General features: G+C 41.5%; 1 protein-coding gene across 1 annotated transcript; it reads left to right on the forward strand.

Annotated features, from left to right (window-relative positions):
* Positions 1–3,937: 3,937 nt before the first annotated feature.
* On the forward strand, positions 3,938–57,952 carry LOC131592499 (RNA-binding E3 ubiquitin-protein ligase MEX3C-like). Its single transcript, XM_058864048.1, has 2 exons — positions 3,938–4,738; positions 54,781–57,952. Exons 1-2 carry the CDS (start codon positions 4,150–4,152, stop codon positions 56,004–56,006), a joined length of 1,815 nt encoding a protein of 604 aa, XP_058720031.1. The 5' UTR covers positions 3,938–4,149; the 3' UTR covers positions 56,007–57,952.
* The last annotated feature ends 10,192 nt before the right edge of the window (positions 57,953–68,144 follow it).

The raw sequence follows: 68,144 nt of genomic DNA on the forward strand, positions 1-68,144 counted from the left end.
ATAGGCTACAGAGCTACAAATAGATGTGCAAAGAATACAGAGAACATAGAAAAAAAAGCAAAAACCAAAACAGCATTAATACCTCACTCTGCATCATCTCTTTGTTCCACCAAAAACAGAAAAAAAAGAGTAAGACTAGGCTGAGAGATTCAGATGTGTGTTGACCTTGTAGGTCCCTCTTGTGTAAGAAGGTCAACTTCTGGTGTCATGGCAGGGCTTGTGATGGCATTAAATAGATCCAGGTACAGGACTGTTGGAATACATGAAATAGAAACTCCTCTGAGTCCCTCAGGGAGAAAAAGAAATCCAGGGATTGAATTAAAGCCTTTAGAATTAAAGCCTTTAGAGAAACTTAAATATGTTAAGCCATAGGTATAGAGTATAAGTTTTAGTTTTAAGTAAGTTTTAATATAGCCAAAATGCCTTAAGAGTCTTTGTTAGCTAGTGAAAAGCCTTATTACCCAGTTTAAAGTTCAGTGATACCCTTCAAAAATTCAACTTAGCTCTAGACATAATAAAAATATAGCTAACATTTCTAGATAGAACAGATAGGATTATTCACGTAAACAGATAATACCCTATATGTAAGATTTGAATAAAGAGAATGCTGCTTTCACATGTTAGACTTAAGCTTAGATTAGTGTAGAAAGTTTTGTTTTAGAATTGTGTTTTTAGCTGATTGGATGATTTAAAAATTTAATCCCCTGTATTGGGGTTCTCTCTCACACACACACACACAAAGAAGAACAGCAGCACCATCATCATCACCAACTGCTTCTGCAGCCCAGGACATCAGGACTTCATACCAGAGAGCTGCTGCTCAGTATTCAGAACTTTATGCCTGTCCTGGTTTAGGGCAAATTTGGGAGAAAACCTCCAATGGCCTCCCCCCCCCCCCCCCCCCCCCCGGGAAGCAAACCCACATGGCCCTTTTCTCCCATCCCCCAACCGGTTCGGGAAGAGATTTCTCTGAGAGAAGTGGAAAAAACCTGTTTATTTCACAGGCACAGCACTACCCAGCACAAGAATGAACAATATCAAATTACAAAACCTCTCGCCGCTCTGAAGAGATGACAAAATTCAGAGGGTCTCTTTCCTGTGGGTGTTCGCTCTGTTTTCAATCCCTCTGGCCCTGGAAAATGCCGCTGCCCAGGCTGGGCTCCCGCTAAGTCCACGGGTGCAAGCTCCCGGTGCTCCCCCGAGTCCCCAGTCCAGAGCAAGTTCGATTCGTTACAAAAAAAGGGAAAGAAAACAGTCCAGGAAGACCTCTCTGCTTCGGCTAGCTGGAAAAGCCAAGGCGATCTGTCCCTTGTTGTCTGTCTGTGCTGTAGTCAAAACCCCGTCTCGCAATGCGGGGGGAGCAAGTACAGTCTCTGATAACAGACTCGGTGCTTCTTCTCCACTCACTTTTACTCTTAGATGAAATGTTAAGAATACAAAACCTGTGTCTGGGTTAGGTGGACGAATTGGGATACAATTTAACATCATAATCAACCCAGGACAATGCCAAAAGCTTTTAGCAAGTACTTTAACTCTCTGAACTCTTTGCCATTGAGACTGATGCCTTTATACAATAAATACCTTTCTAGCAACCAACAACTGCTCATGTCTCCTTGAGACCTGGAAAACCACTTGAATCCCCATTGAAGCATCAACACAGGACTTACGTCCCGACCCTGTATGACAGTCTTGTAGGTGTAAAAACGGGATTGTGGTGACAGACTTCTCCAGGGCCAAGCTGCTCTTGGGATATGCAGTTTATTATTTAGGTAGAGGGTGGAAGAGATCCATTTATGCTGCCAACCACAGCGTAAACGCGCTCAAAGAGGGAGAGAGAAAGAGTGGAAAGAGGGGTCTGAGAGCAGAAAGTAATTAAAGGGGTAGAGAGAGAGGGGCAAGAGGGGGTAAGAGAGTAAGAGTGGGGAGTAAGAGAAGAGAGGCTACGTAAGAGGCTAAGAGGTAGAAAGGTAAAGAGAAGTGAAGTGGGTGAAGTTCTTGTTACAATACATTATATCTTTTTCTATAGTGAATATTCTAATTCCCAGTAACCAACCAGTACATGACACACATTCTATAGAATTTACATATAGCCTATAAGAGCTACTACATTACCATGCAGTGTTACATTTTAAACTCTAAAAGCCTTTCAAATTCTTCTCTTGCTGCTTCAACCTTTGGATTCACTATCAGCAGAAGGGTATTGTTCTATCAACAGGGATTCTCCTTCAGCTGGCTAGGCTATTGTTCTTTGGTTATATAGTAACTAACAGTTGGTATCCTATAGCTCAAAGCTAGTTTTCATTTCTATTTTGATTCTAGGTTTCATATTTTCAGAACCTTTTGCTAAACAATCATATTTATAAGGTTTCCCTGTTTCATCCTTCCCAACACAGTCTAGCTGAATAAATGAATCCCAACAATTTTTGGTGAGACATCATTTTGGAGAATGCTAAGGAAACTGGGATTTCACTTTACCTGCAGATGTTAGAAATACGGTCCTCTTGGGGGTTATATGTAGAGAATATTTTAACAGAAGGTGGGCATATTTTAGTAAAAGCCTGTCTGCACAAGCCAGCCTTTGCTATAAGTGGCGATATTAAAGGCTAATGTCCCTGAAACTCTCCTGAAGCAGAGAAAATGAAGGAAAACAATATCCTTGTGTATGAAAGAAAAAATGTAAACCTATGTGCATTAGCCAATAGTAACTTGTTTAGCCCGCGGACCCAGTAAAACCCTATAAAAGGTGTGCTAAAGATAGAAATAAACAGCGTTCACTATACTTCTGTGAAGAGTTGTGAATAGTCTAGCGGTCTCTCAATAGTTATAAATGCCTTGGAAATTACTGGAATTTAGCAAGATAGTGCTGGAAACCATACACTTCTAATCTGTGTTTCAAATACGAGCTGGTCATTTATGGGCGAGCAGCAGGATGTGTCCCCAAGAGTCTCCAGAACTACAGAGACCTAGAATCAAGGAATGGTTTGGATTGGAAGGAATTGTAAAGATCCCTGCCAGGGGCAAGGACACATTCCACTAGACCAGGTTGCTCAAAGCCTCATCCAATCTGGCCTTGGTAGGAGTTGCCGTGTAGGATTTATGGGGAGCATTTGTTGTGTGTGAAGTCATGTTGCTGCCACAGCAGGGACGGCCCTGAAGCTGTGAACTCATTTTGCCATTCAAAAGAGCAAATTTAAGCACACCAAGAGGCAAAACTTCAGCTACATCAACTGGCTTCCAACTGCATCTACATTTGATATACCCCATCATCCTTCCATACTGCCTACTCCTTCCGACAATAGTCATGTAACTATTTTACAACCAATATAGATAGAAGTTTGGAGAATTACACATTTCTTTATTGACTGCAAAGTCATTATACAAGTCTATAACCTCAAATATGAGCATGGTAGAAAGAACTTGATATTCCTAAAGCAGATGCCATAAAAACTTCATTGGATTCTAATTTGTAGTATAGGCTATAAATTAGTCAAGCTGCAGTGCTCATACCATGTCCCTGACACATTGGGCTGTCCTTGAAGACGCTCTGTTTAATAAGCAACTAACTCAGTGAGAGATAACTTTCAAGCACTTTATTATGGTTGTATTAAGATGTCCACAGCCAATTGCCTTTGCTTTTAGCACAGAGAAGGAAGATGAGCTCCGTTAGGGATGGTAAGTGGCAAATCACAGAGCCTTTACCTCAGTGGGGAAACACACAAGGTATGAGGGGAAAGAGGGCACCACGTCCATCAGAGACGTTTGGGTTTTATTTTTGTTTGTTTTGGGGATCATCCCGTCTCACCAGACCTTAACTCACAGCACCCCACCGTCCCAGGACTCACGAAGCGCTGAGGCGGCGGGGCCGTGGGTGGGGCCTCCCCACATCCCACAGGTTCCATTCGCCTCTGGCGCTGCCCAGGAACCGGCTCTTCCGCCCAATGGCGATTCGGCGAGCGCGGGGCGGGACCACCTCCTCCACCTCCTTTCTGCTGCCCCTCCTATTCCAGCGCCGTCTGTGGTCTTGCCGTGGGTACAGTTATGGGGCAAAAGGTACGCTGAGAGAGTGGCCCTGGGGCCCGGGTCGTGCTCCTCACGGCATGGCGGCTCTGCGCCGCTAGGCCCCGCCCGGCCTGTGGTGCATTTTTCGCCATGCCGAGCAGCAGCACCGCCGCGGCCTCCCGTGCCGCCGAACTGTCACGCCTCCCCCCCCCCCCGCTGCTGCTGCTCCAGCAGCGCATCTCCGGCCTCGGCTTCCGCGACCACGGCCTGCCCGCCGGAGGCAGTGGAGTGATGGGGGTGGCCCAGCAGCGGGCGGGCTTGGCGCCGCCGCCCGACTCCCTCGGGGAGCCGAGGCTTGTCGGAGTGGGGGAGGCGGCGGCGAGGGGAGAGGGAGATCTGGAGCTGGAGGAAGAAGAGGACGAAGAGGACCACCTGGCCGCGCTGCTGCTGCTCTCCACATCTTCCTCGCCCTCCCAGCCGATCCCGCTGCTGCCGGCGTTGGGATCCGTCCTGCTCTCGCCCGCTCTCAATGAGCAGGAGGTAGCGGCGGGGGCGCACGATCCTGAGGGCATGATGGCGGCAATGTTGTCCCACGTTTACGGCGGCGGCCTGAGTGGCGGCGGTGCGGTGGGCCTCAGCGGCGAGCAGACGGCGCTGCTTCGCGGAAAGAGCGTCAACACCACCGAGTGCGTGCCCGTGCCCAGCTCTGAGCATGTGGCTGAGATTGTGGGCCGCCAGGGTGAGTGGAGGATTGGATGGGGTATGGGGCGGCCTGGGCCTGCTGCCCTTCCTCGGGGTTCGTGGCAGGCCTCTCACGCCCCTGGGGTGTGCCCCTTCGGGGCCGGCTGCAGGAGCCCCTTGCCTCGGTAGTAGCGTTATGCCAACCTCTCCCTCCCAGACCCCGGCTTCCCCTTGGGGGCTAGGATGCTGGCACCAGGCCAGCCCTGCTTGAGAAGGCGAGTGCAAGGACTGGATTAGCTCAGACCTTCCGTTTTTGTTCATCTGAGCTGTAAAATGCAGTGGATAGCCTGGCAAAGTACAGGTAGGTGTTGGCATAGGCTTTGCTCTTCAGTGACGCTTGGATCGTGGTCTTTACTGAGAATGCCTTTCACTGTAGGAACTTAGTACTGTGTTTTACAAAGATTTTTGAGTGAAGGGTTTTAATTTGCCTTGGAAAGCAAGGTATGGGCTGGCACTCTTCCTACAGCTTTTCACAGTGCTCACCGATTACAAAGACCTGAGGAGTCAACGAGATGGAGAAAGGAGCCATGTTTAGCCCTCCTCTGTGTGAAAGCCCTTGTCTTTCTGTTCGGGTTATGGCTTCCTGTTGATTGCTGTTGCTACACTCGATGGGTCTCTATTATGTCATTAGGATGAGGTCATATCAGTGATGTCACCTTCATTTTGTGCCTCTCGTGGTCTTGTGGGAGCGGTGCTTGGAGGAGTTAGAAAGATGTTTTACACCAGTTTTCTAGTGACGAACCTAATTTTTAAAGCCCTTTTTATATATTGAGAGAAGCACAGAGCAGTGTCAAGTGTAGGTGTGGAAATGCAGACAATGAAGTTGCCATTATCTCTTCCCTTTCTGTGTTATTTTTTATTGTTTTGGGGGTGGTGCATCTCATTTGCTGATGAGCTGTGATAATGAACAGTTATGCTGCCTAGTCTCTCTACACTAGTGTGGCTTTGGATTGTTTTTTTCCCTTGAGTATGGAAAAAATGGTAAGATTGGTCTAAACCAGTGTGGTACTAAAGAAAGGCTCACTGAGCACCAATGCTTAGGAGGACTTGTTTTCTCTTTCTACATTTATTTTAGGTTTCTAGCAGTTAAGAAAGGGGGTTTTGCTATATGTGTCAAAGGAGAACAGAAGGTTTTGCGGCAGAAATTTGCAGGTAGCTTCCTCTGATGCAGACAAGTCTGTTCTGTTCAAGCAGAAAATTTCTTTTCCAAGAAATGGTGTTTCAATGTCTTAAGACTGTTCATGTGTCACTGGGGATGGTGGGCAGAGGACAGGGGGGTGGGTGGAAAACAGAACTGAAAACCATGATTGCTACAGTTCTCTAAAGGAGAAATAGAAATGGTTTAGCTTCATGGACTGATTAGGCTGCCATATTTATTCTCCACCAGATCAGGGTTGTTCTCTGTAGTATATTTTTCAGTACTTTGATGTAACGTGCCAGCCGTGGGTGGGGAGATGAAACTCACGACTTGTACTCCAGGTGCTCATGAGACAAAACAGCCTTGTTTATTATCCAGAACTCACTTAAATACTCAATTCAAATTTCCCAGGCTAGACAGCCATTGGCTGATACTTCTCTCTCTGCCCAGCTTCCTGGCCAGTGGTGTGCTTCCTTTTCAGCTTGCATGGGGCTGGCCGAGGGTTCCCTTTAACTTATCCAGGGACATGTTCAGACATGAATTAGGCTAGCTGAATTAGATCTGTGTTATGGTCAGAGTTACTTTGTTCAGTCCAGTCCAGCTGTACTGTGACAATACTGTGACACTTTGAGTCACTTAAAGACAAGATAATGGAGTTTGCATAAAAATAGGATCATTGTTCCTGAGGGTTCATTTGCTGCTTCTGCTTTTATTTTTCATCTGGTGTAACACTGTTTGGCTTGTGATAAAATATTTAGCCTTGATGGGGAGGGATTTTACAATACAAAGAATTAGGGCTGCAAAAGAGGAAGGAGCAGGAGTGGAGGGAGAGGTAAAAAAAATTGTTACCAAATATACTTGCATGAAAGCTTTGTGCAAGGAGACCCTTCAAAAGTCTCATTCATGGGAGACATGCTTAAAGACTGCCTTATGTAAGTTGCATTAGTTCCACTAAATATTTGTCAAATGTCTTAAGACATACTAGTCCTTGCATCCCCTTTTATGGTCCAGAACTGCAATGGCTCATTGCATGGGTTAGAGGTGCTTGCTTTCTCATTCACTTGCTTTGCATGTGTCTGTGCCCTAGCCCACAAAGTGTTGTCAGTTGTAGTGCAGCTTGGTCTGCCTTGAGCAAGGCTGGTCAGAGCTGCATCCTTCACAGATCATTCTGCTCTCTGTAAAACTGAAGATGCATATTCTCTTCCTAGCAGACATCCTAACCAGCTGGTTACGTTGTCATACTTTCCACTAGACCAGATTGCACAAAGCCCCATCCAACCTGGCCTTAAACACTTCCACAGATGGGGTATCCACAGCTGCTCTGGGCAACCTGTTCCAGTACCTCACCACCCTCACAGGAAAGAATTTCTTCCTAATATCTAATCTAAACCTACTCTCAGTTTGGATCTATTCCCTCTTGTTCTGTCACTACATGCTGTTGCAAATAGTTTCTTTCCATCTTTCTTGTAGGTTCCCTTCAGGTACTGGAAGTCTGTGATTAGGTCACCCCAAAGCCTTCTCTTTTCCAGGCTCAACCATCCCAATTCTCTTAGCCTTTCTTCATAGGAGAGGTGCTTCATCCCAATAATCTTGGTGGCCTCCTCTGGACTCCAACAGGTCAATGTCCTTCCTATTCTGGGGACCCCAGAGCTGTATATAGCACTGCAGGTAGGGTTTCATGAGAGCAGAGGAGAGAGACAGAATCACCTCTCTTGCCTTGCTGCCCATACTGCTGTTGATGCAGCCCAGGATACGGTTGGCTTTCTGGGCTGTAAGTGCACATTGCCAGCTCATGTCCAGCTTCTCATCTACCAGCACCACCAAGTCCTTCTTGGCAGGGCTGCTCTTGATCTCTTCATCCCCCAGCCTGGATTGCCCTGACCCAGGTGCAGGACCTTGCACTTGGTCCTGTTGAACCTCATGAGATTCTCATGGGCCCACTTCTCAAGCTTGTCCAGGTCCCTTTGGATGGCATCCCATCCCTCAGGTGTGTCAACAGCACCACTCAGCTTGGTGTCATTTGCAAATTTGCCGAGGGTGCACTCAATCCCTTTGTCTATGTCATTAATGAAGATATTAAATAACACTGGTCCCAGTACAGACCCCTGAGGGACACTGCTTTTCACTGATGTCCGTTGGGACTCTGAGCTGTTGACCGCTACCTTCTGGATGCAACTGTCCAACAAATTTTTTATCCATCTAACAGTCCACTCATCAAATCCATCTCTTTCCAATTTAGAGAGAAGGATGTTGTGTGGGACTGTGTCACAGGCCTTACAGAAGTCCAGATAAATTTTATCTGTAGCCCTTCCCTTGTTCACTGATGTAGTCACTCCATCATAGAAGGCCACTAAGTTGGTCAGGCAGGACTTGCCCTTGGTAAAGCTGTGCTGGCTGTCCTGAATCACCTCTTTGTCCTCCATGTGCCTTAGCACAGCTTCTAGGAGGCTCTGTTCCATGATCTTCCCAGGATTATCTTTAACAAATTTTAGATGTTTTATGCCAGACTCCTATGTACTGCAGTACTTTAATTATATAAGGGTGATGAGATTGAAATGCTACTTCTGATAGATTTCCACAAAGATTAGGTTCATATTCTTTCTGTTGCTGTCTGAGGTATTAAAAAAAACTTGAAATGTTTACAGCCTAAAAACATCAGCTCTGAAATACCAGGAATGCTGAGTTTGATCTAGGCTTTGCTTGAGGCCTCACTGATGTGCCTGAAAGCATGTTTTTTGTAAGTCTATCCTGGGGTGACTTTATGATACTGATATTCCCAGTCTCTTGCTTTATATATGTATTAAGTTCTGCACCCTTAAGATTAGCTTTGGGAGCTGGGGAAGTTGAAACTGCTGGAGGCTGATGGGAGTTTTTTTCTCCTGACCAATAACTGGCCATTTCTGAGACTTGACAGTGATTTTGACCATTGAAAAGTGAGATCAACCTGTGAACACCACCTTTTTGTTCTCTTTGGTTTCCGGCTTTTGAAGAGGTAACAGGCTCTGGCTCAGCCTCTTTTCCCCCCGCCCCACCAGGCCAGACAAGGCTGCAGAAGGGTGGGGGGGGAAAAGCGGAGCTGGCCGGCCTGACTCGGTTTCAGTTTTTGCTGCTGAACTGAAACCTGACACCATGAACATCTGCAGCTTCAGCAAGACTTTAACTCTTTTACTACCCAGATGAGACTTGCAGATTAATCCTTTTTTTTTTCCCAGAGAGAGGAAGAGAGAGAGGGAGTGATCAACATGTAAGGAGACACCATAAAACCATCAAAGACAGTGAAGAAAAGAATTAAGTTTAGAGGAGGAAGAGAAATAAGGAGATGCTTTAATAAACTGAAATATTTTTCTGTTAAAGCTATGGAGATGGACAGTAGTGTTCTGAAAAAAAAACTCCTTTAATTCATGACAGAGTATATTGGGAGGAATGGACTGTTTCAAACTGTGGATTTTGAGCAAATAGTGAAGTGGTTGTGATACTGTGAGATGCTGGAACAGAGGGGGAGAAGTAATAGTTGAAGACTTGTGGCCTTTAAGAGGCAAAGAGAAAACTTCTGTTTCCAGAGGGGCTCACAAAAACAGATGAAGACAACTTTTGCCTTTGAATAACTCATCCTTAAAAATGACATCCCTAGACTCATTTGACCCATAACACACCTTAGAGTGATGTGAAATGGGAGGAGTAAACTAATGACAGGATTTCCGGGCAGCTGGCATCAGAGAAATAGAAAGCTATGAAGAAAAATAGTTTTCTTGTGAAAAACTCCATAGATTAACAGAAGAAGACTTCTTTTTCTCTACAAAGACTGATGAAAGGACTCTAGCAGGAATTGGGACTGTTTTAAACACCAAAGTGGTTTTTTTTGTCTCTATGTTGTCATGTAAACAAGGGAATGGTTGAGTAGTTGGGGGAAAAAGGGTTTCTGGAGGTCTTATTCTTGTAGTTTTTGTTAATAAACTTTCTTTGTTCCTTTTAAGTTTTAAGCCTGTTTTTCTCTTGTTCTAATTCATATCTCACAGCAAGAAATAAGTAAGTTTTCTAGTGATTTTTTTAGTTACTGCTTTAAAACCACAACAAAGTCCTAACTGAAAAAGTAATGATAACCAGAATTTCACAGTATTCTTTATCCAAATTTAAGTTTTTGCTCAGTGGAAGAGAATCTTTAGACACTTTATCAGACCAAAGGAGCTTCTGAGTCCTAAGCAAGCTGTAAACAAGCAAAGACCTTATGGAGCATGCATTTAACATTTTTTCAATTGTGTGTGAGTTTCAGAAATAAATACAGCACTTAAGGCAGTGAAGTGGTGTTTCCACAGCCCTGCTCTAAATTGCTGGATTCCAGATTAGAAACATAGAATGCTTTCAGTTGGAAGGCACCTTAAAGATCATCTAGTTTCAACCCTCCCCTGCCATGGGCAGGGGCACCTTTCACTAGATCAGGTTGCTCAGGGTCCCATCCAACCTGGCCCTGAAAACTTCCAGGGATGGGGCATCCACAACTTCTCTGAACAATTTTTTCCAGTGCTTCACCACCCTTTGAGTAAAGAGTTTCTTCCTAACATCTCCTCTAAACCTGCCCTCTTTCCGTTTAAAACCATTGCCCCTTGTGCTGTCACTATCTGCTTGTATAAAGAGCCCCTCTCCCTCCTTTTTATAAATCCCCTTTAGGTACTGGAAGGCTGCAATGAGGTTTCTCTGAAGCCTTCTCTCCATGCTGAACAATCCCATGTCTCAGCCTGTCTTCATAGGAGAGAGGTCTGCCAATCCTCTGATAATCTTTGTGGCCTCCTCTGGACCCACTGTAACAGGTCCACGTCTTTCTTGTGCTGAGGACCCCAGACCTGGACACAGTACTCCAGGTGGGGCCTTAGAAAGGCAGAGTAGAGGGGGAGAAGCACCTCCCTCAACCTGCTGGGCATGTCTTTTGCTGCAGCCCAGGGTCTTGTGTGGGCATTTTTGCTGGTAGCTGTGCACAGATGTGGAATGCCACAGCTATAGAAGGTGTGGAGTGCTTGTGTCCTGGTTTAGGGTAAATTTAGGAGAAAACCTCCAGTGGGGCTCCCCCCCGGGAAGCAAACCCACGTGGCCCTTTTCCCCCACCCCCCAACCGGTTTGGGAAGAGATTTCTCTGAGAGAAGTGGAAAAAACCTGTTTATTTCACAGGCACAGCACTACCCAGCACAAGAAGGAACAGTATCAAATTACAAAACCTCTCGCCCTTCAGAAGAGATGACAAACTTCAGAGGGTCTCTTTCCTGTGGGTGTTTGCTCTGTTATCAGTCCCTCTGGCGCTGGAAAATGCCGCTGCCCAGGCTGGGCTCCCGGTAGTCCACGGGTGCAAGCTCCCGGTGCTCCCCCGAGTCCCCAGTCCAAAGCAGGTTCGATTTGTTTCAGAAAAAGGGAAAGAAAACAGTCCAGGAAGACCTCTCTGCTCCGGCTAGTTGGAAAGCCAAGGCGATCTGTGTCTTGTTGTCTGTCTGTGCTGTAGTCAAAACTCCCGATGCGGGGGGAGCAAGTACAGTCTCTGATAACAGACTCGGTGCTTCTTTTCCACTCACTTTTAGTCTCAGATGGAATTTTAAGAATATAAAACCTGTGTCTGGGTTAGGTGGACGAATTGGGATACAATTTAACATCATAATCAACCCAGGACAGCTTGAAATGTACCTTGTGGTTGATAGTTGAAACTATGTTGGAGGTTGCTGGGTTACTGTGACAGTAGTTCAATGTGTTGCTGCTGGAAGCATTTACATCACTGGAAAAGACTTAAGTCTTTAATGAATAGTTAAGTGCTCCTGCGGGTTTTCAAGCAAGGTGGGCACCCTGGCTAGAGCCAGCACGGGTGGCTATCCTCAGCCGCGCGGACCACATCCCACAGCATCAATGTGATGGATGGCGAATATGGTGATTTATTGCAGGGAAACTTAACATTTTATAGCCTGGGGTCACTGTGTTACTCCCATCTGCTTACATCACACTTAGGTGCTATTGGCTAATTGCAGGAGGTTTTACTATCCTAACAAAGAGGGGGGTTTGCTAACTTTCCGTTACATCCCGAAATCTTCAGATCGCCAGGCCTTAAACTACAACATGCTCCTTAAAAGTTGTGTATTATTTCTGAAACCTGGCAGGTTTTTGTGCCTTTTTTTCCTTTTTTCAATGTTATTTTTATTAATCTTGAATGTTATCAGCCTTTTCTTATTCCCCTTGCCTCCCAAAAAATGAAGTTGACAGACACTTGTTGGGGTAGTGCAATATATTTCTTTGTCGTCTTTGAGGTAGAAAAATCTCAAAGGTGAACAAGAAAGGAAAAGATTTTTGTATCCTTTTATTCTTGTACAGACATGCAGCTGGGAGGCAGGAAAACTAGATTTTGTTCCAGGCAGTGTACAAGCTTCCTGTATGAATTTGAACTAGCTGTTGAATCCACCCTTTGCTAACTTGGCCAGTCATCATGCTGAGCAGAAAAGCTCTACTTCCTTTGCTGTCAGGAGCTAAAAATCCTGCATGCATGTGATAGATTGGCATTTAAGGAAAAAAAAAAAAAAAAAATTAAGAAGCACCTAAGGAAGTTAAGGATGCTGGAGGCTGATGTGAGTTTTTTCTCCTGGCCAATAACTGGCCATTTCTGAGAATTGACAGTAGTTTTGACCATTGAAAAGTGAGATCAACCTGTGAACACTACCCTTTAAAACCTAAGCCTGGGAATTTCCTAGCTCTCTTGGTTTCTGGTTTTGAAAGGTAACAGAACTCCAGCTGGCTCCCATCCCCTCCCCAGGCCATGCGGCCCAGGTGGGGGGCTGGGCTTGGCCTGCTGCAGCTCCTGGCAGGAGATGGAGCCTGCAGGGGTTCCCCAGGCCGGGGCCGTGCTCTGCTGCAGCCTCCCAGGAAGTCACTGGGGTGGCTGAAGCTTTTTCCAGGGGGGCCCTGATTCTAGGTGCTGCTGAGCTGAGATCTGACTCCATGAATACCTGCTGCAGCTTGAGCCAGATTTTAACCTTTTCACTACCCAGATGAGACCTGCAGATATTGAGAGACCGCCAGCTTTTTCACCACTCTTCACAGAAGTAAAAGTGAACGCCGTTTATTTCTATCTTTAGCACACTTATATAGGGTTTTACAGGGTCCGCAGGCTAAGCAAGTTACCATTGGCTAATGCACATAGGTTTACATTTTTCTCCTGTACACAAGGATATTGTTTTGCTTTACTCTTTCTTCTGCAGGAAGGTTTCAAGGACTTTAGCCTTTAATATCATGACTTATTTCAAAGACTGGTTTGTGCAGACAGGCCTTTTTACTAATAGATAAAATATAGCAATAATTCCCCCTTTCTCTTTTTGCACAAACCAGGCTTGGGATGTGACTCATTCTATGCTTTTCTGAAGACAAGATAACATACAATTTAAACTGTCATCCTGATTAACATTATAAGTAAAGTCTGTCCCCTTTCTAGCACAAGAGACCTCAACCATCCAGTGATACCCCAGCTGGTGAACCAACTTCTAATGGGGTCACTATCTTCTTTCAGGGCATGTAACCCATCTTGTAGCTGATGTAGTTGCTTATGGATGGAAACTGAATGATCAGTAAGATTCAGACAGCACATGCCTTCAAACTCTTCACAACCATGTCCTTGTGCTAAGAGCAAAAAGTCAACTGCAGCTCAATTTTGTAATACTGCATGACGTACACTACTCACAGCGGCTGAAAGTTCACTTAACATTGTGAATGTGAAGTTCAATTCTTTCTTAGTCTAACAAGTGAGCCTTTTTGGAGTTGCTAAGCTTTAATTCATTCAGGCTTCACTTTGACTGATATTTTTTATTTTATCAGCTACATTCAGCAATTGGTATAAGCTTGGATGGAAACAAAGTAAGTTTCCCAAGATAACAGGGTCTTCTATGTAGATTAGCAGGAATTCCATTCCATGCTCTGTCTCCACAGATTAGGAATATGGAACTAGGTAATCGCTTTGGTAATTGTCCTGTGAGATTGCACTGTGAGTAAAAAGCTTTACTTTCAGTGGTAGTAATGAGATCAACTATAGGGTTGACTGCAGCCCAGTGCTGCATTACTTTGTTAGAATGGCTTTTGTTGGGGGTTCAAACATTATCCATCCACCTGAGGTATTGGTGGAACCTAACAAATCTAATTCTTCTGGGGGCTCTATGGTAACATTGAGAACTTGGATAATTTTTGCTTGCCAGCAGGCTTCAAGTTGTCTTAATGTGAAGCCAACAGTGCGATTGCACTCTTGCAACATTGCCAATCGATTCAGTTGAGTCTCATTACTAATTAAGCCTTTAAATGCTTGAGGATCCCATTCAGGGACTGCTATGAGACAGGTGCGAAAAGGATCTCCAGGGGTGGGTAGGCTCAGACACATTGACCTTTGGCCAGTTCACTGTGCCAGAGTGACCCATATGTTCTGTCGCTTTTGGATGTTAGTTAGCAGACAGTTGGTTGGGACTATACACAGCACAATTACTAAAAGCAGTTTGTTCCATGCAAATGACACCATGCCTGCAGACTCACAATTAAGGCATTAACGTTAAATGAACTTTCAAAGATGTTTGCACTAGCTTTTGAAGGGGGAATACTTATACTTTATACTAATATAACAATTACTACACAGACTAAACTCTTTATCTTAAACTATTATCTAACTACTTTTAACACATGTCCTCTGGTATATATGTAGTCTAAGCATGAAAGCAGTTTGCTGAAAGGGTAAACACACAACTACAATTTGCTTTATATACAGTTAGATGGAGTCTACACTTCTCTTAGATCTTCTACAGAATTTCTCTCACAAACAGACTATGATTTAACACTATTCAGTTTTGGAACGTTCACTGCTCCCGTGATGTCAGCTGGCAGCTGATCGGTGACTGAGGGCTTCGATGTTTAGGTTGTTCTTCACATCCTTCTAAATCTTAAAACAGAAGATAATTGAAAAATTGGTAGAGACACAACATCATAATAACAACATAAAATTTCTGTTGGCAGCTGTCTGTGTAGTGTTCAGATACAACTGTGTTCTGACAGCTCCACTTCTGATCCATGTCTGGAGTACTAAGGCTGTGTGCTGACTTCTCTGTTCACTGCATCTCATGTGTTCAGAGGCAGACAGTCTGGTCAGATGAACAGGTGACCTTCTTGAACCTGCCAACAAAACACAGACACTTCTCCCTTTGAAGTTAATGAATTACACTAATCAAATGCTTTTAGGGCATCAATTTCCCCTTTTTTTTTTTTTTTTTAAAAATGAGATGTACTTCTGTTATAAACATCAACATCAACACAAAACCATATATACAATGAATAAAAACTTATGGCAATTAAAAACCAATCAAATTATAAACATTATTAATAACATATGTAATATAAAACTACTGTTAATTACTAAAACACTGCACCAGCATCCCATAGTTTGCAAACAAACAGAAACCAAAAAAAATCAGTGAAGGATTGGATAACCACCTCTGGAAATGATTCTCCAAGCCCACTTCAAAATTGATCCAGCTGTCATATTAATAGGGTCAAAATTCTGAGTCAAAAAGTGACGCAAATACTGATTTGGTACAGAAAACATCTGGATCTGTTGGCAAACATTCTGTCCAGGTAAAGTCAAGGCTTGGCCAGGGCCTAGGCTTTAAACTGGAAAGATGCCTCTTAACTCATTTTTAAAACAAGGTTCTCAATAGTAGCAGCTATGAGATGCTTACAGCACAGCAAACTGTTAAAATGCATTTGTACAAAGCAAATGATCAGGAGCCTTAGGTACCAGACCAATTAAACCATTCAGTAGTTGGTTTAATCTGAAGCCTCTCCCATGGCAGCTGACCCTCAACAATGGTACATCTTCTTAAAATTCTGGAAACACTGAAAAATAAGAAAGCTATGAAAAACAAAAACTGCAGAGATTGCAACAACCAATAGAACTCCCAATGAAGTCAAGGGTGTCACAGACTGCATTCACTTCTATCCACTAGCAGGTGTTCATCAGTGTTCTATCACAGCTGTTTCAGTTGTGGCTATCTTCATCTCTCTAGGAAAATAACTATACTTTGCAGTTTAGACAAGTTTCTCCAATGAAACATAAAACAATTTAAATTAAACAATATTTAAACCTAATAAAATTAATTATAACAAAAGGAAATAACAAAACTTAACCTTAAAAGAATATCTAAGTTTTAAAACTTAAGAACATTTAAGCCTAAACATAATAAAACTTGACTATTCTTAATTCTATTAACAGAATCTATATTAAATAAAAACATAATCTTATTCTGTTACTGCAAAAAGGCAGCTAAAAGTTTGATATATACCTTTTAAACACAATATAACAATAACATGGATTCACTATAAAGATTATAAAAATGTAACAAATACATCACAGTGCTATGTCATCTAGCTTTGAGAATAACTCACAATAACTGCAAATGTTACTAACGATACTTATTCATAACAGGAATTTGCCTAGTATATACTTAAATTGGTTAGGATTTTAAAGTGCAGTTTTTCTAGAGAAAAACCACAACAACACAGGATTTGGCAAGTTTCCATTCAGCTTTTGTAGCACTTTTCAGAAACATTAAGTCCAATTCTTAGTTGAAATCCAAAATCCAAATTGGTTTATATGCAGTTATATGTGTTTTATATAATAAAAGGACTCACATTGAAATTACCTTATTAAAATGTTGGAGAAAACAAGCAAATAGATAATACATGCTCTAACTTAACTTTGTCTTGTACAGTAAAGTTCTCTTAACTAATTATTTTTTAAACCACAAATCTCTTCTGTAGATAACATTAATTGGAAGGTTTTCTTAGAAGCTGTAAATCATACCAGATTTTAACCTTAGGTTTTAAAACTAATTATTGCAAGGTAACTTCTGTTAATATTCACCTTAAACACCTTTTTTTGAAAAGGGGCTTTTTAAACTTTCAAAGAATCACAATAATTTCTCTAGTAAAATCCTAAAAACTGCAACTGCATAAACTCATAATTACTTAAAACACAAAATTACCTCTAAAAGGGTATATAAAAATATTTTAAAAAACCAATGAATCATGACTTTTTAACAAACTGGGTACCATCCCGGTGCTTTTTCTTCGAAAGGGAGCGGGGGGGTGAAACTGCCCGCCCTGCTGCTGCTCTCTGCTGCTTTATGTTTCTTCACATCCCCTACATACTCTCGCAGAGAGGAAAAACGGAGAGAAAGACAAAAAAAACCTCACAAAGTTAACTTTAACAAATGCAGTTGTTTCTCTCAGTCTCTCTTGTTGTTCGCTGATAGAGGAAAAAAGGGCACGATTTTTACAGATGCAGGTGATATTACACGAAAAGTCTCTCACGGCCAGGTGCTAACAACGGCGACCATTGCAACTTATTAACTTCTAATTACAGTAATGAATTTCGAACTAGATATCATATAGTTCGCGATTTTTTGACTAGTTTGTCTCTCTTTGAAGCTGTCTGAGCCACCTGTTTCTGCTCAGCTGTTTCTGTAATTGTTCAGAGTGGCCTTGGAACTTTTTCTGCACTGCCTCTGCCCCGGGGGTGCCCCCGCTCTCTGTGCACACCTCAGTGCTCCCCCATGTTCCCCTGGTTCGGGTGGAAACCAATCTAAATTTGGCTTCTTTTCTTCCAGGGTAGTAAAGTTGGAACTTAAGTAAGATTGTAGTGTTAAGAGTGACTCCAAAAGTGAAGCAAATAGTTCAGGAGGTATCACATCCTGCCGTTGCTGAACAGATTCTGTTCGTTGTTTCAGCGTTTGCTGTGGAATTCCTTTCTCATTATTTTCTTCTCTCTGACTCTCCCTCCCTCTCTCCAAGGGCAGCATAGATAGGAGTGCTTGCCCAGCAGTGGGAGGTAAAGGCGTCTGCTGCTGTGATGCAGGTAGAATTACGGGGCTCACAGCCTCAGCATATCTTGCTTTTCTGTTTTTTAAGGTATTAATTACAATCTGCCAAGTTCGACCAAGAGACACAGTGTCCTTGCTCTTTTCCGTGATTGCCGTTTTCCACATCAGAGCCCTTATATCCGTCCATTCCTCTACCGCAAAGAGCAGTGAGGGCACTACTAAATGCCCGTGATTATTAGCCCATATAATGAGCATATCCAGGTCTTTTTCCCTGGCTGCTTTGCCTTGTTTAACGAGAATACAAGCAGACTCCACATCTATTTTTCCTGCGGCCATGGAGGGGGGAGGGTAGCGACCCCTCTCTTACACCTCCGCCTTCGGACTCCCCCAGCGACCTGCCCCCCTTTTTTCGCGGGTTGCCTATCCGGTACCGATCCAAGGCAGCATCTGTTTGCTCTCAGATCCGCTCCACCAACCTCGGTCCAAGGCTTCATCGCACCGTGCGTGGACTCGTCGAAGCCCCCCTGCCCGCAGGGTGTCCCTGTTCAGGCACCAGATATTGAGAGACCGCTAGACTATTCACCACTCTTCACAGAAGTAAAAGTGAACGCCGTTTATTTCTATCTTTAGCACACTTATATAGGGTTTTACAGGGTCTGCAGGCTAAGCAAGTTACCATTGGCTAATGCACATAGGTTTACATTTTTCTCCTGTACACAAGGATATTGTTTTGCTTTACTCTTTCTTCTGCAGGAAGGTTTCAAGGACTTTAGCCTTTAATATCATGACTTATTTCAAAGACTGGTTTGTGCAGACAGGCCTTTACTAATATATAAAATATATCAACATGCAGATTTAATCCTTTGTCCAGAGAGAGGGGAAGAGAAAGTGATCAACATGTAAAGCAACAACATAAACTATCAAAGTCAGTGAGGGAAGGAATCAAGCCTCAGATGGGAAGAGAATGAGAAGATGCTCTAATAAGCTGAAATATTCTTTTGTTAAAGCCATGGAGATGAACAATAATGTCCTGAAAAAAAACTCCTTTAATTTGTGAAAGAGTATTTTGGGGGAATGAAGTATTTCAAAGTGTAGATCTGAGCAAAAGTAATTCATTGATGAAGCTGAGCAAATGGTGAATCGTGATCCTATGAGATGCTGGAACAGAAACAGAGAAGGGAGAGTTACTGAAGACTTGTAGCCCCTAAGAAAAAAAAGAAAACTTCTGTTCCCAGAAATGATCACAGAGATAAATGAAGAGAACCTTTGCCTGTGAATAACTCATCCTTAAAATGACACTCCTTGAATTCATGGTCCATGAACATACCTCAGAGTGGTGTGAAATGAGAGGAGAAGACTGATGGCAGAGGTTTTTTTTCCGGGCGGCTGTATTCAGAAAAATAGAAAACCATGAGAAAGCGGTTTTCTTGTGAAAAACTCTCTATAAAATGACAAAAGAGAACTTCTTTTTTCTCTACAAAGACTGATGAAAAAGCTACTATATACTTGGGACTGCTTTAACCACCAAGTTTTGTCTCTATGTTGTCAATTAAACAAGGGAATGGTTGGGTGGTGGGGAAAAAGGGTTTCTGGAGGTTTTATTCTGGTTTCTTATTCTTGTAGTTTTGTTAATAAACTTTCTTTATTCCTTTTAAGTTTTAAACCTGTTTTACCCTTCTCCTAGTCCATATCTCACAGCAAGAAATGAGTAAGTTTTCTAGTGATTTTTTAACTAGTGCTTTAAAACCACGACAATGCACAAAGTTGCGTTGGTTTAAAAAAATAAAATCAAGTTAGAGAAAGTGCTCTTGAGAAGTGGTAACAAGAAAGCTATGTTGCTGAGGAGGTGACCTTGTTTGCATGAGAAAAGCTGGAATTAAATAAGCATGTATCCAGACTTAAAAAGCTTCCAGTGGTCTAATTTAGAAGGTTTTGTTTTAATCTGTAAATCATGTGAAGGACTTGTGAAAGCCTGCTGTGGATCACCTGAAAACTGTTTCCCATATGTAAAGTTGGTGATGCTAGGTCTTCAGTGCCTCCTGCACTTTGTGCTTGAAGTAAGACATATTTAAACACTAAAATCTCTTTTGATTAATGCAAAAAGAGGGTTAGTGTCTAAAGACAAACCGAAAACCTGAAAGGTGCTGGAAGGGACAAAGTCTGTCCTGTAGAGATGCTGTATCCCTGGTTATATTGACTGTCTTCAGATAGTGATTGCTGGAATATATTTAATACATTCCAGTGTTTTGACTATCCAAGTAATGTGATTTTTCCGAGTGTTTATATCCTCTATAAAACTGACAATAGTGGGATTTCTCCCTAAAACATCACTAGAGTTGGAAGCTGCTTAACTCTAAAGCAACACTTTTATGCAGATTTAATGATCCTGGACTCTTTTTTTTTTTTTAGAATGTGGGTTCTTGAGCAAAATATTACTTTGCTTAAAATAATCCTGGAAATTGAAACAAAAACATAATTCTAATAAGTTGGTAGCTGATAACTATCTAACACAGCTGAACAGCTAAATAAAAGCAAGAGCTATCACTCTTAGGTAGTGGAAAACTGCTAAAACAATCCTAGAGCTAAATATATTATAATAAATTATAATAATAGTGATATAATCCTTGACCTTATATTAGGATATCTATGTATTGTATTTAGCTATGGGAAGATTAATTATAGTCCTTTCAAAAAATACTGAATATCTGGTTTTATCTCTCAATGTGTTGTGATAATAATATTACTGAATTACTGACAGTACTTATATAGCCTTGACTGATTATTAATTACCTGTAAGGAGGAGTCAGCATAAGCATAGCTAACTAACCTGAATTGCATGTTTGTTGTTTTTTGTTGTTTTTTTTTTTAAACTGGATTCTTAAGATTTATCCTTTCATGAATAAGTTTAATTTGTATGACAGAAGTTGTCATGTATCTCAGTGCCAACTGATTGCCACAGACAACAAAGACCACAGGTTCAACTAACTTAAGTGAAAAAGGCAATTACACTTCAGATTATTTTTTTGCATCTTCTATAACAAGCCAGTTATTAAATGCTATATTAAATGGCTTGTCCTAAAGACTGAAATAAAACTTCAGCTAGTTGTTTAAAAGCTATTTTTCTATGTAGTTGAAGTCTTGTCATTTTTATAGCCTGGAACTCCAGGATCTGAAATATGTGAGCATACTGTAGCCTGGCACAGTCTGAAATTACTACTGAATTTTCAGCAGCCTATTGCTCTGATACCATGTAACAAATGTGATTTCAGTTATGTTATTTGTCATTTGTGCTATGCAAAGATCCAACTGAAATTGCAAAGTGTGTTAGAAAGGTGCAGGTTTTCCAGCTGGGATTGTAAATCCTTGCTCATAAATGCTGTTCTTGTCTGGCTTCTTGGGTGGGAAGGACACCCAACACAGTGCACACTCAGGAGACTTTGTGTAGTCTGCCAGAAATTCTGTAGATTTTAATGTGTGAATACATCATTATTTTTTAATGAAGCTGAAATTAAAAATCTTGGAAGGTAAAATACCATTTTCTAATTGTCTGGTCCTTTTGATTTCCTTGTAAAATTGCTGTGTTGTAAATGAGTATGTTTTTCTTTTTTATGTTTATAACATACACATAGAAAAGAAATCCTGATTAATGTGCTTCTGAACTGCACTGGATTAACCTGTCTGGCATGAGAAAACTGATGAATTCTTTTAAGCTGTTAGTAAAGTGAGCAGATGTGTGTTTCCCTGTCTCAGCCCCCGTTACCCTCTCTTCTAGTACACTGTGGTCTGAATTTCTGGAAAAGCAACTTTGTTCTAAACAAAGTGTTGGATATCTCAAAGATCTTAAATTTTGTTTTGATGCTTCCATCCCACAGGGAAAATTTCTCATTGCAGGCAAAAACTGGCAGGGATAAGGTTGCAAACTTCCTATAGCAAAAAATGTTGCTGAGCACTAGTACACTTTTATTTAATCAAAATAAATCAGTAGTTCTGAGGTTTGCATCAGGTTCTCTGTTTCTCTTTTGAACAAAGAGTATCTGTTACTTTTTACCTTCTAGATCATTTTACATTTTACAGTATACTGTGGGATTTTGTCTATAAAAACACAGGTCTAGCAGCATTTTTGAATCATGGTTTTGGTGTAGGTGAAGATTTGCATAGTCTTTTGCAACCTTCCTTTATTGACTATCTACTTCATGGCATGAATAGTGTTTCTTTTTAATATTGTCATGCAGGTCAGCTTTCCCAGTGCTGTTGCTCACACAAATCTGTTTCATTTACTAGATCAATGTTCCTAGTGAAACCAACTTTTTTCCTGTAGTTATTTGTTGGATGTACTAGCTCGCTTATAACTATTGCTTTTCTGCTATTGTGCCTTCCTAATTTGTCTCAACAGCTGCTACCTTAGTCCTGGTGCTACAGCAATGCAAGTAATTATTAATACAAGTTGCTGCCCTCTGGCTTTTTTGCTCCATGGAACTTGTTTACCGTTGCCATCTGTTTTGGGAATTGGAGTATTCTTATGCCTGTGAGATTGCTGATTTGATAGTGTCCTGTATTGATATATAGAAGGAAACAGTGTGTAGGCTGAGTACTTCATTTTGCACTAGATTGATAGCTATATATATATATATATATATATATATATATATATATATATAAATTGATAAATTAATACATGCCTAAGAAATCTTTTTATTAAAGAATTTCTACATGGTTCTTGAACCAGGGCTCTTTTTTTTTGTAGAAGAGGGAAATATCCCTGAGAGCTTTTGAGTAGCCTTCTCTTGGAAAGCTTTCTCAACATCATCAGAGACTCTTAAAGCTGCCCTCTTTTCCTATCTCTTAGCTTGGCACCAATAGGGTCAAAGTCCTGCTTCCTTTGATCTGGCACAGCCAAGTGGTTGACATCAATTCCTCAGCTCTTGGTTAAAGTACTTGAGATCTCCAGACTTCTCTGTCCTGGTACTTAGGCAAAGCCTGTGTGGCTGCAGCACCTGGTACACTTGAAGTGCTGGTCTGAAAAGTATCTCATCTAAAAACACTTTTACAGCTCCAGCTGGATAATGACAAATAGGAAAGACATGTATCATCTTCGCTTTGTATTTTTTTTACATATACTAATGCTAAGTAAGTGGTCAGTTGCTCCTCAGAAATGGGTATGATGGAATTATAATGGGAGCAGTCTTGGTCGCTATATATAGCATAGAATCATAGAATATCCTGTGTTGAAAGTGACCCACAAGGGTCATCAAAGTCCAACTCCTGACCCTGAATGGGACAACCCCAAAAATCACACCATGTGCCTGAGAGTGTTGTCAAAACAGTTCCTGAATTCTGTCAGGCTTGGTGCTGTGACCACTTCCCTGGGGAGCCTGTTCCAGTGCCCAGACACCCTCTGGGTGAAGAACCTTAATATCCAACCTAAACCTCCCCTGACACAACTTCAGGCCATTCCCTTGGGTCCTGCCACTGGTCACCAGAGTGAAGAGATTTGTGTCTGCCCCTCCACTTCCCCAGAAGTTGTAGACTGATGAGGTTTCCCCTCAGTCTCTTCTAGGCTGAACAAGTCAAGTGACCTCAACTGCTCCTTGTATAGCTTCCCCTCCAGATTCTTCACCATCTTTGTTACCCTCCTTTGGATACTCTCTAATAGCTTTATAGCTTTCTTATATTGAGGTACCCAAAACTGTGCCCAAAACTTGAGGTGAGTGTGGTGGGTTGACCTTGGCTGGACACCAGGTGCCCACCAAGCTGCTCTATCACTCCCCCTTCCCAGCTGGGCAGGGGAGAAAATAAGATGGAAAATGACTTGTAGGTTTAGATAAGGCAGTTTACTGAGGCAAAAATGAAAGCTTGTGCATGCAAAAGCAAAGAGGGAAAATATTTTTTTATTTTCTACTTCCCATCAGCAAGTGATGTCTGGCCACTTACTGGGAAGTAGGGCTTCAGCATTGTGTAGCAGTCGTTCCAGAAGGCAAACACTGTAATTAAGGAATGCCTCCCTTCCTTCTCCTTTTCTTAGCTTTTATATCACTTATGGAATATCCCTTTGTTTAATTTGGGTCAGCTGGCCTAGTTGTGTCCCGTCCCAGGATCTTGCCCGCTCCCAGCCCCTAATGGGAGGAATGTTGAGAGACAGCACTGATGCCGTGCCAGAGCTGCTCAGCAGTAGCCAAAACACTCGTGTTATCAACACCTTTCTAGCTACCAGTGCAAAGCATAGCACTGTGAGGGCTGCTTTGGGGAAATGAACTCTGGCTCAGCCAGACCGAATACAGAGCCATCTTGATATGTTCCACAGGCAAGCACAGGGGTTTGGTAACTGCATGTCCTGGTTTGGGACAGATTTGGGAGGGAATTTCACAAAGTTCAAAGAAATCTAGAAAGCAAATTCAAGCGTCCCCTCCCCCACCCAGTTCAGGAGGTAAAACTTCTTTGAGAAAAGTGGAAAAAACTTTATTTAGCAAGCAGAGTACTCACAAACATGAAAAAAATTAATAATATTAAAGAATGGAACCTCTTGTTCTGAAGAGATGGCAAATTCAGAGTCCTTCTCATGGGGTATAGCTCAGCTCGCTCAGTCTCTTATCAGTCCCTCCTGTGCTAGAAAATGCTGTGTCACAGGCCCCAGTGGACCACAGGGGTGAGCTCACGGTGTTTTTCTGGGTTTTCAGTCCAGAGCAGGGCTGATCAGTTCCAAGAAAAAGAAAAGCCACAGTGCGGGGATTGACAAACATGGACTCTGCTATGCCAGCAAAGCAAAGCTGTTTATTACACCAGTTTACCAGTATTTGTAGGTCACTACGTTTGTACAAAATTTTCCACTCAGACCCCTTTGCCCTGGTCCCCTTAGAAACACAATCTTGATTATCCTTCTTATGCTAGTAATGTTGTTATCTCTTTCGCCAGCAAAGTCCTTGTTACATTTTCCCTTGTCAGAGCAGTCAGCATCAGAGTGACCAGACATGATGTCTTCACTTCTGTTCTTGCCTTGAGTTTCTCTCTCCCATGGTTTTCACTGTATCAGGGCCAAAAGGTCTGCAATGCTACCCAGTTCAGCTTCTGTAGCTGTCTGGTCTTACACACACAGTCTGGGGAACTTCTCTGCCTCAGCTAGTTAAAAAAACGAAGTAAAAGCAAAGGAGAGCTCTCTCCCACTGTCTGTGCTGCAGACAACCCAGTCCATGAGAAAGAATGAGGGGGATCAAGTACAGCTTCTGCAAACTGTGTGCTTCTTCTTTCCTCCTTTGTTCCCGGATCTAGTTTTAAAGGTGCAGAACTCAGTATCCAGCACAAACAAAACAGATGATTGGGGATACAAGCATCAGAAAATCACCCTAGGACACTGCAGTGTAACTAAAAGCCTGTGATTGCATGGGTGAGTTGTTGATGGGCCAGAAGGCAAGGAAAAAGATCTTTAGTATAAAATGCTCTAATTTTTTTATTATTATATAGTGAAAGGTTCAAGACTTAAGGGGAGGGAAAGATCACTCACAGATAGCCATCACTGGCAAAACAGACTCAACTTGGGGATATTAATTGAATTTATTACTAACAAAATCAGAGCAGGATAATGTCAAGTAAAATAAGACCTTAAAAACACACCTTCTCTCCCCACCCCTCCCTCTTTCCTGGGCTCTTACCTCCTCTCCCAGCATTGCAGTGAGACAGGGAATGGGGGTTACAGTCAGTTCATCATGTCACCAAAAATGTCAAGATAAATTAAACTCTCTAACACTATTTCTTTTAGTATTAGGGAGTAGGCATTACTTTATTCTGGCCAGGGTGCATAGTGGATAACTTTAGCCACATACACCACTTTCAGAACTTTTCACTTATTTATACATTTTTAGCAAAGAAAGAAATTAATGTTTATTGGTTCTAAATTGCATAATTCTCTTCATTAAATAATATTCTGTCTTCTATTGGTTATTGATTTCTTGCTTCCCATGCTAATTAGTCCACATTTTTCACTCTTTTTATTATCATTTTCTCAGACAGGGAGTCTCCAGCACTCAGGCTGAAATGTCTTTGTTAGTCTCTTCTTATTCTTCTAGTTACTTTAATATGTCCTTGGAGGACTATAAATTCTGGATTCCTGGTGTCCAGCCTTAAACTCTTCCAGGCTTTGTTCACTGAAACTTATCAGGGTTAGTTTAGCAAAACGTAAAAATTTCAGTGATCTAATAATCAGACTTTAATGTTACGTTGATGTTGGAGGCAAGAGAAGCGACAAGCATATCCGGAATCATGCAGCAACAGCCTGAGTTTTGTGGGGCAGCTGCTTTTATAGGGCTTTCAAATTTCCTGCACTTACAGACATGATTGGTCAAAGGGTCTCAAGTCTGCTCAGCTCACTGGCCAATGATATGGGTGCATCTGTGCTTCAAAGGGATTGGCTGAGGTCCTCTGTAATGAGCTAGGCTGGTTGAGCTGGTCTCTGTTAAGCCAAATTATCTGTGCAGCTTATAGACCAGCTATAGCTGTCACAGTTCCTACTTTTGGTTTTATTAAAAATGCAAAGTGTTCCTTGTTATCCCCTGTGCAGACAGTATGACAAGACAGCACGATGACACAGATGATTCTACCGAACTCGACAGGCCTAGCCTCTCCCAGCCAGTGATACATCCCACATATTATTGAAGATGTTACATTCATTCCTAGTTGTCAAACAAGTTACTATTGAAAAACCACTCAGACTATTCACTGAGTCTTCACAGAAGTATGGCGAACGTCGTTTATTTCTATCTTTAGCACACTTTTATAGGGTCTGACAGGGTCCGCGGGCTTAGCAAGCTACTATTGGTTAATACATATTGTTTACATTCTTTCCCCAGTACACAATGCCATTGTTTCCCTTTATTCTCGCTGTTCCAGGAGAGTTTCAAGGACACTGCCTTAAATATTGTCGCCTGGATTGAAGGCTGGCTTGTGCAGACAGGCTTTTACTAAAATGTCATGCTTTTACTCTGTTAAAATGTTTCTCTACAAGTTACCAACAATACAAGTTTTCAAGATTGGCACACCACAGGCTTATTACTTGGAGTTACAAAATTACAACTTAACACTACAAACAAGTAACAATTCAAATCAAAACTGTTTCAATTGAAAACACACATCCTTCTGTTACCTATGTTTCTCAATGTTTGAGTAGGGTGATGGGCAGATTGTCTTACCATTGACAATCTTCTGCTTCCGACAAGCTGTTGACTTGCTAGGTTATGTTGAGAATTTGTTGAAAAACATGAGAAAAGCATGAGAACATGAGAGCACCCAAGATTTTTGAGAGGGGTGTACTGTCACTAGAGGACACAAAATGATTCACACAAACACCTCTCAGTGTCAGAACAGAAAAACTGCCTTTATTATATGACTCCTCCAGTATTTATAGATTCTTGACAATGACCAGGGATTGGATAATCAAGTTACCACCTTCCTAAGCACATTGGTCATGAGAAACATCCAGCAAAAGATGTTTCTTAGAAGGAATGTGATAAACAACTTATGTTTATAGAACTTTCATGGGAAAGTAACTAAAACTATGAAAACATTATCAGAAGGCTTCAATTTCCAAGGCGACAGTGTACATCCACCATTTTTCTTCCCCTTTATTTGATTTAGCAACTATAAAAGGAACAAAATATGTGTTTTTGAACAAAATTAACAAGGTGAAACTTAAATTGCCTATATGGTTTACCATCATACCATTTCCCTCCTTGTCACAAACAAGCCAATTTAAAACCACCAAAGGAAAACATCTCCCTATCTCAGCTAGGTTTTTCAGGTCATACTGTGGTATATGATCAAAAGTGATTATCGTGGTTTAGGGCAAATTTGGGAGAGAACCTCCAAATGGGGTCCCTCCAGAAAACAAATTCAAGTGGCCCCTCCCCCATCTGGTTCAGGAAAAGATTCCCTAGGAGAAAAGTGGAAAAAACTGTTTATTTAACAGAAATTGAATAATATTAAACAATAAAACCTCTCACTGTTCGATGAGATGGCAAATCCAGGAAAAGTCCTTTTCATGTGGTGTAGCTCAGTTCACTCAGTCACTTATCAGTCCCTCCGGCCCTGGAAAGTGCCGAGGCCCAGGCCCCGGTGGGCCACAGGCTTGAACTCCCAGGGTTTGTCTGAGTTTTCAGTCCAGAGCAGGTTTGAACAGTTCCAAGAAAAAGGGAAAAAAACTGTCTGGGGAACTTCTCTGCCTCAGCTAGCTAAAAACTAAGGAGAGCTCTGTCCTGCTGTCTGTCTGTGCTGCAAACAACACAGTCCAGCAGCAGGATGCGGGGGAGTGAATGCTCTTTCAGAACACAAACTGCACGCTTCTTCTTCCGCCCCCCCTTTGCTCTCAGAGCCAGTCTTAAAGGTGCAGAACTTAATATGTCACATAAACAAGGTGATTGGGGATACAAGCATCATAAAGTTACCCCAGGACAGTGATACATTCTTGTGCTAGCAATTTCTTTAAAACACTTCATCCTTGCGGTCTTTTGTAAAGTCATAAGTAAATCGTCACTCCAAGGGTCTCCTAGATGGTCCAAGGTGTGCACCTGGAGCTCTTGAAACTCTCCTGTGAAGGCATCTTCGCTTGGTGGTGATCCTTGGGTGTTAGTTGTAGATGAAAACAATAGCATTCCTCTGTATAAATTAAATTATATTTTAAAGAAATTAGTATCTTAAGAGTTATGTACTGAAATGAAATGCAGAATGTTGCTGCTAATCCTGCTGTCTGAAATACCTTTGAAATAAAGTTAACAAGACCCTTAGACAAGTCAAGTTTCAAAAATTCAAATAATGTCAAAGAAAACTCCACGAAGCATTGAAAGGCATATGTGCACTTTCCTTACAAGTTCAGATTTCACTCCCTAAAAGTTACCAAGTCTGCATGCTGACAGGGTAGAATAAATTTATAATAAAGGGCAGTATCTCTGAAACAGAGGATAACTGTTTATAGAAGATCCATAACTGGGAAATATTTGTAATATGATTGGAATTGAACTATTAAAATATTAAAGGTATCACTTTTATTTCTGAGCAAGAAAATATCTTTTAAAGTAATGTGCTAGTGTCTTCTTTATTAGAACTCCAGACACTTCAATCCAGAGATGACAGTACTGTCATCTTAATTTTTAAACTCTTAGTGAGTTTTGGTCCTCTGTGTCAAATATTTTTGTTATGCAGATAGAAAGTAAAATTCAACAGCTTTGTGTTTAATAGAAAAGGTTGAATTAATGAACAAAGATATTGCCATTTATCAGAGTTATTACAAAGTATGTTCAGTCAAATATTGAGTTCTATTATTTGTATCTGCATTTGTAAGCATCAACACTGAATATTGTATGAATATAATGTATGTATCAGTATGAGTCCTTTTCGGAAACAGTTTACTATGAAGTCAGGGTTAGTCAATGACAAAAATAAAAAAGGAAGGTCATAAAAGGCAATAATATCAGCACTGACTCCTTAAATTGTGTATGAATAGCTATTTGAATAGTAAAGGCAGAAAATTTCTACAAATTAGCTGTGGGAAACAAGTTTAGCTCGCAGCTGCAAATGCTCTTGACAGTATTTTGATAATTTAAATTCAAAACAGTGGGTTTTGTTTTTCATGTTGATGGAGCAAACATGATGCCTGTAGAGTGCACAAAAGCAAAATCAATAAGCATTCTATCATAAACTTTAGGACACACGTGGCAAACAGTAGCTCATATTTGTAACACTGGAGTAACACCCTCATAGTGACTGCAAAAGAATTAGCTAACAAAGATATGTTATATGAATCAGTTTCATCTGTAGCACATGCAAATGATGCAGTCCTTTTTCTTGAGGAAGTGGCTAATGAACTAGCCCGATCTTTTCTTCCATTTAGTATCAGCTTAATAGAATTTGCAGGGTATGAGAACCTTGGCAGAGTCAAAGCAGTGGCAGGCTGCAGACGGGCTCCGCTCCTCGGTCTCAGCATGGGGGGGGGGGGGGGGGCAGGGCACACAGCGCTGCCCCTGCTGGGGCTGTTTGGCTTCCTGGATCGCTTCTTCACTGCCCACATGAAGAAAGCTGCGGGCGTCTCGCCAGACCCACTGAGAAAGTGGCTCACCGCTCGCTGCTGTCCCATGGCGCGGCCATGTGGCTGGCACCATTTTTTTTGGGATGGCTCGATCACTACCACCTCTACAGCACCATGCCGCTGCACGCTTCTCCCTGCCGTTTTTGCTGCTGTTCTCTGCCCGCCAGACTCCCTGTAGGGGCTTTTCCCATGCCCTGATCCTCAGTCCCAGTGTAGGGGTGGGTGCCCAGGCCCCCCTCCTTGCCCAGGGTGGTGGCTTTTTGCACGGCTTGGGCTGGCTTAAAATTCCATGCGGTTGCAGGCACCGCATCTTTGCAGATCTGCGTGCCCCTTCCCCGCTGCCACTGCTGCTGCTGCCCCAGTTTTGTAGAGGGCAGACTGAGAGGGGATGTGCTGCTGGAAAGGGATCCCCCAGCTCCAGCAAAGGCCACCCTGCACAGGGTGGCATGGGCTCTTCTGTGACACTGTTAGGGCTTCCCTCTAGGTTAACCGAATCGGAGTGTTATAAATACATATTGTAATGGCTTTTCGCAAAATATTGAAATGAATGTTAAAGTAACTTTGCTATAGTTTTTATTTCTATTAACTAAACTTAGGTGTAGTAGTGAAATAGTTGATATAGTTATACTTGTGTACTGCCTGCTTGGTTGGGATAACATCCAATGGATGTATGATGAAGCCCCCTGCTACTGATATACCAACTATCAGCACCTACTGTCTGTAGAAAGTATGGACTAAAACCCAAGCTGGGGGTGATAATAAGAACAGACTAAAACCACAACTGAGAGGTGCGCATGCTCTAAAAAGGCAGTCCTGAGGAGGAGTTATGCTAAGAAGTTCTTGGAATGTGTAAAAAAAGTTTGAATTATAGATGTTCAAAACACTCGCTCACGGTGAGAGACTTCTCCAGGGTCAAGCTGTTTAGGTATAAGCACTTTATTATACGGGTAGAGGGAGGAAGAGACCCGTTTCCACTACCAGCCACAGCGTACACGTGGTCAGGGTGAGAGAGAGAGAGTAGAGAAGAAGGGAGTAAGGGAGCAAGTTAAGAGAGGGGGAAGAGGGGAGAAGGGGATGAGGGTTAAGGGAGAGACAGTTAAGAGAAGGGAATAGGAAATAAGGGCATAAGAGCTTAAGAGGGGAGGGGGGGAGAAGTTAGGAACAAGAGAAGCGTGGAAGTTGAGAGCAAAGTTCTTGTTACAATACATTATATCCTTTTCTATAGTGAATATTCTAACTCCTAGTTACTCCAACCACTATGAGACACACATACTAGAGAATTTACATATAGCCTATAAGAACTACTACATTACCATGAGTGTTACATTTTAAACTCTAAAAGCCTTTCAAATTCTTCTCTTGCTGCTTTTGACCTTTGGATTCGCTGTCAGCAGAAGGGCATTGTTTCATCGAGAGGGATTCTCCTTTAAATGGCTAGGCTATTGTTCTTTGGTTATAAAGTAACTAGCGCTCAGTATCATATGACTCAAAGCTAGCTCATTTCTATTTCGATTCTAGGTTTCGTATTTTCAGAATCTTTTGCTAAACAATTATATTCATAAGGTTTCCCTGTTTCATCCTCCCCAGCATGAATATGTATGATTGTTCATGAATATGCAATAGGCTGATGCAATAGAAAAAGTATATAAAGTGTGTCCCTGAAAAAGCAAGTGTGCTCTTGGCAGAACGCCAAGCACCCAGCCATTAATCTTTGCTTTATTATCTTTGTCTCCTATTGTCTTTCATTAAACTTTTAAATTTTACCAGGAAATGAACCTTGTTTTTCACAATTGGGGGCTTGCCCAGGATGTAACTCCTCACCTCCGAGGACCCAGGGGATCCTGAGCGGGGGAAGGTGCCCCCTCCACCGACTTTGGCGGTCCGCTCTGCCTCTTCTGGCATCATCGATGATAGCAGGGCGACACCCGGTAGACAAGAAAGAGACAAATAAAGCAAAGAGAAAATAAAAGGAAAAAGGCTATCTGAGGAACCACAGTAACAGCCCCATAATTCCCATGCACAGAACCTGGATAAGAAAAAGGATTGGTAAGTATTTTTTAGGGGGGAGGATATGGGGGATGAGAATGAGAATGATGTGAATGAGATGTAGGCTGGCTATTCCAGACCTGCAAAACAAGTGGGAGTCTCTAAGAACTGCGTTTCCATTCTTTCATGAGAAAGATGGCCAGAGACGAGACAAAGCAAAAGAGAAGTGAAAGATTCCTCCAGGGGTAACTGGGACTGGGTCTCAGGGAGGGGTTGGACCCCTTGAAGGAAGGGAGCCAGGAGTTTTCCTACCGCAGTCCACTAGGAGATGGGACAAAAAAGGGGGGGGGACGACCCCTTAAAAAGTTACCAGGTTGAGGGATTGGAACTCACAAAGAAGCTACGAGAAGCGTGAGATACAATACCCATGAGAATTTGGGGTTGGCTAGCAACATTTGAGATTTTATGATATCTGTGGGTGGATATTAACTAGTGACTTGAAAATAAAGGTTCCTTATTATTGTGCTGTCCTGTTGTGAGTGTGAGCGAGACAGATACATATTAAATAAATAGGAGTGAGTGAATATGAATGAATGAAAGCTATGTAATCGTTGATTTAAAGTTTAACTTTATTTCTGGAGGGAGGTGGACTGGATTATATTATTAAGGGAAAAGATTTTCTGTGCTGTGAAGAGTGAGTGGTGTTCAAGTTATCAAAAGGAGTGGGTTAGAACGGAGAAACAGAGACCAGGGACAAATAGGTAAAAATTCTGGAAAATGGGACAAGGAACCAGTAAGCTGAGTTCAAGGAATAAAGGGGGTAACCAGGTACCAGCAGATATACCCCAAGATAGTCCCCTGGGAATCAAGTTAGCTAATTGGAATATTGAACCTTCTACAAAGGGGAAAGATAAAGTAAAAATGATCCAATATTACAGGAAGGAATGGACAAAAGAGGAGATAAGGTCTGATCATGTCTACTGGCTGAGACACAGGTTTTTGGAGCTTGGATTTGCCAGGCCTTAAATATATTTGTAAATTCAAAAGAACTGTTTGATCCAGAGGAAAAAGAATATGCCTCTTGCTGGACAGGAAACACAGAACCTCTGAGGGCAAAATTTCTTAAGATATCAGAAACCCCAGAGATAGAGTGAACAGAGGAAAAGAAAGAGAAGGGCTGGGACCCCCTGGAAATATTGTCCTCCCCACTTGTGCTGGAAGTTCCACCACCTCTGCCCATGCCGGGAGTTCCATCGTCCCTGCATATATTGGGAACTCCAGCCACTCCCTCTTGGGCCGAGGGCTCCAGCCCCTCCCCGGGTATCCCGACTCCCGCTTCCCCCCCCCCCCCGGCTGTTCTGGCTTTAGTGCTGAACTCCACCCCTACCTCTGTTTCCTTGGTGATCCCAGCTTCTGCCATCCAAATACACCCTCATCCTAGCGAAGGGGCACCATATCAAAATACAAGAGGCGCAATCAAAGCTCAAAAGCAGCTCAATGGTCTCTCCCCTATCACTACTCCACAACAAAGGAAAAGAGGGAAAAGAGTTATAAAGACTGAAAAGCAAAGAGGTTCAGATCAAGAAGTTACTTTATTCCCATTGCGAGAAGTACCTATGGGAGGAGTTCAAGGGGGAACAGGGCTCTAACCTCCTCACAGGTTAGGAATTTTAAAAAGGAGATTAAAGGGTTATTGGAAGATCCCATAGGTACAGCTGAACAACTAGATCAATTTTTAGGTCCCAACATTTTTACTTGGGAAGAAATTCAGTCAATAATGAAAGCAATTTCCCAAGAAGAGAGGGAGATGATTAGAGCTACTGGAATGAGAATTTGGGAAAGAGATAATCAACAGGGTCCACCAGGAGACCAGAAAATGCCAAACACACCTCCTAATTGGAACCAAAATGAAGAAGCAGGGTGAGGATATATGAATGATTATCATAATCTGATAATCAGGAGAATAAAAGAGACAGCACCCTGAGGGCAAAATGTCAGATAAGCTTTTGAGGGACAGCAAGGAAAGGAAGAAACTCCAACTGAGTGGTTAGAGAGGCTCCAGAAGAATATGAAACAATACTCTGGAATGGACCCTGAAACCCTAGCAGGGAAAGCCCTATTAAGGGTTAATTTTGTCACTCATGCCTGGCCAGATATTAGAAAAAAACTGGAAAAAATGGAGGACTGGCATGATAAATCACTAAATGATTTATTAAAGGAAGCTCAAAGGGTTTATGTCTGGATGGATGAAGAAAAAGCCAAAGTGGAAGCAAAAATGATGATAGCCACTATGTGAGAGAGTAACTTCCAGAGGAATCTGAAGCCCCCAGGTACTACTCTTAGACATTCAGGTTTTAGAGACAGGGAAAAGGGAAGAAATAGAACCCCAATACAGTCAAAATCCCAGGAGCAAACTAAGGATACCTATTTCTATTGTAGGGAAGAGAAGCACTATAAGAGGGAATGCTCTCACCTAAAAAGGGACCTGAAAATATTCTAAGAGGCAAACCCAGAAGAAGAATAGGGAGGTCATGGGTTCTATTTTCTGGATGATAAATACCATCTGGAGCCTTTGATAACTTTAAAAGTATGTCCCCAAGGGGACGTATTAGAATTTATAGTTGATACAGGGGTATAGAGAACTTGTGTGGTAAATATTCCAAGAGGATGTGATGTAAGTAACGATACTGTGAAAGGGACAGGAGCAAAAGGAGAAGGGTTTAAAGTTCCTGTCATTAAAAATGTAGTCATTGAAGGGGAAACCAAAATAGGGATAGCAGATGTCTTGTTAGGTCCTGGAGCAAGTAGCAAATTATTGGGGAGAGATTTACAGATACAATTAGGAATAGGGGTTATACCAGAGGAAGGGAAAATGACAGCCAAAGTGTTAAAACTTGGTCAAGGAAATGAGGAAAATATTAACAAAGAAGTTTGGGCTGGGGAAGTGATTTACCAAAATATTGATATGATCTAGTATCAATATACAACTGAGACAGACAAAGACTCTTTAACCGTTTTAGGGTTACAGAGTATATGTTTATTAGCAGCGTTGGGCTAATGTACAGGGTCACCCCTTAATACACACGGCCCCGAATGTAGGTGAATACAGGCTTTTTATTTACAGAAGTATTGAATACAAATACATATTAATAACCTAGTTGTCACCCACTCTGCTTCCTATGCTAATTAAGAAAAAAGCAATTAAGCATGTGTAGTTTGTTCCTTGAAATGGGTTGGTAGTCTTTTTATGAGGAGTGGTCACAAAAGGGAGGAAGGGATATGGTTCTTCCTCGTCCTGACCTTTCTACCTTTTCAATGCAAAGTGACAAATGGACCCTTGGCTGGGCTCCTAGTTTCATGTCTTCAATGAGTTTCTGATTTGCAATTGTCTTATGTTCTTGAAGTTCCTTACCAGAATCTTTGTTTTTCATTACAAGCCCAGCTGAACAAGCATAGTTGACAGACAATTAGTTATTAGCCAATGATTAACCTCTAATTTAAGCAAGGCCTCTCTACCTACCTTTAATTTTAGCAAGGCCCATCTATTTATTTTAATTAGCTTTAACAAGGCTTGTTTTTAATTAAGGCTTTAGCTTCTCTAAAATCTTGAATTCTTCAAAGTTTATGTCTCAGAAGGAAATAGGGGAGGACTGAATATTGACCCCATAAGGGTCACAACTCAGAGAAGAATGTCCTATACGTGTATGTCACTACCCTATATCTTTAGAGGGAAGAGAAGGATTAAAGCTGGTTGTCCTAGTTTAGGGCAAATTTGGGAGAAAACTCCAAATGGGGTTCCCCCAGAAAAACAAAATTCAAATGACCCCTCCCCCCAACTGGTCCGGGAAAAAAAAATTCCTTGAAGAGAAGTGGACAAAGCTGTTTATTTAACAGAAATTGAATAATATTAAACAATAAAACCTCTCACTGTTCGATGGGATGGCAAATCCAGGAAGAAAAGTCCTTTTCATGTGGTGTAGCTCGGCTCGCTCAGGTTCTTATCAGTCCCTCTGGTGCCAGATAGTGCCGAGGCCCAGGCCCTGGTGGGGCACAGGCATGAGCTCCCAGGGTTTGTCTGGGTGTTTTTTCAGTCCAGAGCAGGTTTGCACAGTTCCAAGAAAAAGGGGAAAAAAAGGTCCAGGGAACTCTTCTGCCTCAGCTAGCTAAAATTAACTAAAAGCCAAAGAGAAGCTCTGTCCCGCTGTCTATCCGTGCTGCAGACACCACAGTCCAGGAGCGGGATGTGGGGGAGTGATGTTTTCTTTCAACACAAACTGTGTGCTGCTTCTTCCCTCCCCCTTCACTCTCAGAGCCAGTCTTAAAGGTGCCGAACTTAATATATAACATAAGCCAGGCGACTGGAGATACCAGTATCATAAAGTCACCCCAGGACACCAGTAATAGAAGAATTGATAAAGGATGAGGCATTAGAACCTTGTAAGTCTCCTCATAATACCCCTATTCTCCCAGTAAAGAAGTCTGATGGGAATGATAGATTGTTGGGGAGGATGAAACAAGGAAACCTTATGAATATGATTGTTTAGCAAAAGATTCTGAAAATATGAAGCCTAGAATCAAAATAGAAATGAGAGCTAGCTTTGAGTCATGAGATACTGAGTGCTATCCAAAGAACAATAGCCTAGCCAGCTAAAGGAGAATCCTGGTTGATGAAACAATGTCCTTCTGCAGATAAAGAATCCAAAGGTCAAGCAGCAAGGGAAGAATTTGTAAAGCTTTTAGAGTTTGAAATGTAACACTGTATGGTAATGTAGAAATTCTTATAGGCTATATGTAAATTCTTTAGTGGGTGTATCTCTGTAGTGGTTTAGATTTGTCAATTTTGTTTCCCGGCCAATGCACCAAATAAATGTTGTGGTTTTAAAGCAGTAACTAAAAAAATTACTAGAAAACTTACTTATTTCTTGCTGTGAGATATGGATTAGAACAAGAGCAAAACAGGCTTAAAACTTAAAAGGAATAAAGAAAGTTTATTAACAAAACTACAAGAATAAGAACACCAGAATAAACTTCCAGAAAACCCTTTTATCCCCCGCTACTCAGCTATTCCCTTGTTCACATGACAACATAGAGACAAAAAACTTCGGAACTTTGGTGTTTAAAACAGTCCCAATTCCTGCTAGAGTCTTTTCATCAGCCTTTGTAGAGAAACAGAAGTCTTCTTCTGCTAATCTATGGAGTTTCTCACGAGAGAACTATTTCTGTTATAATTTTCTGGTTTTCTGATGCCAGCTGCCCAGAAATCTGTCATCAGATTTTCTCCTCCCATTTCACATCACTCTGAGGTGTGTATGGGTCAATGAGTCTAGGGATGTAATTTTTAAGGATGAGTTATTCAAAGGCAAAAGTTTTCTTCATCTGTCTCTGTGAGCTTCTCTGGAAACAGAAATTTTCTCTTTGCCTCTCAAGGCTTCAAATCTTCAACTATTACTTCTCCCCCCTCTGTTCCAGCACTTCACTGTATCACAATTACTCCACCTTTTGCTCAAAATCCACACTTTGAACACTCCATTCCTCCCAATATACTCTGTCATGAATTAAAGGAGTTTTTTCAGAACACTGTTGTCCATCTCCATAGCTTTAACAGAAAAATATTTCAGCTTAATTAAAGCATCTCCTTATTCTCTACCTCTTCTGAAGCTTAATTCTTTTCTTTACTGTCTCTAATAGTTTATAAAGTCTCTTTACATGTTGATTACTCTCTTTTTCTTTCTCTGGAAAAAAGGATTAATCTGCAAGTCTCATCTGGGTAATGAAAAGGTTAAAATCTTGCCCAGGCTTTTGTAGATGGTTCTGTGATCTCTGCCGGAGCAGCAGCTTGAAGAAGATTCTTCATGGCTGCTCTGGAGAGTGTGGTCACTGTCCCAGCCCGCCGCAGGTCAAGAGCTTTTTCTTTCTTACTCGGCAGTCTCTGGTGAATTCAGTCACAGTAAAAAAACTGCAGCCGTGCAAGGAACCAGCCTGGCCCGGCCAGAGCCCGGGGTAAGCCCCGCAGGCCCCATCTCCCACCCAGGAGCCACGGCAGGCCCAGCCCAGCCCCTTCCCGGGCCACATGGCCTGGGCAGGGGACGGGAAGCCAGCTAAAGCTCAGTTACCTTTCACAGCCAGGCAACAAAGAGACAAAGAAATTCCCAGGCTTAGGTCTTAAGGTGGTGTTCACAGGTTGATCTCACTTTTCAATGGTTAAAACTGCTGTCAGTTCTTAGAAATGGCCAGCTGTTGGCTAGGAGAAAAACTCCCATCAGCCGCCAGCAGTTTGAACTTCCTTAGGTGTTTCTCTTTGTTTTCTTAAATGCCAATCTATCACAATCTCATAGTGATTGGTTACTGGGAATTAGAATATTCACTATAGAAAGACATATATTGTATTGTAACAGGAACTTTGCTCTCTTGCTCTTACTCTCTTGCTCTTGCTCTTACTCTTGATTTTCCCTCTCTCTCTCTTGCTTTTCCCCCTCTTACCCCTCTCTCTTCCTCCCCTCTCTCTTAAGCCTCCCTTGTTCTCCCCGCTCTCTCTCATGCTCCCTTGATTCCTCCCTCCCCCTCTTTAACCTCTCCTCTCTTGCTCTCCCCGCTCCATTCTCTCCCCTCCCCTGACCACGTGTTTGCTGAGGCTGGTGGCAGACACGGGTCTCTCCCTATTTTTACCCATATAATAAACTGCTTATACCTGAACAGCTTGACCCTGGAGAAGTCTCTCACTGTGAGCATTTTGTACTCCAATAATAGATTAGTGCAAGACTTAAGGGAAGTTAACAAGAGAACTCGGACCCGTTACCCTGTGCTTCCCAATTCCTATACTCTTTTAAGTAAAATACCACCCCAGCACCAGTGGTTCAGTGTGGTGGATCTTAAAGATGCTTTTTGGGCTTGCCCACTAGTAGAGGAGAGCCAAAATATTTTCGCCTTTGAATGGGAAGATCCAAACACTGGGAGAAAGCAGTAATTAAGATGGACAGAATTGCCACAAGGATTCACGGAGTCCCCAAACATATTTGGACAAGCTTTACAAGAAATACTACAAACATTCCCCACTCCTCCTGGAATACAAATTATCCAATATGTGCATGGTCTTTTATTATCAGGGGAAGTTGAAGTTAGGGAGGGTACTATAAAACTTTTTGAATTTTCTTGGGGAAAAGGGACTAAGAGTACCAAAAGGGAAACTACAGTTTATAGAATCACAAGTAAAATATCTTGGCCGCTTAATAAGCAAGGGCAGCCGAAAGCTAAATCCTGAGACAATTTCAGGGATCTTATCCCTTCCTCCTCCCTCTTCAAAGAAGGAAGTTAGAAGGCTGCTTGGGTTATTGGGATATTGTAGACTACGGATTGAAGGATATATACAGGTGGTAAAGTTTTCATATAAAAAGTTGACAGAGGGAGACAATATAAAGTGGACCAGGGAAGATGATGATAAATTAAAATAACTGAAGTTGCAACTAGCCTCTGTACCAGCCTTGAGCTTACCCTCATTAGAAAAGCCCTTCCATCTCTATGTCACTGTGGAAGGTGGAGTAACTCATGGGGTTTTAGTCCAGGAATGGGGAGGAGTGAAGAGACCAATAGCTTATTTATCTAAATTTTTGGATCCAGCGAGCCATGGCTGGCCAGTATGTATTCAAGCCATAGCAGCTACTGCTATTTTGCTGGAAGAGACCTGTAAGCTCACCTTTAGAAGTAAACTAATTGTGTGCACACCTCATGAGGTCTGAAATGTGCTAAATCAAAAAGCTGAAAAATGGTTAACAGACTCCAGGATGTTAAAATATGAAGCAATTTTGATAGACAGTGATGACTTGACAATAGAAGTGAACAAAAGTTTGAATCCAGCTCAATTTCTATATGGAGAACCAAAAAGCGACTTAACACATAATTGTTTAGAAATTATCCAATACCAAACTAAAGTTTGGGAAGATCTAGCAGAACAAGCCCTCCTGGAAGGGGAAAGCATATATGTTGATGGTTCATCCAGATGCTTGCAAGGAAAAAGGATGTCAGGATATGCTTTGGTTGATGGCAAAAATATGCAGACCATTAAAAAAGGAAAATTACCTTCAAATTGGTCAGCTCAGTCTTGTGAATTATATGCTCTATAAAGAGCACTGGAATATTTAGCACACAAGAAAGGAACTATATATACTGATTCAAAGTATGCTTTTGGGGTACTATACACCTTTGGAAAAAATTGTGAAGAAAGGGGGTTACTAAACTCAAAAGGGAAGAGACTGGTACATGAGGGACTCATTTTAGAGGTTTTAGAGGCATTAAGATTGCCTGAAGAAATAGCTGTAGTGCATGTTAAAGGATACCAGAGAGGAATGACCCCAGAAATAAGAGGCAATAACTTGGCAGATCAAGAGGCTAGAGATGCAGCAGAAAATGGGACCAAAAGGGTTATGCTCATTTTGACCCCAGATAAGGAAGAATTGGAAGTCCCAAAGTTTAGTGAAGCAGAAGAAAAGGAATTACTTAAGATAGGGGGAGAACAAGATCAGTCTGGGAAATGGAAACTTCCTGATGGAAGGCAGTTAGTTAATAAGCCACTTACTAGGAAAATATTAGATGACATGCATCAAAAAACTCATTGGGGTACTCGGGCTTTGTGTGATCACTTCCTAAGGAATTATGTGTGCATTGGAATTTTTGGATTGGCAAAGCAAATAACTGAGAAATGAATAACTTGCTAAAAGATAAATAAAAAGGTAATGGGAAAAACAACCTTAGGAGGCCATGGGTTAGCTCTGCCACTGTTTCAAAGTATCCAAGTGGACTTTACTGAACTTCCCCAAGTGCAGAGGTGGCAGTTTCTATTAGTAGTAATAGACCATTTAACCCAGTGGGTAGAAGGTGTTCCCACAGTCAGAGCTACAGCTAATGTGGTATGTAAAACCCTTTTGGAACAAGTTATTCCCAGGTATGGAATGGTCAATAGAATAGACTCAGATAGAGGAACACATTTAACATCAAGAGTGTTACAGCAAATAACTCATGCCCTGGGAATAAAATGGGAATTACATACCCCATGGCACCCAGAGAGTTTGGATCGGGTAGAAAGGATGAACCAGACTTTAAAGAGAACTTTAACAAAATTAATGATTGAAACCCAAATGTCATGGGTAAAATGTTTACCTTTGGCCCTATTGAGGGTCCAAACACAACCCAGGTCAGTCCTGGGAGCGTCATCCTATGAGATGATGTTTGGATTACCCTTCCTTACCACTGAACATCAAACTGCTACTTATGAAGTAGGGGAAATGAGTGTTAGAAAATATGTCACCACAATTTCCAGAACACTTGAAAATTTGTGGTTCAAAGGGATGGTCCCTCAAACCACACCTTTAGAATTTAAAATTCATAATATCCATCCAGGGGAATGGGTACTAGTGAAAACATGAAAAGAACAATCTAACTCCACAATGGGAAGGTCGTTTTCATGTACTGCTGACGATTGAGGCAGCAATCCGAACCAGGGAAAGAGGGTAGATCCATGCCAGCAGAATCAAAGGACCTGTGAAGGAACCTGAGGAGTGGACTATAACATCTAAACCAGGTGACACCAAATTGACTCGTAAGCGGGGACTGGGTGGTAATGAACTGGGATGATCCAAATGATCCAAGGAATGTACAAAGAATCACACCTAATTGGGAAATAAGGCCAAGCTTATATCAGTGGTTTCAAGTGCCGCCTGGACAAGCTCTGAGACACCTCCAATACCCCCCTTGGGAGGTGTAACCCTGAAAACTCAGTTTTTCGATCTTGTTGACATAGTTTCTAAGAACTTTCCCAGGACAGTGACTGTAAACATAGATATGTATACATTCTTTCTGATACATGTCCTTTGATGGATGTCTTGCACGACCAGTGTGATTGGAAAGGTGGTAACCTAATTATCCAATCCCTGGTCATTGCCGAGAATCTATAAATACTGAAGTTGTAAGAATAAAACCAGTTTTTTCCCTGTTATACAGAAGCCATCTTTGTGAATCATTGCATGTCCTACAGCAACAGGGGGGAATGCTTCCACTTCAAACAGGAGGATCAGGACTGGTTTGGTCAGAGAGTTCTCATATTCTGGCCTTAGCATGTGCCTTATACAAAAAAGAGGAGGAATTACAATCAGTTCCATTCCATATACTCTGTCTGATTCACCCAAATACCAGACATGCTAGCTGGGTTAAATGTGTTTAAATTGTGAAAAAAATTGGTATTGTAGTTCACACAATTGACGCTCTCATTGCATGAATTGTCGAGCACCAAATCTATCCCCTATCCAGATAGAACTAAGAACAACTGAAATAATAACTTTGCTTTGTGGATGGGAATTACTAGTGCCTGTTGAATGGGAGATACCCGAGGAACGGTGGGAAACTATGGTTAAGAAGTGTCAAAAACTATTTGCCTGGAAATTAGCAAAAAGGAAGTGACAAGGAAATAGAAGACAAGACTGGGTTGGCCAGTGTACTCGCCACTAAGATCTTATACACCTGCTATGGGCAGCAACCCCCTAGGCATGGGAGCTGGGGGCATAAGCCATACCAGACCTCTGTTATTCCTTTTTCTGTCACTCATCTTTTGCGTTTTCCCTTTCAGAACACCAGCAAGATGCTGTCACAAATGCTACTGAAAGCTTTACATGGAAAGAAATCAGGGTTCCTTTTTTATTACTCATACCCATGTCAACAGTCACTTCTATAATCCATCCAAATTAGGTACTTGTGTGCAAAACGGGGAAAAACACTGGATTGCGGAAAACCTAGGAAGAAGTGGTAACAGGTTGGGAAACGAATGTCCAAAAGGGGAGAAATGGATTTGTTTCATATTTGCCTTTAAGGAAGAGTCCAAGATTTGGTAAAAGAACAACTGGTAAGCAAAAAGACAAAGCCAGCACAGCAATCTAATTCTGTATCAACATCACATCAGGACCTGTATATGAAACTTAAACAGCAATTTAAAAAGGAAATAGATATTTCAAGTTTGGGAGAAAACCTCTTCATGGAATTGGGGGAAAGAATAAGTAAGGAACTTAACCAACTGTTTGGTCTGTGGAGGGGCTTTGATGACAGAGGAATGGCCATGGAAAGGTAGTAGCTTAGGCCTGGTTGAACTCCATAAGTGGAACCGGACAGATAAAAGGGGGGAAAACTGACCGGAAGGGTGAATTCTAAGTTCAGGAGAAGAATGTCTCTGGCGCACTGGGAAAAAATTTCTTAGTGAAGTAGGAAATACTCCCTGCAAGAGATATAAAGTTAGTAATGGAACTTTTACATGGTGCATCCCAGAGGAACCAACTCTGTATTGGACTCAGGTAAAAGCAAAAGAAAAAATTGTAAGTATAACGAAACTAGACTCTTCCAATGTAATGATACAGGCAAGAATCCTTATTTTGGGATCCCAGAAATATCCAAATTCTGGGAGAATATAAATCAACAGAAAAATGATTATTGGAAAGCACCAGATGGCTTATTTTGGATATGTGGAAAAAGAGCATATCCAAGACTCCCTTCTCAGTGGAAAGGGAGTTGTACTCTGGGAATCATACAACCAGGATTTTTTCTTTTACCATGTCCAGATGGAGATCAATTAGGAGTACCAGTTTATGAGGATTTAAAAAGAAATAAAAGGGATTTAATTGGATTGGAGGGTTTCAAAAATGGGGAGATGAGGAATGGCCCCCTGAATGCATATTGGAAACATATGGACCAGCCACCTGGGCACAAGATGGGAGTTGGAGGTATCAAACCCCAATTTATATGCTAAATAGCATTATAAGACTGTAAGCAGTTGTAGAAATGATAACCAATGAAACAGCTGGGGCCATGGAATTAATAGTCAGTCAACAACGCCAAACAAGGCCTGCAGAGTATCAGAATATATTGGCTTTAGACTATTGTCTGAAGAAGGGGGTGTTTGTAGAAAATTCAATACATCAGAATGTTGTTTAAAAATAGATGACAACGGGGATGCCGTCCTGGATATAGCCAAGGATATCAGAAAAATAGCCCATGTACCAGTCCAAAAATGGGAACCAATGCTAAAAACTAGCTGGTGGGATAATGTATTGAGAATAGAATGGTGGAAGAAGCTAGGCTTCTTCCATTTATGTGCTACAGCTGGTTTGATATTTCTTTCTTGTTGGATCCCCTAATTCGGCTAATCACCAGTGTAGCCCAAGGCATGCAAGTAGTAACAATGCCTATGGACCCAAAATTGGCTGCATCTGGAATGGCACAAAAGATCATGGTATTAAAGAAGCAAAATAATATGGAAGACCCCTTTGAAGAAGCAAAATTGATTTGTGAAAAAAATGAGTGAATAATAGAGGTTAGAAAACAAGAGTTATTGCTCAAGCCAAATGATTTATAAAACAGAAGAGGGACGGAATTGTTATAAATACATATTGTAATATTGGCTTTTTGCAAAATATTTAAATGGATGTTAAAGAAGCTTTGCTATAGTTTTTGTTTCTATTAACTAAACAGGCATAGTAGTGAAATAGCTAATATAGTTATGCTTGTGGTAATTGAACTGCCTGCTTGGTTGGGATAGCATCCAATGAACGTATGATGAAGACCTGTGCTACTGATATGCCAACTATCAGCACCTACCATCTGTAGAAAGTATGGACCAAAACCCAAGCTGGAGGTGATAATAAGAACGGACTAAAACCACAGCCAAAAAATGCGCATGCTCTAAAAAGGTGGACCTGAGGAGGAGTCATGATAAACAGTTCTTGGAACATGTAAACTAGTTTGGGGAAAAGTTTAAATATGCATAATTGTTCATGAATATGCAATAGGCTGATGCTATAGAAACAGTATATAAAGAGTATTTCCAAAAAAGCAAGTGTGCTCTTGGAAGAATGTCAAGCCCGTTAAACTTTGTTTTATTTTTGTCTCCTATTGTCTTTTATTAAGCTTTTAAATTATACCAGGAAGTGAACCTCATTTTTCACAGGGGGATCAGGAGCTATCTTTTAGTTCTACTCCCACAGCCCCGGTAAACTTACAGTTGTTGGCTGGAGACATAGAAAGGGTCGATATTCTTGCTGCTGTGGTTGCCAGGCAATGCAGTTTGTTGGTGCTGCTGGGCGGTTTCACTTTGCTGTGCTGGAATCCAGGGCTACTCTCAGCCAACATGATGTGATGTCCCACAGTCCTGGGCGCTGCTCACGCCGGCTGGGTCTCCCAGTCTCTTGGGTGCTGACTGCAGCGCTGGCTGCTTCGCTTTTTCCTAGGTTTCTTGAGTCCCAACTGCGGATGTAGCGGTGTGCAGCAGCCTGTGGCCCCAGGCGCCGGCAGTTCCATGCATGATGCAGGCAAACGTGGTGCCGGGACGGCTTCAGCAGCGGGGCTACCAGCTTCTCTTCTGCTTTTTTGCGCTGTGATGTTTCTGGGATTTGGTGGGCGAACTGGAGTCCTGGGCACCACAACAACGGCGACTTGGGCTGCTGCCTGCACTTGGCTGGCGCGGCATCTCTCCCCCTGCAGGCTGCTTCCTGTGCTCTGCCATCTTGAATGAGTGGCTCTGGTGCCATGTGCTCTCCGCCCTCTTGGATGACCAGCACTGGTGTCTTAGCAGCTGCTGTTGCATTTTTCTCAGCTTCTAACTGCCCCAGCCAGTCCAAAACAAGTCTCCATGACTTTATAATGTCCATACTGGTTTTTAGAGCCCACTCCAGAAGCCTCCACGGTTTTATAATATAAAAAAGAGAAGTACATACCTAGCGGGGAGCCCATGCTCCCATGTTCCCAGCAGCATCTCCAATTCACAAAAAGGGGGATCTGGACCCACATGGCTTGCCCCGCCGCTCCTTGCCGCACTCTTTGCTGTCCTCAGTACTCTGCCACACACAGCTCTCTTCACCGACTGCAGCACCCTTTGCTACCCACAGTTTTCTGCCACATGCAGCTCTTTGCCCATGGCTTTCTCTGCTGCCCGCAACTCTGTGCCCACAGTTTCTTCTGCCGCCTGCAACTCTGTGCCTGTGGCTTTCTCTACTGCCCGCAGCTCTCTGCTGCCCGCAGCTGCTTCTGCCACCCACAACTCTGTGCCTGTGGCTTTCTTTGCTGCCTGTAACTGTGCCCACAGCTTTCCACAGCCCAACTGGCTGCCGGCTTCAAATTCCACTTCCCCCTGTCTCCCCACAATACCATGGCAGCTTGTTGCTATCACATGGGGGTAAACCAATTGGTACATTGATGTTGGAGGCAGGAGAAGCAACAAGCATATACTGGGTTCATACAGCAACAGCCTGCATTTATTGTAGGGCAGCTCCTTTCAAAGGGCTTTCAAATTTCCTGCACTTACAGACATGATTGATCGAGGGTCTCAAATCTGCTCAGCTCACTGGCCAATGATATGGGTGCATCTGTGCTTCAAAGGGATTGGCTGAGGTCCTCTGTAATGAGCTAGGCTGGTTGAGCTGGTCTCTGTTAAGCCAAATTATCTGTGCAGCTTATAGACCAGCTATAGCTGTCACACTTTAACAATAAGTTTGTGAAAAGAAAGTTAGCTATGCGCTGGCCAGAGTGGAAAATTACACTGCTTAACTTCTTATGATTAATATACTGCTTATGATTAATTAAAACAATTTAAAAGGTAATTAAAGCCATTAATTAGAAAAAATATTTAGGAAAGTGATATAATTTCCAACAATCACGTTGTTCCTGCTGCTGCTCAGGTAGAAGAGTCCTTCTGAGCTAAGAAAATTAGAGAATTAAGATTTTAACTAAAATAGGAGCAGCTTATGAGAAAATTCGAAGTGGAGAAGATGAAAGAGAATTTGGGATAGAGGCAGTGTAGGACTGGGTGTGCTTGGTTAAAAGCAGGCCTATGCAGGTCCTGCTTGCAAAGGGAATACAATGTAGCCAACAATTGCCAAAATGAAATTAATAGCCCAAGGATATATATATCATTCCACTTGTCTTAAGTTGTATTTGTAGGAGACAAGAAGGATGGACTATTGTGAAAGAGAAAGGGACCATGTCTACACCTGCAAGCAAGGGATCAGAACTGTGTCCGAGAGAACCAGGAGAGCTGCTGTCATGGGGTGACTTTACCTTTAAGATAGCTTTGGGAGCTAAGGAAGTTGAAGCTGCTGGTGGCTGATGGGAGTCTTTTCTCCTGACCAATTATCAGTCATTTCTAAGAATTGACAGCAGTTTTGACCATTGAAAAGTGAGATAAACTTGTGAACACATCCTTAACATGTAAAGCCAGAGCTCTCTTGTTCTCTTTGTGTTTTTGGCCTCTGACAAGGTAACAAGGCTCTGTCTTGGCCTTCTCCCCCCCCCCAGGTCGGACAAGGCCGCAGAGGATGGGGGGGGGAAGAGAAACGGAGCCGGCCAGCTTGGCTTAGTTTGTAGTTTCTGCTGCTGGACTGAAACCTGACACCATGAACACTTGCAGCTTTTCCAAGACTTTATTTCTTTTACTACCTGGATAAAACGTACAGATTACTCCTTTTTCCCAGAGAGACAGAGAGAAAGACAATCAACATGAATAAGACATCATAAAACCATCAAAGACAGTGAAGAAAAGAGTTAAGTTTTAATGGGGAAGAGAGAATAAGGAGATGCTTTATAAGCTGAAATATTTTTCTGTTAAAGCTATTGAGGTGGACAATAGTGTTCTGAAAAAACTCCTTTAATTCATGACAGAGTATATTGGGAGGAATGGAGTGTTCAAAGCATGGATTTTGAGCAAAAGAGAGAGAGTATTTGTGATACAGTGAGGTGCTGGAACAGAGTGAAATAAAGATTTGAGGCCTTGAGGGCAATGAGAAAACTGTTTTTCCAGCGAAGCTCACAGAGACAGATGAAGAGGACTTTTGCCTTTGAATAACTCATCTTTAAAATGACATCCCTAGACTCATGGCCCATACACACCTAAGAGTGATGTGAAATGGGAGGAGAAAATCTGATGACAGATTTCTGGGCAGCTGGCATCAGAGAAATAGAAAATTATAACAGAAATAGTTTTCTCGTGAGAAACTCCATAGATTAGCAGAAGAAGACTTCTGTTTCTCTACAAAGGCTGATGAAAAGACTCTAGCAGGAATTAGGACTGTTTTAAACACCAAAGTTCCAAAATTTTTTTGTCTCTATGTTGTCATGTGAACAAGGGAATAGCTGAGTAGCGGGGGATAAAAGGGTTTTCTGGAGGTTTATTCTGGTGTTCTTCTTCTTGTAGTTTTGTTAATAAACTTTATTTTCTTTTAAGTTTTAAGCCTGTTTTGCTCTTGTTCTAATCCATATCTCACAGCAAGAAGTAAGTAATTTTTTAATTACTGCTTTAAAACCACGACATTTATTTGGTGCGTTGGCCGGGAAAATGAAATTAGCAAATCTAAACCACTACAGCTGCCAACAGGACACAGTCGAAAAGTTCAAGCCTGAGGAAAAAAGATTTCATTAAAAAGACCCCAGACCCATTTTAAAAGAATAACTGAGCATGCCCAGAGGGGCATGGAGCTCATTACCATACAAGATGAGAGCAGGTGGAGTAAGGCAATGAATATGTATAGGCATATTGTGTAATCCTATGCATATGTGATACTTTGGAGAATAAATAGAGAATAAGGGGCAGTGGGGAGCGCACACATCTTTGGGAGATGTCTCTGGTGTGTCCCCCGGCCGTAATAAACATATCCTCCCTAACTTTAAATAGTTAGAGTCCTTTGTTCGTGATTTTATTGCTTCACTTCCCCTGTTCCAGCATGGGGTTTCTTCCATGGGAGACAGTCCTTCATTAACTTCTCTAATTTAAGTCCATCCCACAAGCAACAGTTCTCAATGAACTGTTCCAATGTGGCCCCCTTTTCATGGTGTGCAGTCCTTCAGGCACAACCTGCTCCAATGTTGGTCTCCCACAGGGTCACAAGTCCTACCAGGAAACCTGCTCTAGTGTGAGCTCCTCTCTCCACAGGTCCCTGCCAGGATCCTGTTCCAGTACGGGCTTCCTACAGGGTCACAGCCTTTTTTTGAGCATCCACCTGGTCCCATGTGGGTTCATCTTGGAGCTGGCTGGCTGGCATTGGGGAAGTTTCTAGCAACTTTTTACAGAAGCCACCCCTGCAGGCCCCTGACTACCAAAACCTGGCCACACAAACTTAGTACAATGTATACCAGCATCTTTTGCAAGTATAGAGAAATTACTATCTTCATCTACCTTAAATCAACTAATTATATTCAACAGCCAGTTAAAAAAAAAATAAAATTGTCAAGAGTTTAAATTTTCTACTCCATTAATTAAAATAAGGTGTGAGATGAAATGAATTGATCTTAGTTGAAAGGTGATAGTAACTAGTCAGTCTATCAACTGACTAGACAACAGGTAGTATTTAAAAGGGCTTTAATAACCCAGTGAAATGCCACAAATATTCTGGTTTTAATTTTCTTGTGTAGCCAGCCTGTTTAAGGAGGTTTAGCCATTAAACAATTTAGAATAGGTTTTCATTTTCTCTCCCAGTGCAACTTCATCTCTGCTTAATAAATGGGGCATTTATCTTTTTTGTACTGTATAATCACAAACTGTAGAAATACTTTTAGTCATTTCACAACTGAGAGGAAGTGTTCTGTTTAAACAAAAGGATGCAGCTTGGGAATGAACAGTTCTGAAATATATGTCAAGCAGTCATTCTTAATGAAGTAGGTTAATTTTTCTTTCTTTGTTAATCAGGTGTGCAGTGTTATGCTCTGCAGACCAGCAGCTGTTGGCCTTGTACTACTATCCAGTGTTTCAGTCAGGTAACAAAGGATTTGCACATAGTCACAGGGGTTCTTGCTTTTTGGTTAAAAATTTATGGCAACCTGGCAATGAAATAAGGGCTGTGCCATCTTAACAGGCTCTCCCTTTAAAGCTGTGTCCATATACAGCTGTTGTAGGCTCATAGAAAACAAATCCCTGCATGTTCCCTTCGGCACACTTGGTAATGCTATGCCATCCCCTGCTGGTCTGGAGGGACTTCCCAGACCTTGCCCTTGCTTTCTAGGCAAGTAATTAGCTATGGCTCTTCTAGCAGCTCATTGTTTGGGGTTGATGTCAGTAATTATTCTGTTGCTGCTTTGTTACTTGGTGTCAGCTTATTATGGTGGTCAGAGCGCTAAAGATGGTATTCAGAATGGAGGCTGTACTACAATATTCTCTTTCATCAGATAACTGCAAAGCTACTGAAAAATATATTCCTGTGAACTATGGCTTTCTCTTTAGTGCTGATGAGCTGTTAGATCTGTGGTTGCTCTGGGGACAAGTTGAAGGATGCCAGACTTGGTCAGGGCTGCTCGTCAGCCCTCCCTCCTGCTTAAGAGATGAGTTGGTTCTAATACAACTTCACCCTGCTTGCTGCTCTTCCAGCCTAGGCAGTACTGGTGGCTTCACACAGGATTTGTATGTTTGAAGAGCTGCAGGAAATTCTCAGTTTTGATCTCCTTAGCTAGACTTGTCAGGAGCAGGGAAGAAAAACAAACTGGTGTTGTCATTTGATTGTGGTTCACAGCAGCTGCTCACTGAATTTTTACCCACCATGACTTTCAGGCTTTTATTTGGATAAATTTATTTCAGCTTTTTTTTTCTCCTAAAGCTCTTCGTAATTGGGGAAGCAAAATTAAATAGACATGATGGTAAGAAGGTTTTAAGTTCCTGTGTGTGCCTGCACCCCAGTTTTGCAGCACTTGGCAAGAGGAATGTGGGTATAAGGTGTGTGTCCCTGCTGTGACAGGTTGCATTTTGCTACTGTTGATAACTGGAAGGATTAAGAACTTCTGTCCCATGGTGATAGAGGGGATACCACACAACAAAGGGAACCTCATCTATAAATTGATCCTTGTCCCATTCCCACTGTGTGACATGGAAGTGAATTCAGCAGAAGAAAGAAATGGGGGAAAGGTTATATTTCTCCATGGCTGTGCAGAACAGGAGTCTAGAATGCTTTTTTGGGGTGGTTCTTGGCTCGTGGCAGCAGCTCAGCTGGTGTGCTGTGAAGCAGGCTTGCACAAGGCTCCTACTGCGGTCACTTGGCTCTGCTGGCTCCATTGGGGAGTTTCCCTCATGGATCGAATGGCCTGAGACTGGTTTTGATGTATCTCATCCTCTTATTGATGATGAAAGTTGAAAGGGGGAGTAGGGCTGAGCTGGTTGTTGCTGTGTGATGGATGAGGACTGCAGGTGCTATGGCTGCTAAACTTAACTCTCATTTCAAGGGGAAAAATAATCTGTCTTCCTATAATCTCTTTTTAATTAGGAAGTATTTTATCATTTCAAATTGGCAGTGTATGAGGTAAACTATTCCTTTAGAGTTACCCTTAAGTTTCTTGAGGAGTATAATGTTCATTGTGTGGTTAAAATGTACAGTCAAATAATCTTCTTAAGTGGAAAAAAATTGGGGGGAAGGCTTGAAAAGAATGATACAAATCATCCAGCACAGGGTGAGCATTGCCTACAGAACTTGGCTCAGGCTTGGCTCCTTGTCAGGTCCCTGGGCAGGCAAGCACTAAATCTTTGCCTAAATGAAAGAAAACCGAAAGGTTTTGTTTTAAGTGTCTATGTACTTATGGCTGAATGTGCTGCTTAGGAATGCTTATACTGCTGAACCAAGGATGGTAACTGGTATTGAATAGATTTCTGTTATCACACCAAACTAAAATCACTTGAAAATGTTTGATTAAATTAAATTTCTGGTCTAGAAGTCCCCTTTTCAGGCTTTTTTTCTTTGTACTTCAAAATCTTGGATACAAAAATCTTATTTATTGCAAAAGTATGGGTGATACATTTTTTCTTCCCTTTTGTCTTTCCCAGTCTCCTGAGCTTAGATGCAGAAACTTCTTGATTTATCCTTTAGCCATGTGATTTCATAGCTGGCAGAACTTGTCATTGTGGCTGCAGAATTGTTGGAGAGGGGATGGGATCAGCTGTGTTTTGCATCATGGCCTCAGTAGTGACTAATGGAGGAGGGTGGGAAACCAGAGCAACTGAATAAAAGCAAATAGAAAGGTCATTCAGCTGGAGTGGTATAATGGGCTACTGACCTTGTATTTTGACATGAGTGTCTTGGGGGCTTCCAGCACTCCTTGTAGACAAAATCCAGTGGGTATCAACTAACTCGTTCAGAAATACTGGGTTTTGTATTTGGTGACTTTCTTCAGTTCTTTCTAACTTTTCAGGTAAAGATTGAGAGTTGACCTTGATTGTTGCTGCTGGAGACGAATAGGTCACACGGACACAGCTCAAGGTGTGGTGAAAGGAAGAGAGCACTTTATTTCTTCTCCCAGAATTTATAGGTTTCTGACCACGGCCAGGGATTGGATGGTCAGGATAACACTTTCCCAACCACACTGGCCATGAGAGATGTTCATCAAATGATGTGTATCAGAAAGTATGTACACATATCTATGTTTACAGTTACTGTCCTGGGAAAGTCTTTAGAGAACTATGTCAGCAAGCTCAGAAGCTGAGTTTTCAGGGTGACACTTGATGATTTGGGGAGTGAGCTTTCCACTGAAGCCAACTTTCTGATGTTTAAAAGCCTTGTTCTGTTGCTACAGGGATTTGAGGCAATGTTTGGCCTCTGCTTTCTAGGTATGTGACTCATACCTTAAAAGCAAAGCTCTACCCATCTTGGTCTGTGCTGTTCTGCAGCCTGAGGAAGAAAGGCAAGAAGGCTTTTCTTTATACTGGAGTGGTTGGAAATGTGACACTGGCAAAGCAATCTCTAGGAATTTGCAGGGAATGGAGTTGAAGGTGCATAATTCTAACTTAATTTGAATTTCTAAAATATCAGGAAAATCTTATCTAAAATGTAAGCTGTAAGACTTGGTAAGGCTGTTTGGAATCAGGAATTAAGTGGGCTCTGAACTGTGATATATAATATAGAATTATAGTGCTATTTAGATATGTATGTCTAAATGTCTCTAGTATTCTTTAAATGTTGCCTCTGTAATTTTTCAGGAAATAAACATATATACCTGGGTGGAATGGAATAAATGAAAGTAATCTGTGTATATTGGAGAATAATTGATACACATCAGGAGACTGGGTTTAGGTGTTCCAGTAGAGTGTGAAAACTTCAGTGGCACCATTTTACAGATTCTTTGGGTTTAATGTTTGAGCCCACTGTATTTTCTGAGTAACTGGGAAGGAATGAGAATGTAGTAGGCAAGCAGATTTACTACAGGGAGAAATGCAAACAAAGAAATGGAAGGAGTAAAGGTAAATTGCCAAAGTGAGGTACTGCTCTCTGGTACATGTAGGAAATGGCATGGCTTCAAAGGATGTGTGCTTTGCCACCTCTGTATGGCATCCCATGTCTGTTTTCCCTTTTTTTTATCTAGTAGAACACTAGTGTCTTCTCAGTGGGCTGTAGTGGGAGGTTGAGGCTTATGGGTTTGTTCTCTCCTGTTGACGCTGCTCTTGCTGATCGACATGTTTGGCTCTCTGGTCTGCATCCCTTCCTTTGCACAGATCTGTCTGTGCCTCACACCCTCTCTTGCGGGAGCCTGCCTGTGCTCCTCTGTGTGCTTTCTGGGGGAGGTAGGGCCTCTCAGAGCCCTCGCTAGCTGTTGAAGATTAATGAACTTTCTTTCCAGCTGTGTCACGAAAACAAAGGGCTGTTGTGTTCAGCCTTTGTCCTTGCTACATGCAGGGGCCCTTCAAGAAGCAGCTTTTCCTCCCCTCTATTCCAACCAGCATCTGTATGTTTGCTACTTTCTTTTTATTAGTAAATAGTACTGAATGAAGTGCATCTTTGTGTGGCTTTCTAACTGTACAATTTATTGCTTGTGCTACCTTGGGTGCAAAGGACTAACAAAGCACTATTTTGAGAGACAATTTTGAGTACCTAAACAGTTATGAGATGCTTAAAGTAAATAAGGAAAAGTTGAATAAATTACTGCAAGTGAAATGATGCTTAAAACACTTGATCTGAAAATGCTCCTTATAATTTTTTCAAGATGAGGTTCACTATAGAATAACATTTACTGTGACATGCTTTTGAATTTGTTTTAAAATAGGATAAATGCAATTAAGACTGAACCAGTAGACTGTCTTGCATGTCATGGACTTGCTTGTGTCTCTTCATTTTGCAATACCTGCTTTTCTGGTCCTGTCATGGGTAAAAGGGGCTCTGTAGGTACCATGCCTTGAGCATCTTGGGAAAGAGCCTGTTGTCACTGTGTCATAGCAAACTTTATAATTCAGTCCCCAAAAATCAAAGACAAATATTTAATTAACTTTTTGCTCTTATTTCAGACTATTTACTCAGTTAATGAATGAGAGAAATTCCATGTAGGCACATACTATTACATAGTAAGCTTTATTTGCATGCAACAAACTGCTTGAACTCCTACTTGACAGTTCAAGGAGTGGCTCCTTCATCCCCCAGGGAAGAGTAAAGTTTTAAATAACACCGATAAAAGGAAGCAAAAAAAGAGTTCTCAGTTAATCAATTTTATCTATACCCTACACAGGTTGCAGTACAGACACTTCTCTCACTTGTAAATGTTTAATTTGCTTTTAGGTCATGCTTGTTGGTGGAAGGCTAATATATCAGCAAACTTGTGTGTTAACCTTTATTCCTTTTGCAGGATCTTAGAAATAAATTAAGAATACCCAATCAGTGGGAAAAAAATTTAGACCTATGAGTATGTATGGGATAATCACAAAGGTGGCTAACAGGAAAAAGTAATTTATGTTTATTTACCATCTAAGCAATTGAGGAGTTGCTGGGCTAAACCAGCCCAAGAAACATTGCTAAAATAATTTGTGGCTATAAGTATCAGAGGCCTGTTCGGAAATAATAGGTATAAGTTGTTACTTCTTTTGCTGATGTGGATTGCAGAGATGCAAACAGCTGCTTCAGGTTTCACCCTATGTTTTCTTGAAACATTCAAACAGCTTAAAATAGATGGTTTTCTTGTGGCTTTCTAAACTTGGATGTCTTGCTAAACTTGTATATGTTTCCTTTAAACAGGTTGTAAAATAAAAGCATTAAGGGCCAAGACAAATACTTACATTAAGACCCCTGTTCGTGGAGAAGAACCCATCTTTGTTGTCACTGGGCGAAAGGAGGATGTAGCCATGGCTAAAAGGGAAATTCTCTCAGCTGCTGAACACTTCTCCATGATCAGAGCATCACGCAACAAGAGCGGTCTTGCCCTGGGAGGCCTGCCATGTGCCACTAACCTGCCAGGTCAGATGACAGTCCAAGTCAGGGTGCCTTACCGTGTAGTTGGGCTGGTGGTTGGACCAAAAGGAGCTACAATCAAAAGAATTCAGCAGCAGACCCATACCTACATAGTCACCCCCAGCAGGGACAAGGAGCCAGTCTTTGAAGTCACAGGAATGCCTGAAAATGTAAACTGTGCACGTGAGGAGATAGAAATGCATATAGCCATGCGTACTGGGAACTACATCAAGCTGAATAACGAGAATGATTTCCACTACAATGGTACAGATGTGATCTTTGAAGGAGGCACTCTCAAGTCTGCATGGTTTGCTTCTAATCCTGTCCCTCTTAGCTGCACCAGAATGATTTCAAATTATAGGAATGACAGCTCCAGCTCCTTGGGAAGTAGTTCCACAGATTCCTGTTTTGGAAGCAATAGATTGGCTGACTTCAGCCCAACAAGTCCATTCAGCACAGGCAACTTCTGGTTTGGAGAAACATTGCCTTCAGTGGGCACGGAAGACCTTGCGGTTGACTCTCCTGTGTATGACTCCTTATCAATGCCTTCCCAAACCATTTGGATGCCTTTTGAACCTGTAAACACTCTCCCTGGCTTTGCTAGTGACCCTGCTAGTAATGCCAAGCCTCAATGCCGAGGGAGACAGCCATCTACTCCTTGCCTGTCACCCACATTTCCAGAAAGTCTGGATCACCCACTGTCTGGCAGAGTGAGTAGTGACCCATCTAGTACTGGCCACCAAGTAGGCCTTCCCATCTACATCCCTGCATTCTCCAATGGCACCAACAGCTATTCATCTTCCAATGGTGGCTCCACGTCCAGCTCACCCCCTGAGTTGAGACAGAAGCACGACTGCATGATGTGCTTTGAGAACCAAGTTGTTGCGGCCCTGGTCCCCTGTGGTCACAATCTCTTCTGCCTGGAGTGTGCCAACAAAATCTGTGAAAAAGAAGTCCCATTGTGTCCTGTTTGCCAGACAGCTGTTACTCAGACAATTCAAATTCACTCTTAAATAGAGATATTATAGAGATATTATGATATGTGGACTTTTAAAGACTCTTAAAGGCATGGATGTAATGGTACCCTCTAGTAAACTTTCTAATGAATTCTTACTGTTGGACTTCCTTGGGGTTAGGCTGAAGTTATTAATAAATTTTTACTTTCTCAAAAGGCTGCTATGGTAACACTAAACTTAAGTGGTCTCTGTCTGGTTTCAGGGTAAGCAGACGGCATGTTTAGCAGAGGTACATCTGGTGTAATGTTATGTCGCAGTGAGGGCAAGTTTTTATAAATTACACAACTGAAAAAACCCCTCAAATTTTCCAGGCTTTTTTAAAGGATCTCTGTTAATTGTTTGGCTTCTGTAAGCTGGCAGCAATGAACCTTGTTGCCTAAATGCAAAAGTACTTGTCTGCTATGGAGGATGTGTGGTATCAATATATCAAACAACACATCCAGTGCTTTCTTCTACTAGTTTTGAAGAAATATTTTTTGCTTTGTGACAAGTAATGCCTAATTCTTCAACATTGCAAATATCTTTTAAAGCATAGCTTGATTTATTGAAATGGATTGTGTTATTGACAGGTTCAGATAATAAATGACAGTGAGGTGGGAAGAGAGAAGCTGCCAGATGCACCTCCATTTTGTCCTTGATAAGGACAGTATGTCCAGAGGATCAGGAATGTCTCAATTTGTGAATTCCTACCCACTGCTTTTGTTAGTGTAATGTGGAAAAAGTCTGGCTGGCTTCATCCAGTTATAGTAAGGGCTTTGTGATACACATACTTTGACTTAGTGATGATGCTGACATTCTGTTCATTAGTCTGATCAAGTGGTTCTTTACCTTTTTAGAGAGTATATAGTTCAAATTGTGAAGCATTTTTAGGTTCAATTCATGTCTTACACATAAAAATATATATTTTAGTATGAAAAATGAAAAAGAGGGAGTTGTGTAAATGCCCTTGTATTATTCATGACAGCAGCTGTGACAGTGGCCCTGTAATCAGTTTACTTCATTTCAAAACTGTCTTTCCAAAAAAAACAGTCTCTTGGATGAGCTTCTCCCTTTTCAACATGTGGATGCTTCTAGCTTTTTCATCCTCAGTACATTCCCAAATCTGTGCTGATATATATTAAAACAGCAAAAACAAAAAAAAGAGACACAAAAGTAGAGTTCTGATGTAGTTTTTTTCTTTTTCTTAAAGCATTATTTTCCCAAGACAATCTTTTTCTCAGTGTAACAAAAAAAGAAATTGTGTATTAAACTAGTAAATATGCAGAAAATTTTATTTTTATTTCCACTTAAAGAGTTACATTTTTTATAAAAGTTTACAACTAGGAGTTGCCTTGAAGGCATATTATGTACTGCATAACTTTTACTATAATTGATTGTAGGATAGTTACATGTCAGTATTAAAATCTGATTTCTAGCTGCAGTCTTGTAGATGCAAACAAATGTTCACTGAGTGTGTATTTTGCTTTATTGCATTTTACACTGCAACTAATAAGCCAAGGAATCAACAGACATTAGGTGCGTGTACCACTTCTATAAACCACAAACTAAGAATAAACTGATAAACTATTGATCTAGCTTAGTATTTGCTAATTTTACTACACTCTTTGTTATGTATATGTAGGGAGGTCATAGGGATTATAAATTCAATTTTGGTAAAGTTTAAAAACTATATATTTTATGATAAAGGGCCTTTAACTTATGATGGCCAAAGCACTGATATTATATATTTGTTGTAAAGAGAATTATAAGAGTTTTATTTTTCTGATATTAAAAGTTACTTAATAAAGACTTGTTTCCATTAACTTGAATGTTTTTCTCTCTTCATGGTTGTCACTTGGAGCAACATAGGCAGGCTTGGGCTGGCTGATATCCCCCACCCAAACAGGGGCATTCTTGGTGCTTAGTATTTCATGTGCAGAGCTCAGGCTGGTGGGATCCCATTCCAGTGCAGCAGGGCTCCACTCCTGAAAGAAGTTTAACTGGTATAAACAAAAATTGAGGGGTTTTGTGGGGGGGGGGGGGGGGGGGGGGGGGTTGGTGGGTTTTTTCTCCCAAAATTCCCTTGGCCCATTTTTTCCCAAAGTTGCAGGGAAAAGTTTCCAGGAGCTGCTGGGTTAAAGTTTAAAATAAATGCATGCAAAATTAGATGAAGTAGCTGAGCAGTGGGTGCAGGTTGTTGCTAACAAAACAAATGGGTTTTGGGCAAATGAGCTGCACCAGGAACTGTAGGAAATCCCAAATACTGAGGCTGGCAGGTGCCTGCCCCAAGGTGCGGCATTGTTTAGTGGTGGACTTGGCAGGGCTGGATCAGTAGTTTGATTCGATGGTCTTAAACGTATTTTCCAATCTAAACTATTCTCTGTCCATAAGTCAAGGGGGAAAAGAAATATGGACCATATAGCCACTTAGGTTGGAAAAGACCTCTAAAATCAGAGACTCCAATTGTTAACTCAGCACTGCCAAGTCCACCCCTAAACCATGTCTCCAAGTGTCACATCGACATGCTTTTTAAATCCTTCCAGGGATGGTGACTCCATTACTACTCTGGGGAGTGTGTTCTACTGCCTGACCACCCTTTCAGGGAAGAAATTTTTTCTAATCTCCAATTTAAACTGTCCCTGGCACAACATGAAATTCATCCTACTACTTGTTACTTGGCTTGCCTGCTCCCCACTTGGGGTCTGCTCCCTCAATATGGATGCTAAATATGAGCAAAAGCAGGGACCACAGTGCCTGTGGAAAAACAGGCTGCATAACTTTCTCAGTCTCGCCTGAGAAAGTGGCCTGGGAAATCATAAGGAGGAATTAAAACAATCCTCAGAGATAGAAGACAGCCTTGCAGGTGCTGTTTGTCAGTTTCTTGTTTTCTTGCAAGAGAAGGTTGAGGGGTGGTGTACCCCACTGACCAATGATGGTAATGTGTTACTTTACTAACCATTAAGAGTTTTACCTTTCTGCACTTTCACGTATCGGTCTATAAAAGAAGATCTGAGGTAATAAACTTTGGAGGAACTCTCCTGTTCAACTCACAAGAGAGTCTGTGTCGTTCTTCTCACCATTCCAAATAGAGTGACACCTCAACCTGTGCTAACCTGAGTGGCATGTCAGTGGTGCATCCCTTCTGCCTGCTGCTGATACCAGCTGCCCAGGTATCCCCATGGATCCCTACCCATAGCATCCATTCCCACCTCTGCTACCAACATACTGTGTGTCTTTGATCATGTCACTACATCCAGAGGCAGCCTCACTGCAGCACCCAAACCTGCCATCCTCATGCTGGCCATGTAGCTTCCCTACTTTGAGCATGGCCATTCTGCTTTGTACTGCTTTGGCTGCATTTACTTCAAGATAATGCTTCACCCTGATTCAACAAATCAACAAAATCAACCCAAACTGCCAGTCTGCCCCAGGGTGTCCCCATCTTCTGCTGCCATCCTATATCTATGAAGAACATGACCCACACCATCTGTATGATGCTCCCAAAGTTGCCTCCCCCCCCACCCCCACCATGTTTTCAGCCATGGAAGATGGAGCACTAGTGGACATCTAGTGGCACCTACCCCAGATGCCCTGAGGCAGCTACAGAACCCCCTGATGCATAGCTATCACCCTGTGTCAGAACCCAGCCTTGTGTCCCTTGGGTCACTCCAGTATCCCCATGGACATGTAAATAGCAATAGTGTGGGCAGGGGTCTGACATGGGGCCATCCTTCAGCCCCTGGAGCATCACAGAGGTGCTCAGACTGAGACATTTTAGGCCAGCTTCAGCTTTGTGATATGCATTTATTCCATGCCTACTGATGCCTTAACTTTAGCTTTCATATTATTCAGATTCTGTGCTGCTTAAGTGTGTAACTCTGAGCTTCATATTAAGTGTTAGCAAGTTCTCTTCACAGGGTAGGTAGACAAAAAAATCCTTTTTTAGCTTGAGAACCAAGGACACTGTTACAAGCTCCAGTCCCAAAAAGTATAAACAATGGTGAATTGAAGAGAGAAAAAAGGGAGGATGGAACTTCATAACCTGAAGCTGTAATTGGAAAATTAACCCCAATATGAAAATGGACCAAAACTTATAAAAGTGTGAAACCTCGTGACTGGTCATCCATTTTGTGACCATTTTGGGTCCATCTTGGGTATAGCCCTGGCCAGGCTCTTGTACTGCCCAAGGTGTATCCTTTAAGGCCTTTTAATAAATACCTACTCTATCCTTTAATGGTCTACTCTCTGTTCTCGGCCAGCCTCTCAAGGCATCACTACAGCCATATGGTTGTATCAGAAGGTTTAAATGTGCATCATGTGCTGGTATATAGTTTCTCAGTGCTCTAAAGGCAAATACTAGTGTGCTATCCAATGCTTTTACATTGGCCACAACAATCACCAGCCACCAGTTACAAAATAGTTGCTAAGTACCAGGAGGGAGCATCTGAAAAGCTCTCTGGAGAGGTATGGAGCTAAAACTGCTTTAAGGTGGCTTATGGAGGAACTGCAACTGAGCAAGAACATCTTGGCCACAGAGAATTTGAGGATTTGATGTCTCTGTATATATAGGAAGTTGTTCAGGGATGGAGGGGACGTACCATCTTTCACATTACAGTTATTAGTCTAGTACCATAGGATATGCAACTTATGCACTGGTGTCCTCCAGCCTGCCACAGCTACCAGTGAAGCCCCAGATCAAGAGTGGGTGGGCACTGAGGCATTCTGTTGTACCCATTCCTGCTCAAACAGGGCACCAGACCTGCAATGGAGAAGGAATTTTCACCCTGCCTCATGCTCATAAATCACTGGAGTTCAGAGGATTGGTGTCTTAGGGATGGTTTTTTTATCCCATATCCATTTTGGTGTTTGTTTTTTGTTTTGTGTCTGGGATGGTCGCTGCTCCTCCCCCTCAGCTCACTGAGTATTGTGATGCAGGAGAACATTTTAACAGAGCAAGGGCATGATATTTTAGTCAAAGCCTGTCTGCACAACCCAGCTTTCAACCCAGATGACAATTCCAAGGACAGTGTCCTTGGGACTTTCCTGGAGAAGCGAGAATGAAGAAAAACAATGCTGTTGTGTACAAGAAAAGGAATGATAAACAAAATGTATTAGCCAATAGTAACTTGTTAAGCTGTGCAAACCCTGTAGGACCCTATAAGAGTGTGCTAAAGATAGAAATAAAGCAAAGTTCACTTTTACCTCCATGAGGACTCCATGAATATTCTGAGCAGTTTTCCATTACCTGGTGCCTGAACACGGACCTTTTGCAGGCAAAGGGTACCAGCTCAGCAGGTTCACACAGCAGTTGGACGTGGAAGCAGATTGGAGCTGGGTGGCAGGTTCGTACAGTGGTTGGACGTGGAATAGCAAACCTAAGCTGGAGAAAACCGGGGACGGAGGAGCCTGAGATGAAGACCGAAGGCAAGTAAGCATCGGCACTCAGGGAGAAGGAGTCGCGACCCTCACCCCATCCGTGGCTGCCAGCATGGATATTGAATTTGCAGCAGCACAAAAACTGCTTCAAAGTATTCTCATTAAATGAGGGGAAGAGGTAAGGAATAAGTATTGGTGTTCAAAATGCTTGCTTGCGGTGAGAGACTTCTCCAGGGTCAAGCTGTTCAGGTATAAGCAATTTATTATAAGGGTAAAGAGAGGGAGAAGCCCGTGACTGCTGCCAACCTCGGCCTCCACGTGGTCCCGGGGGGAGGGGAGAGAGAGCGAGATGGGGAGAAAAGAGGTTAGAGATGGGGAGGGAGGAAACAAGAGCAACAGAGGGAGAGTGGGGAAAAACGGGGAGGCTTAGGAGAGAGGGGGGGGACAAGAGAGGGGTGAGAAGGGGGAAAAACCAAGAGGGTAAGAGTAAGAGAGGGAAAGAGGGAAAAACCAGAGGGAGAGAGCAGGGAAAACTAGAGAGGGGTAAGAGCAGGGAAGGGCTAAGAGAGGGGGAAAGGCTAAGAGCGGGGTAAGAAGTAAGAGGGGGGTAAAGGGGTAGGAACTAAGAGAGGGGTAAGAGCTAAGAGCTAAGAGAGCGAAGTTCTTGTTACAATACAATATATCTTTTTCTATAGTGAATATTCTAATTCCCAGTAACCAATCACTATGAGATACACCCACTAAAGAATTTACATACAGCCTATAAGCATCCCCATATTAACATACAGTGTTGCATTTTAAACTCTAAAAGCTTTACAAGTTCTTTCCTTGCTTCTTGACCTTTGGACTTTTTATCAGCAGAAGGACATTGTTTTATCAACCAGAGATTCTCCTTTAGCTGGCTAGGCTATTGTTCTTTGGTCATATAGTAACTAGTACTCAGCATCTTATGACTCAAAGCAGGCTTTCATTTCGATTCTAGGCTTTATATTTTCAGAATCTTCTGCCAAACAATCACATTCATAAGGTTTCCCTGTTTCATCCTCCCCAACAAATAAGGACCTAGAAAAGCTTTCTGCATGGGCTAGAGAAAACAGGCACTTGAAAGTGCCTCCACTGCTTTTTGCAGTGGAAGAATGGAGAGAAATAGGAGACCAGTTGTGGGAGAAAACGATTACGGAGAAAAGCAAGGACACTGTCTTACGGCCTGACTTGGCAGATTGTAATTAATACCTTAAAAGACATGAAAGCGGAATCTACCCAGGCTGCGAGCCCCGTAATTCCACCTGCATCACAGCAGCAGCCGTCTTTACCTCCCGCTGCTGGGTGAATATTCTTGGCAATGATGCCCTTGGAGAGAGGGCGAGAGAGTCAGAGAGAAGAAAATAAGGAGATGTCCAATGTTTTTAAATCAATGTGGACATACAGGGGCAAGATATTAACTCTACCTTTGAAAAGAAGCCAGATTTAGATCGGTTTCCACCCGCCCATGGGGGGCATGGAGGGAGTACTGGAGCATGCGCAGAGATCAAAGGCACCCCCATGGCGGAGGCACTGCAGAAGAAGCTCCAAGGCCACACTGGACAAATATCAGCAATTACAGAAACAATTGAGCAGAGCCATGGTGGCTCAGGCAGCTTCAAAGGGAGACAAAATAGTCAAAAAATTGCTAACTATATGGTATCTAGTTCAAAATTCATTACTGTAATTAAAGGTTGATAAGCTGCAATGGTCGTCGCTAGTACCACCTGGTCCAGAGAAGCTCTTTGCTTAACATCGTCTGTTTTTGTAAAATTGTGTCCTTTTCCCTCTGTCTGCAAACAAGACAAAAGATTATATTGAAAGAACAGCGTTTGTTAAAGTTAGCTTTGAAGGTTTTTTCTATCCGTTTTTCCCCTCTGCGAGAGTATGTGGGGGATGTGAAGACTTCGCTCAAACCTTCTAGAGATAACAGCAGCAGAGCAGGGCTTTCAGCCCCCCCGCTCCCTCTCCAAGAAGCAGCGCCAAGATAGTACCCAGTTTTGTTAAAAAGTCATGATTCATTGTTTTCTTAGAATGTCTTTATATACCCTTTTAGATTTAATTTTGTGTTTTTAAGTAATTATGAGTTCTTGTGGTTTTAGAGTTTTACTAGAGAAATTATTGCGACCCTTAAGAACATTCAAAAAACCCCTCATTAGAAATGTTTAGAGTAAATATTAAGAGAAGTAAAAAGTTACCTTGCATAATTAGTTTTAAAACCTAATGTCAAAATATTTAATTATTTACAGCTACTAATAAAATGACCTTCCAATCAATGTTATCTGCAGAAGATATTCATGGTTTAAAAAATAATTAGCTAGGAGAACTTCACTGCACAAGACAAAGTTAAGTTAAAGCATATATTGCCCATTTGCATGTTTTTTCCACAATTTTAATAAGGTAATTTCAATGTGAGACTTTTTGTTATAAAAAACAGGTGTAACAGCATATATACCAATTGGCCTTCGAATTTTAGTTAAAAATTAGACTAGATGTTTCTGAAAAGTGCTACAAAAGCTGAATGGCAACTTGCCAAATCCTGCGTTGTTGTGGTTTTTCTCTAATAAAACTGCATTTTAAAAATTCTAACAAACTTAAGCATATACCAGGCAAATTCCTGCTACAAATAAGTATTTTCAGTAACATCTGTAGTTATTATGAGTTATTCTCAAGGCCAAACTACAAAAAAATCATAATGTATTTGTCATATCTTTATAATCTCTATAGCAAATTCATGTTGCTGTTATATTGTGTTCAAAAGATATATATCAAAGTATCAGTTGCCTTTTTTGTAATAATAGAATAAGATTGAGTTATGCTTTCATTTGATACAAATTAAGTGTTGATAAAATTAAACAAAGTTAAGTTTCACTATGTTTAAGTCTGAGTCTTTTTAAGTTAAGTCTTATAACTTTGGTATTCTTTTAAGGTTAAGTTTTGTTATTTCCTTCTTTCATAATTAATTTCTATCAGGTTTGAATACTGTTTAATTTAAATTGTGTCACGTTTTGTTGAAGACACTTGTGTGAATTGCAAAGTATAGTTATTTTCCTAGAGAGATGAAGATGACTACAACTGAAACAGCTGTGATGGAACACTGATGAACACCTGCTTGTAAATAGAAGATACAGTCCGTTGCATCCTTCATTTCATCGAAAGTTTAATTTATTTGTTACAATCTCTGCTGTTTTTGTTTTCTATAGATAACACAAAAGAATAGTGACTGTTATTTACTAGGAAATTTGGAAGTTTGTTACTTTATTTCATTTTTGGTCATTAAAACATGAATGTTCTAAAAATATTATCTTGATTTTCTCAAACACTGCTGACATATTCACTGTATAATGTGAATTTATAGATCTTTTATGATAAGCATTATCTATAGGGTGTATTTATAGCCAGCTTCTTATATATTTTAACATATCTTTGTATAACTACCTTTTAGACACGTGTCATTTGAGATCTTTTCATTTTCTAACTACAGATGCATCTTGGTAAACAAGCTATACAGCTGTTCCTATACAAGGGTTTTTCTTGGTTTCTTTATACTCCTTCTCTTGTTTAAGAAGACTTGCTTTTGCCTAATCCCAGTGTAGCTTTATTATTTTTCAGTGCTTCCAGAATTCCAGAAAAATGTATCGTTGCTGAAAGTCAGCTGCCACGAGAAAAACTTCAGATTAAACCAACTGCTAAATTGTTTGATTGGTCTGTTACCTAAGACTTTTAATCATTTGCTTTATACAAATGCATTTCAACAGTTTGCTGTGCTGTAAGCATCTCATAGCTGCTATTATTAAGAACCTTGTTTTGAAAATTAGTTAAGAGACATCTTTCCAGTTTAAAGCCTAAGGCCCTGGCCAGGCCTTGACTTTACCTGGATAGAATGTTTGCCAGCAGATCTAGATATCTTCTGCACGAAATGAATATTTGAGTCACTTTTGACTTGGCAATTTGACCCTATCAATATGACAACTGGATCAATTTTGAAGTAGGCTTGGAGAATCATTTCCGGAGGTGGTTATCCAATCCTTCACTGATTTTTTTGTTTCTTTGCAAACTATGGGATGCTGGTGCAGTATTTTAGTGGTTAATAGTAATTCTGTATCACATATGTTATTAATAATGTTTATTATCTGATTTCTGACTTCTGTTTTTCATTCATTATGTGTATAGTTTTGAGTTGATATTAATATGCATGATAAAAGTACATCTCAGTTTTTAAAACAAAGGGAATTGATGCCCTGAAAGCATTCAATTAATATAGTATGTGCATTAGAAATTTAGACCACAATTCATTTTGAATAATGAAATATTTATATCAAAAATTTAGAAAAGATCATATAATCTGAATTCACAATTAAGTGTATCACAGCTAAGCCAAAATGATTCATTAACTTCAAGGGGAGAAGTGCCTATGTTTTGTTGACAGGTTAAAAAAGGTCACCTATTTGTTGCTATATTTTATATATTAGTAAAGGCCTGTATGCACAAACCAGCCTTTGACATAAGTCGTGATATTAAAGGCTAAAGTCCTTGAAACCTTCATGCAGAAGAGAGAGTAAAGTAAAACAATATCCTTGTGTGTAAGAGAAAAAAATGTAAACTGTGTGTGTTAGCCAATAGTAGCTTGCTCTGCCTGCAGACCCTGTAGAACCCTATAAAAGGTGTGCTAAAGATAGAAATAAACAGCATTCACAATTACTTCTGTGAAGACTGGTGAACAGCTCGGGGGTCCTTCAATATTTGGCGCCCGAACAGGGACACCCCTGCGGGCAGAGGGGCTTTGGAGTCAGCGGAGTGGATCTGGGCGTTAGATGTCGTGGGCTTGGATCGGCACCAGATAGGCAGCCTGAGCGCGGTGAGACGTGGAGCGGTTAGACGTGGAAGTAGGGCTGCTGGGGGGGGCCCAGGCAGGCAAGGGCGAAGTAGAAGGGTCGCAACCTTCCCTCTTGCGGGTTGCCGTCAGCATGAATGTGGAATTTGCGGCGGCAGATAAACTGCTTCTCTGCATCCTCGTTAGAGGCGAAGCAGCCCAGGAAAAGGACCTGGATATGCTCATTATATGGGCTAATTGTCTTGGGCATTTGCAGTGCTCACTGCTTTTTGCGGTGCAAGAACGGACTGATATATCGGCTCTGATATGGGAAACGGCAATTACGGAAAAGAGCAAGGACACTGTGTCTCTCGGTCGAACTTTGCAAATTGTAATTAATATGCTGAGGCTGTGAGCTCCGTAATTCTACCTGCGTCACAGCGGCAGAAACAACGAACAGAATCTGTTCAGTTATGGCAGGATGTGATACATCCAGAACTATTTGCTTCATTTTTGGAGTCACTTTTAGCACTACAATCTTATTTAAGTTCCATCTTTACCACCCTGGAAGAAAAGAAGCCGGATTTGGACTGGTTTCCTCTTGAACCAGGGGGACATGAGGGAGCGAGGTGGGCGCAGAGAACAAAGGCACCCTGGGGGTAGAAGCAACGCAAGAAAAGTTCCAAGGCCACTCTGAACAATTACAGAAACAACTGAGCAGAAACAGGTGGCTCAGACAGCTTCAAAGAGAGACAAACTAGTCAAAAAATCTCAAACTATATGGTATCTAGTTCAAAATTCATCCTTGTAATTAGAAGCTGATAAACTGCAATGATCGCCGTTGTTAGCACCTGGCCGGGAGAGACTTTTTGTGTAAAATCACCTGCTTTTGCAAAATCGTGCCCTTTTTTCCTCTATCAGTGAACAACAAGAGAGACTGAGAGAAAAAACTGCATTTGTTAAAGTTAACTTTGTGAGGCTTTTTTTTCCTTTCCCTCCGTTTTTCCTCGCTGCGAGAGTGTGGAGAATGTGAAGAAAGATAAGAGCAGAGCTGCAGCAGCAGCAGAGTGGGCAGTCCACCTCCCCGCTCCCTCTCTGTGGGGGGGCACCGGGATGGTGCCGTTTGTTGGAGAGTCATGATTTCCTGGGTTTTCAAAATGATTTTATATACCATTGTAGAGTTAATTTTGTGTTTTAAGTAACCATGAGTTTATGCAATTGCAGTTTTTAGGATTTTACTACAGAAATTATTGTGGTTCTTTAAAAGTTAAGAAAGAAAAAAAAAAGAAAAAAAAAAGTGTTTAAGGTGAATATTAACAGAAGTTGCCTTGCAATAATTGGTCTTAGAACCTAAGGTTAAAATATGGTGTGATTTACAGCTTCTAGGAAAACCTTCTTCCAATTAGTGTTATCTACAGAAGAGATTTGTGGTTTAAAAAATAATTAGTTAAGAGAACTTTACTGCACAAGACAAAGTTAAGTTAAAGTATATATTATCTATTTGCTTGTTTTTTCCACAATTTTAATAAGGTAATTTTAATGTGAGTCCTTTTGTTATATAAAACACATATAACTGCATATATACCAATTTGGATTTTAGATTTTAGATTAAGAATTGGACTTAATGTTTCTGAAAAGTGCTACAAAAGCTGGATGGCAACTTGCCAAATCCCATGTTGTTGTGGTTTTTCTCTAGAAAAACTACACCTTAAAATCCTAACCAATTTAAACATATACTAGGCAAATTCCTGTTATGAATAAGTATTTTTACTAACATTTGCAGTTATTGTGGGTTATTCTCAAAGCTAGATGACATAGAATTGTGATAGATTTGTTACATTTTTATAATCTTTATAGTGAATCCATGTTATTGTTATATTGTGTTTAAAAGGTATATATTAAACTTTTAGTTGCTTTTTTGTAGTAACAGAATAAGATTAAGTTAT

The sequence above is a fragment of the Poecile atricapillus genome, chromosome W (assembly GCF_030490865.1).
Source record: "Poecile atricapillus isolate bPoeAtr1 chromosome W, bPoeAtr1.hap1, whole genome shotgun sequence".
Lineage (NCBI taxonomy): Eukaryota > Metazoa > Chordata > Aves > Passeriformes > Paridae > Poecile > Poecile atricapillus.

Coding starts and splice junctions, on each gene's coding strand:
- LOC131592499 (XM_058864048.1), top strand. CDS start 4,150: ATGCCGAGCAGCAGCACCGCCGCGGCCTCCCGTGCCGCCGAACTGTCA. Junction 4,739..54,780: donor TGAGATTGTGGGCCGCCAGG/GTGAGTGGAGGA, acceptor TCCTTTAAACAG/GTTGTAAAATAAAAGCATTA.